Source organism: Thamnophis elegans, chromosome 15 (genome assembly GCF_009769535.1).
Source record: "Thamnophis elegans isolate rThaEle1 chromosome 15, rThaEle1.pri, whole genome shotgun sequence".
NCBI lineage: Eukaryota > Metazoa > Chordata > Lepidosauria > Squamata > Colubridae > Thamnophis > Thamnophis elegans.
In genome coordinates, this window is record NC_045555.1 from 1 (window position 1) to 53,405 (window position 53,405).

A 53,405-nucleotide genomic window follows, 5' to 3' on the forward strand; every position below is an offset into this window, starting at 1 on the left:
CTAACACTAACACGCACCCTAACACTAACCCTAACCCTAACACTAACACTAACACTAACACTAACCCTAACACTAACACTAACCCTAACACGCACCCTAACCCTAACCCTAACCCTAACACGCACCCTAACCCTAACCCTAACACGCACCCTAACCCTAACCTAACACGCACCCTAACCCTAACCCTAACACGCACCCTAACCCTAACCCTAACACGCACCCTAACCCTAACCCTAACACGCACCCTAACCCTAACCCTAACACGCACCCTAACCCTAACACGCACCCTAACCCTAACCCTAACACGCACCCTAACCCTAACACGCACCCTAACCCTAACCCTAACCCTACCCTAACACGCACCCTAACCCTAACCCTAACCCTAACCCTAACACGCACCCTAACCCTAACCCTAACCCTAACACGCACCCTAACCCTAACCCTAACCCTAACCCTAACCCTAACCCTAACACGCACCCTAACCCTAACCCTAACCCTAACACGCACCCTAACCCTAACACGCACCCTAACCCTAACCCTAACACGCACCCTAACACGCACCCTAACACGCACCCTAACACGCACCCTAACACGCACCCTAACACGCACCCTAACACGCACCCTAACACGCACCCTAACACGCACCCGAACACGCACCCTAACCCTAACACGCACCCTAACACGCACCCTAACACGCACCCTAACACGCACCCTAACACGCACCCTAACACGCACCCTAACACGCACCCTAACCCTAACACGCACCCTAACACGCACCCTAACACGCACCCTAACCCTAACACGCACCCTAACCCTAACCCTAACACGCACCCTAACCCTAACACGCACCCTAACCCTAACACGCACCCTAACCCTAACACGCACCCTACACCCTACCACCCTACCACCCTACGCACCCTACACCCTACGCACCCTACACCCCCTAAACCCTAAACCCCCTAAACCCTAAACCCCCTAAACCCTGTGGTTTGAGGAAATGATACACAAACACATAGATTTTAAACCAGAGGTCTTTTTATTGGGAATTATACCAGAAATCTATAACAAAGACTTAAAATATTTTATTGTAAAGGTTCTACCAGCAGCTAGAATTGTATTTGCAAAAAACTAGAAAAATGAAACAATACCAAAATAAGAAGTTATTCAAAAAATAATGGAGTGTGCTGAAATGAGTAAATTGACATTTGAAATTGGAGATCAAGAAGACGAGCCATTTTATAAGATATGGGATTTGTTTTATCAGTGACTCGGGGGAAAAAACCTGGAAATGAAAAATGTTTTACTTATGTTTTAATTGAAGGAGCTAAGTGATAATAAAATTATGCTGTGAAATAATTAACAATGATACACATATGAATTGAATACTTTAGAACTTTTTGTTTTTGTTTTAAAATGGATAAGGATAACAATGAATTTATGTATACTTGATAGAGTATTGGTGATATAATGTATAACCCTAAGAATATATTATAAAGATATGTTGTTGATGAATAATTTTAATAAGGAAGTAATTAAAAATATGCAGTGACTACTTAGAATACCTTGTTGAAAAACGAAGGAATTACATCTTTGTTTGAAGGTTTGATGTACAAGGACGATAATGAACATAAACATACTCGATAGTTGATTGGTGGGATTATACGTAATTGAAAAGAGTGATATACAAATATAAAGGGTTGGTAAATCTCTTTCATATCGGGATCTGTGATTATATAAAGGTATATTATTATTAAACAGACAATCAAGAATGTAAGGGAATTAGGTTGATTGAAAAAAATATTAATTGTAATTGAATATATGTTGTACAATGAAAGTGAGGCATTTAGTTAGATGAAAAATCTGTGATTGTAAATGTAATTGAGAATATGGATGCAAAAACACTTGTAACCAAACGACATGCTGTATGTAATGGATGAGATCATCCTTTTTATATTGTTTTTTGTTTAAAAATAAAAAAGATTGCAAAAAAAATGTATGTTTTAGATACATTTATCCAATTCGTGCCTGTTTTTATACATATATGGTTTTTGCCATAATAAACCTCATGTTGCCAATAGTATCTATCAGGCTTCTTGGCTAAATGTAGCACTGGATAATTAATAAAACCAATGACTTACCTTTGATGTCTTCAGTTTTGACTGATTTTACTCAGCGAGTGCCTCTGAAATAAATAAAAAATCAACATCGCCAAATGTCCACCTGGTGCTCAAAGACTAGAAAACTAATTCAAGAATTTGACAAAGGAGCTTTTATGTGCTTTATCCTATCAGTGAAAAAAGCAAGATAAAATGAATTGGAATGTTGTGCCCTTGAGAATACCTCAGACCACGTTTTTCTACTGTTCCCAAGGATATGGCCTCCAGCCCCTGGAGTTTCTCTTACTCTCCAAGAACAGGAACTTAACGTTGCCTCAGGCCCTGGGAGTTTACCTTCCAGCAAGAAACATAGGTCAGTTCCTGGACCTGAAGAAATTTTAGTTAATAACCTCAGGCTCCGCCAATATTTTATTTTACTCCCTAAATACTTGGCTAAAAAACAATTCAGCGCCCAGAAGTTTGCCTCCTTTCCCTGAGGGAAAAACACTTTTCCTGGGACTGAGTGAGGTAACTCGCCATAGGTGAGCTGTGGTAATTTGGAGTCCTTTAAATAAGATGCAGAGATATTGCCTCAGCCATTTCTGGCGTTTTGCTCCTAAGTGTAGTTTACTCCTAAGAGTATTTTTACTCCTAAAAACTAACTTTTAAGAACTAAAATTACCACAGGTGCTATGCCTCCGCTAGAATTACCTCAGGACGCAAGAGGCTACGGCACCGTCCGAGGCACCGGAGACACGTGGCGGCGTCGACCGCTCCTGCTTCTGCAGCATGCTCACTTTGTAAAATGTCCCCGTCCCCCTCGGAGGTGGGGGGGATGGTAGAAGTCAATCAGCCAATCCGAGGGAGGGATTTCCAAAGCAGCCAATCGATGTAAATGAACGTGGTTAAAAAATATGAGCGCGAAAGAGAGTGCCAATGGGGCATTTCCAAAGGGCAACGTACCATTAAAAAGATTTCAATGCAATAGCACCTGCGATATCGACTTTCGACGTACGAAACGCTTCCCTGCTCTTCTTGAAAGATAAAAATTTTAAGGGCTGCTGCTCCTTCTTTCGCCACGAGGTGGCGCTGTTGTATGTAAACTCACCTGCGATAGGCAAACTGCTCTAAAATTCTCCAAATCCTTCAGCTTCTTCTGTTGCTTTGTTCCTTTTGCATTTTCTTGTTCTACGTGTGAAAATCGAAAAAGTTTCATGAGCTGCAAACTATAATCATCACAATTATGACACATCACGGCTTGAACGATCTTGCTTTGCGTGTAATGAGTCTATGTCGTATATTAGTTTCACCTTTTAAGTTGCATTACTGAAATAACCCTAGGAGTTTACCCTGGGAGTTTATCTTCCAGCAAGAAACTTAGGTCAGTTCCTGGACCTGAAGCAATTTTACTTAACTTTTGCCTTTAGTTTGTTGAAAGAAATGTCCTTCTGGGTTCGGCTCCAAGTGGGGAAAAAGACACTGGAGACATGGAGGCTGCTTGGAAAGATGGTTTATTGATGGACAGGACCACGTGGCTTGAGTCCTGAACAGAAAAGGGGATCGCATGCTTCAATGTTGGTGGAGAAGAAGAGAAGGGAGGACTGAAATCCTGAGTCTCTGGTTTTATCCCCTCTCTGGCCTTTGATCTTGAGCTTGTATTCTGACTGATTGTCAGACTCCCTAACCCTGACCCTGACCCTGACCCTGACCCTGTAATGTGGAAAGATAAAAAGTTTAAGGGCTGCTGTTCCTTCTTTCCCCATGAGATGGCAATGTTGTCTGTAAACTCACCTGCCATAGGCAAACTGCTCTGGAATTCTCCAAACGAATAAACCTTTTGAAATTTCTTGTTCTATTAGCAGACATGAGCGGATGTGTCGCGTTTTGTATTTCTTGCTCTTTTTAAAAAGCAACGTTTTGGGGGCTCTAGAGACTAACGTTTTTCGGAGCCCAAATTGAAAAACTCACGAGGGGACTCCATTCACGGTGGCATTTCATCCTCAAAAATGGTACTCTTTGCTATTTTAAAAAATCAAGGTTTTTGCACCCAAAGGAGTGGACGAAAACTCCTGACTCTGCGGTACCAAAAATGGGAGCTTTGGAGGCAACACGTTTTGGAGGCCAAAAAATGATTCCCTAGTAGGATTGCTCTCCTTATCAGCTGTTTCGATCGTGGCCCCTAAAGCAACAAGCAGAATCCTATAATGCTAATTTATGCAAATTAATCCTCCATACAGCTAATGATGAAGTCATAAAACATATTTAAAAGATTTCAACAAAACAGCGCCTGCGATATCCACTTTCGCCGTACAAAACGCTTCCCTGCTCTTCTTGAAGATTAAAAGTTTAAGGGCTGCTGCTCTTTCTTTCGCCACGAGATGGCACTGTTGTCTGTAAACTCACCTGGAATAGGCAAACTGCTCTGGAATTCTCCAAATCGATAAAGTTCTTGTTGCTTTGTGCCTCTTGTTCCACACTAGCAGAAATCGTGTGGATGTGTTGCGTATTGTGCACTGCTCAAAAAGATAAAGGGAACACTTAAACAACACAATGTAACTCCAAGTCAGTCACACTTCTGTGAAATCAAACTGTCCGCTTAGGTAGCAACACTGATTGACGATCAATTTCACATGCTGTTGTGCAAATGGAATAGACAACAGGTAGAAAGCCTAGGCAGTTAGCAAGACATCCCCAATAAAGGAGTGGTTCTGCAGGTCGTGACCACAGACCACTTCTCGGTTCCTATGCTCTCTGGCTGATGGTTTGGTTGCTTTTGAATGCTGGCGGTGCTTTCGCTCTAGTGGTAGCGTGAGACGGAGTCTGCACTCCACACAAGTGACTCAGGTAATGCAGCTTATCAAGAATGGCACATCGATGCAAGAAGGTTTGCTATGTCTGTCAACGTAGTGTCCAGAGCATGAAGGCGCTACCAGAAGACAGGCCAGTACATTGGGAGACATGGAGGAGGCCGTAGGAGGGCAACAACCCAGCATCAGGACCGCTACCTCCACCTTTGTGCAAGGAGGGACAGGAGGAGCACTGCCAGAGTCCTGGAAAATGACCTTCAGCGGGCCACAAATGTGCATATGGCTGCTCAAACGGTCAGAAACAGACTCCATAAAGGTGGTATGATGTCCACGGGTGGGGGTTGTGCTTACAGACCAACACCGTGCAGGACGTTTGGCGTTTGCCCGAGAACACCAAGATTGGCAAATTCGCCACTGGCCCCCATTGCTCTTCACAGGTGAAAGCGGGTTCACGCTGAGCACATGTGGCAGACGTGACAGGATCTGGAGACGCCGTGGAGAATGTTCTGCTGCCTGCAATGTCCTCCGGCATGATGGGTTTGGCAGTGGGTCAGTAATGGTGTGGGGTGGTGTTTCTTTAGGGGGGAGCACGGCCCTCCGTGTGCTTGCCAGAGGTAGCCTGACTGCCGTTAGGTACCGAGATGAGATCCTTGGAGCCCTTGTGAGACCATATGTTGGTGCGGTTGGCCCTGGGTTCCTCCAAATGCAAGACAATGCTAGACCTCGTGTGGCTGGAGTGTGTCAGCAGTTCCTGCGAGACGAAGGCGTTGATGCTATGGACTGGCCCGCCTGTTCCCCAGACCTCAATCTAATTGAGCACGTCTGGGACATCGTGTCTTGCTCCATCCGCCAATGCCACATTGCGCCACAGACTGTCTGGGAGTTGGGGGATGCTTTAGTGCAGGTGTGGAAGGAGATCCTTCGGGAGACCATCCGCCACCTCATCGGGAGCATGCCCAGGCATTGTAGGGAGGTGGAGGCCACGCACACTACTGAGCCTCATTTTGACTTGTTTTAAGGACGTTACTTCAAAGTTGGATCAGCCTGTAGTGTTTTTTTCCACTTTAACTTTGAGTGTAACTCCAAATCTAGGGTTGTTAAATTTGATTTCCATTGATAATTTTTGTGTGATTTTGTTGTCAGCGCATTCAACTATGTAATGAACAAAGTATTTAATAAGAATATTTCATTCATTCACATCTAGGGTGTCTTATTTTTGTGTTCCCTTTATTTTTTTGAGCAGTGTATTTATTGCTCTTTTTTTAAATCAAGCTTTTTGCACCCAGAGGAGGAAAACTCATAACCCCGTGGTCAGAAAAATGGCTGCTTTGGAGGCCAAAGTTTTTTGGAGCCCAAATTGAAAAACCCATGAGGGGACTTGATTCGGAGGGGGGGGGTTCATGCTTAAAAATTGCATTTCTTGCTTTTTTTAAAATTCAGCTTTTTGCACCCAGAGGAGGAAAAAACCTGTTGGTCCCCCCCCTCATGGGATTTACCCATGTATTTCACCAGGAAACATAGAGGGTAGGGACTCAAAAAGTCGCCCCCCCTCCTAACCATACCCATGGGCCAGGAATCCATTGGCGTGATTGGTTTATCTCTCTGAATTCAAGGGGGCCTAACTCTAACCCTAAGTTGGTAATTTCCCCTATGGGATTTCCTCATGTATTTCACCGGAAAGCTTAGAGGGTGGGGACCATTGGCGGTGATGATGGAGTTAACCGAAGCACTTAAAAAACAAAACAATGGAAAGGCTCCAGGCCCGGACGGGTTGCCAGTGGAATTTTACAAGATGCTTCAGGAATCGTTGTAAGAACGAGGTGATGTCAGAGAGCAGGATGCCCAAATCATGGTCAGAAGCATATATTACGCTTTTGCCAAAATAGGAGGCTAATTTATCACAAATTAAGAACTATAGACCCATCTCCTTGTTAAACTCAGACTATAAGTTATTTGCTTCAATATTAGCAGAAAGACTCAAAAAATACTTAAATTGTTTTATTCACCCTGATCAAAATGGGTTTCTACCAAAGAGACAAATTGAAGATAATGTGAAAATAATTCTGGACACTTTGGAGTATTATGAGGCACACCCCGAAAAACAAATGGCTTTGATGTTTTTAGATACACAGAAAGCATTTGATAATGTGAATTGGTGATTTATGTTTTTACAACTGGAACAGATGAATTTTGGTAAGAAATTTACCCAAGCCATACAAACCATATATTACAAACAAACAGCAAAGATAATGATAAATGGAGAACTGACAGATTCTATTGAAATAAAGGAAGGTACGAGACAAGGTTGCCCACTATCACCTCTTAATTATAAGGATGTAATAATAAATAATAATAACCTTAAAATGACATTTAAAAAGTTTTTCTTTTGCTGGCTGATATACCTGCTTGGACCACAGGTGGCGCCGTTTTCTGTCCCTTAGTGTTACGTTGTGGGCTCTACGCAGAGGAGCGTAGAGTGGCGGTGCTTTTGCTGGCGCTCTGCACTCTGCTTCTCCCTCTCCACGATCCTGGGCGAAAGAGGGGGGCGCGAACCCACCCTGTTTTTTCCCCTAAGCGAGAAAACATAATTGCGCCTACAAGCGTTTTTATGGGTTTTTTTTTCTCCCAGCACTTCGGTTGAGGAAACTATATTGGGTCAAAATCCCCTGAATCCCGCCTTTTATCAAGGCCTTTTGCAACCCTAAAAATCAGTGGTGATGATAATGTTTCTGTGGGTTTTAAGCAGGCCATACGAGGCTCCAGCACGTTACCGCAACTGTCAAGAGGGTTTAATTCTGCCCACCCTGCCTGCAACCAATGACAGGTCCTTTCATCTGGGATTAAATTATGGATGATGGGTTTTATCAGCAAGGGAACTGAAATGAAGTGACCAATGTATTTATCAAATTTGTATGCTGCCCATCTTGCTATGAAGTGACTCTGGGCCTTCCATTCAAGCCGTGGCTTCAATCTCAACGTGGAGAGGCCGATCGCCACCTGCCTCCTTTCCTGGACTGGCCAGGTTGCAGCCTCCCGCCTCATCCCCACCCTCTGCTGCTACTGCTTTCACGCTGGCTCCTGGGACTTGCTCCATACTCCTAAAGCACCCCAGGACATCAAAGAGGGCTAACAAAAGCAGAAAAGCAAACGCTGATGAGGTCATTTTCAGGGCTACTTTGTGCAGGGAAGTTTACCCCAGGAACACGGAGATGCGATCTCTCTGATGGGTAGGTTCGCCTTCCTAGTTATGAGAAGAACTCAAACCTTGTTTGTTTGTTTGTTTCTCGGGTCTACAGAAACGGCCTCAACAATGCAGGTTTGGGGGGCTTTTGCTGTGTGTGTGGGGGAAATCCAGGATTTCAAATCCTCAGAAAATTTCATATTTTTCTCCAATGAGACATTCTGTGCTTTCTGACGAGATTCATCCATGACGAGCCTTCTATTCTTCTTCAGTTTCTTTTTTTCACACTATATTTTGTTTCCACTGTTTGACTGTGATACAGAAGAGAGTCAAGGAGAGGACTACCAAATCTGAAGACGATGCAAAGCTGGGCTAATGCTCTGGAAGAGAAGAAAGGTGTTAAAAAAGACCAGCCAGAGGGAGGGGAGATGACACAAAGTGAGTGAAACTAGAACAGGGAACAATATTATCCGTCTGGATAAAAAAAGGGGTCCAGATTTCCACAAATGTGCTTGTTTTGCTTTGACAAAGGGGACAGTCGCAAGACGTGGAATGGAGAGCTAATCATTTGTTCAAAGTGCAAGATTCAATAATTAACAAGAGCAAAATAAAATAGGTTAAATTCTCACCTCACATCTGTCCAGTAGAGCTGACTGGTCCCCCGTCTCCAAATCTTGCGCTGCACTAGCAAAAGCACCGGGGAGACAAAGGGAGACACCGAGGGCCTGGACTGAATTGGGAAACCTTGGAGAATAACCCCGGAGGGCCTATTTATAGACTCCGGTGTGGCTCCGAATACTAACAGCCAAAATTCAAAGGATGCAGAACTTCATGAACACTCGTTCAGCAACCGTTTGACAGGGTGGTGGGGCTGAATGAGTCCCATTTATGACGGGTCCTCAAAGTTCCAGCTGTCCCTCACTCAGGTGATCACAATCCAGGTGCTTGGCGTTTGGCTCCCAGGGCAGCTACAGTCTCCCTCGGTCACTACTGTGACCATCCCTGCTGCCTTCCATAAGGAACGTCCGTGGGGAAAGTTGCAGGGGTCTTGCACTTGGTAGCGTACGTTTCCCACAGCACGCTGCCTAGCCTGGCTCCATGATGCCTACTTGCGCTTCTGTGGCACTATGCTGGCCACTCACAAGCATCATGCCCTCTCATGCCTGGAAGCAGCCACCCCCCGACCGGTGACATTCGTGCAACATGGGACCACTGATCCATTGGCCAGGGAGACAGAAGTTCAGCAGAACCAGAATGATAAGATTTGGCTGTCAATCACAGTTTCCATAAAACGCAAGTTTAGGCTTGCTGCTGATTTCCTAGTCCGGCCTAGGGAGGGAGGCTGATGGCCGGGCCTGCAGTTGAAGAGGTCCCGTCTTCTTCTGATTGCCTTAAAGTGCTGGAGCCCGAATGGCAAACTTCCTGGGAGAGAGTTTCCGGGACTGTCTGGAAGAGGAAGCCATTCCTCTGGCTGGGAAGGCTGCTCAGGGTAGCTGATCCAGAGGAGAATGGCACGAGGAGTCCACAATTAAGAAAAGGATGCAGATATAAATAGCCTTGTCTTAATTAGCAGAAACGAGGACAATCAAGTGGGATGAAACCGGTACTGACAGATATAAGCTCAATCATTGGATTTTGAAAGACGTGGGTTTCTTCAGGATTCTGCAAGATAACTTGCATCATTATGTCAGATTTAAGCCATTAATAAAAGCATTAATCACCCGGGGACTTCATCCCTCCTTTACTCTTCTATTTCTCTAATGAACACATGGGTAGGACAGTCCTACCTGAGAGCAACCCACACACCTGATGGACTATAAACTGGCAGGCTTAAGAAGGCATAGGAAGACTTCAACCTCTCTGGTACCGAAACAGCCTGCTATCTCTCTTCCCATGGAGATGGAGGCCACCTTGAGCCAAGCGCTGTGGATGTTGGCCCTTCCCTTCAGCGCCTTGGTTACACTTTTGCTCCTCGGCTGGACCTTTTACTATGACTTCACCAGGACGCAAATCCCGCCGGGAATCAGCCAGGGGGCAAAACTGCGCCTGATGAATTTGACCATGAGCCTCGTCCTCAGACTGGTAAGAGTCTCCTTCCCTGGACTTCCTCCGGCTTTGCTTTCCCTGGTTCTGCCCGGCCAACACGGGCCTTGGCTGGCTGAGCCTGAGGGACCGGGAGGGGCAATTTGCAGAACTTGTAGGAAATCCCAAGGGGGGGCAAATAATTGGTTTCTGCAGATTGCCTGGAATCCCCCCCCCCTTGCCACATTCTTGCCCTGATCTGGTTGTCGGCCAGTAATGCTGCCTTCCCCACCTCGAGCGGAGGAATCCCACCCACCCCTCCCTCCATTTGCAGCCCCCTCAAATCTCTCGGGTGAGCCGATGGCCCCCTTCATTGAAAAGAAGGCACAGTTACCTGCTTCCCATGTCCCAAAATGTCTACAGGCTTCGACAGCACATTGATTGCCAAATATTTCCTCTGCAGTTTTATCACTTCATTCTGTTTTATGTTGGTGGATGGAAAAATGACTTTGAAAGTTATTTCTAAGAAAGAAGCAGCGGAAATCAGCTTTGGAGCGCATCCCTATGAATCCTTCATGGGTTACGGGTGGGTCTCTTTCTTACGTTTCCCCCTGAACAGGCCCTGATTCTGGAGAAGTTTGGCATCTGCAACAAATACGTCATCTTGAGGCAACTCATGGACGGGATCCCCCCGGGGAGAGCCCCCGACCTGACCATCAAGGAGATGCTTTTCGAGGCGGTCCCCGTGAGGGTCTATTGGCCCAGGAGAGCAGGTGCCGAGCCCAGGCGAGGACTGGTCTGGATCCACGGAGGAGTGGGCTTCTTTGGGAGCCCCCGTAAGTCCTGCAAGCGTTCCATTGCTGAGGGTCAGGCGGATCTTTCAGCTCAGGGGTCCATTCCTCTGCAGCCTCCAAGGACCCCGGGGGGAAACGGGGGGTGTGCTCAGATAGAAACCTACACGTTGTGAATGGGAGAAGTGGGGTGTTCTCACCTGAGAGCCAATGCACCCCATTCCTTGTGGTATTTCAGGAGCCTACGAAAGGTTCTGCCGCTTCATCGCCCGGGAAAGCTCCACGGTGGTCGTGTGCATCAGGTAAGTGGGCTCCAGTTGGCTGTGTCACATGACAGGGACTCCCCCCTCCCTGGGCAGTGGCCCCATCCTGTGCACAGGAGGCCCTTCAGGTGGCTAATGATGCCCCTTGCCACCAGAGCAGTCTTTGAGGGTGGGGAACCTATAATGAATCAAGAAGAAAATGCAAAGGCCTGCAAGCAGAAGGAGAATTACTGCGGCCAAAGAAAGCGAACGCAGAACCAACTGCAATAGGCTCCTTGGGTGCAATCCCAGAGCAACTGGAGCAGCCCTTGAACACCGGCGGAATTGACAAAATCACCTTCGGTGAATCTTAACAAAGATACCTTTAAAACCACCTGCTTGTCCCTTTAGAAAGGACTCGATGGGAAGATAGAAAGGCCAAATCCAGGCTAAATAGCTGGCTGACTACGCAACGAATCCACAGCCACAATAGGAATAAGAGGGAGGCCGATGCGCTTGTAAGGTTCTTCTTTTGGCTTCTCTGTTGCTGCAGATACCCCTTGGCCCCGGAGCACCCCTACCCGGCTCAGCAACTCAGCTGCTACGCTGCCGTGGCGCACTTCCTGAAGAACGCGGGGGGCTACGGGGTGGACCCCCAGCGGGTCGTGCTGGCTGGCGACAGCAGCGGCGCTGCCATTGTGGCTGCCATTTCCCAGCAACTGGTGATGAGGAGCGACCTGCCGCCTGCCAGAGGCCACGTCCTGCTCTACCCTTTCCTCCAAGCTCTGGACTTCAACCTGCCTTCCTATCAGCAAAACCACTCCGTTCCCGTGTTATTTAAGAAGCGGATTATCCATCTTGGCATGCTTTATCTTACAGGAAGGAATATCAACGTGGGTGAAATTATGGGCAATGCCCACGTTCCCCAGGAGCTCAGGGCAAAGTACCGGAAATGGATCAGCGCAGAACTCATCCCAGAGGAGTTCAAACTCTCGGCTCAGGAGCCCTTTGTACCCCGTCCGTTTTCAGAAGATCTTTACCAAGCGTGCAAAAGAGCGTTTGAGCCCACGTTTTCCCCGCTCCTGGCGGAAGATGCCATCCTCCGGCAGTTTCCAGAGACTTTGCTTCTAACCTGCGAGTACGACGTATTCCGAGACGACGGCCTACTCTACAAGAAACGCCTGGAAGGGAACGGCGTGCCTGTCACCTGGCATCACCTGAAGGACGGCTTCCACGGGACCTGCCTGCTGACCGGTTTGGGGCCCCTGGAGTTTCCCAGTACCAGGAAGAGCATGGAAAGCATAATCCAGTTCCTGGAGCGCTTCTAGAAAGCCATCAGCCCCATTCCTCCACCTTGTTTTCCCTCTCCTTGCCCCACAGACCCTGTGAGTTCATCCAGTTGTCCTGCTTACCTGGCCTGAAGACCACCAACTGTCGCCTTCCCTTTCATAGCCCACCACTCGGGCAGCCTGGTCTCAGTGCTGGGTGTCGTGCCATGACAGTGTGGCTCTCCCCATTACAGGGAAGGAGGATCTCCCAAGTGGGCAGTCGAAGGGGCCGAGGGGCACGGCCGGGAGAGTGCCCAGATGCCCAACGGTCGCAGTCTCCATCTCCTTCCAGACAGGGACTGCAGCTGACGGGAGAATTGGTTTGGTGGAAAACCGAGTGCAGCTCAGGCAATCTCTACTCCCACAGGTAGAGAAAATGAACGGGAAAACAAAGATACAGTGGCCGGCTTCCTGTGCCCCTTCCGAGCTTCAGTAAACACGCAAACCACCCGTCCCGGCCTGCTCCTTTCACTTAAGAGGCAAAGGGGAGGGGCAGGGAGGGGTGGCGGCCACAGAGAGGTGCAAAGGGCACGACCAGGCTGGCCAAAGGAGGTCCTTGAGGCAGGGCTGGGCAGGGAGGGAAGGCTCCTTTGGTGGGTGGGCAGAAGACCCAACAAGTCCTGGGGTGGGAGGGATCCCTCCAGAGGGCCCCAGGCGGGCAGTCCCTGCCCTGGGACCTTCTGCCACTGGGGGCAACCACTGTCTGCAGGAGAGGAGGAGGGGGAGGGGGAGGAAGAGTGAGTAAAGAAGACCCACTTTAGACCCCAGCCCCAGCCTGAACCAGACCAAACAGCCACTGATTCCATCCAGCAGCCAAGAGACCTCCCTGGGGGTGGGGTGGGGGGCACGGAGCCCCTCAGGCAGAGTCCCCAATTGGCTTCACTTCCCGGGAGGGAAAAGGCTGCTTGTCTCTAAAGCAGTTAGACTTATATACCGCTTCATAGGGCTTTCAGCCCTCTCTAAGCGGTTTACAGAGTCAGCATATTGCCGCCAACAACAATCCGGGTCCTCATTTTACCCACCTCGGAAGGATGGAAGGCTGAGTCAACCCTGAGCCAGTGAGATTTGAACAGCCGAACTGCAGTCAGCTGAAGTAGCCTGCAGTGCTGCATTTAACCACTGCGCCACCTCGGCTCCTTTTCCCTCCCGGTGTTGCCCGGAGCTGTTTTAAATCCATGGTGGGACTTTTACCCGAATGACATTGTGAGATATAAAACCCTCAAATCCTCACAAGGCAGAAAAGAAGACTGGCTTACAGTTCAAAAGTTTATTTTGAGAGCGTTTGCAAAGGGAGCCTCCGACTCTCTTCCCAAGTTGGAGTGAGAACAAGGAGAGCAAGAAACAATAATCCAGCTATGCGTCTTATGCCTCCTACAAAACGCAGGCCATGCCTAGGAAGCCACCCCCCCCCCCCCCCGCCCCGACTGTCTTCAGTCACTTCTGTAGTCATTTCTTCCCTCCAAGGGGTCATCGTGACAATCCCTACCCAGCAACACCGTCTTGCTTGCCTGTAGCCTCGCCCTGGCCAGGTGAACCTCCTACCTAACTGAACTGTGGCCTGGCCTCGGGCGTATGTAAAAGCCATCACCTACTCTTTTACGGAGTACATTTTGTGGTTAATCTGCAACAGTAAGAACATCATAGCTTATCAATACATTAAACACTTTTATACAAGTGTTTATTTCCTTCAACGTCTTGAGGGTTTTCTTTATAGGGCATCTCTATTCCATGTGTGTGTGTGTGCGTGCATGCGTGCGTGCTCACTAAATGTGACTCCAGGAAGAGTACAACAATAAAAACGGAACATAATCGTCCTCGTAAAAACAACCAGGAAGGGTGACGGGGGGGGGGGCTCCAGAGGACAGCAGGTGCCATAACAGAGAAGGGTTTTGCCTCTGCACCCCACCAGGAGACACTGGAGAATCCCTCTCAGGGGAAGCCAGAAGGGAAGGGGGGGCACGTGGGGAGGGAGATCCCCAGCACCTGGAGCTGCGTCCAGGAGACGTGGCTGCAGCCCACAGAATGAAAGCATCCCACGCCTGGCCTTCCAGTTCAGCCCCACGCTGAGTGCATGGCCAAGGAAGAGGTAAGCCGGACATGGAGGCTGGCCAGCAGCAGGGTCTGGTTGGGAGAGAGAGCCAAAGAATTTCAGGTGCCCGGAAAAAGGAAGGCCAAGCGCACACCCTCACAGCCTGGCCAGAATTGGGCCGAAGCCTCTTCTGCCCATCCAGACCCCCAAAGCCTTTGAGCAATGCTTGCGTTTCTCTTGAGGGCCCCAGAGGCATCTCCACTGAATCACTGGAAAGGGCTCCCCAATCCCAGGGGGCCCAGGGACGTTCCCCAATCCAGGTTTGATTGGGACAAAGCGCTTCCCCTCCCCAGCCCTCGGTCTCCTCTCTCCCAGACCTCGATGCCCCCCCTTCCCCTCCCAGCCTCCCAGCCCCTCTCCAAGGCTCCCTGTCTCGGCTGCCTCGGAAGCCTCTGGCCAAAGAGGGGTGGGCGGCCAAGGGGAAGGACGCCGGGGAAGGGCCCCTCTCCCTCCAAGGTGGCTCTGCCTGTCCGGCTGGGGATCAGAGGCCCAGAAGCGGAAGCCCACAAACAGGTGAGTTGGCCAACCTGCTTCTTTTCACCGCTCTCCGCACTGACACTTTTATTTCGTTACAATTTCGCAGGTCCCTAAGGCAGGGCGGCCAGGGGGCTTGGGCGGGGCAACCTTACTGACTGGATTCACGGACACGCATAAAGGTCAACATAGAGGTTCCCCTCGCATATACGTGCTAGTCGTTCCTGGCTCTAGGGGGCGACGGTGCTCATCTCCGTTTCAAAGCCGAAGGGCCAGCGCTGTCCAAAGACGTCTCCGTGGTCATGTGGCCAGCATGACTCAACGCTGAAGACGCACGGAACGCTGTTCCCTTCCCACCAAAATTGGTGGTCCCTATTTTTCTACTTGCATTTTTCACCTGCTTTCGAACTGCTAGGTTGGCAGAAGCTGGGACAAGTAATGGGAGCTCCCTCCATTACGCGGCGCTGGGGATTCGAATCTCCCAACCTTTCTGATTGATAAGCTCAGCATCTTAGCTGATATATAATAATATAATATAATATAATATAATATAATATAATATAATATAATATAATATAATATAATATAATATAATATAATATAATATACATATACATATACATATACATATACATATACATATACATATACATATATGAATGATAGAGTATATATACTAAGGGGTGGAATAAAGGAGAGCCGATTTCCTATCCTCTGTGCAAGAAAAAAGCCTCAAGATCCTGGAGCCACATTTCTATTTGTGCCCAAGCCTTCGATGTCTGGGGCTCCCGTCCATCGGTGGGGCCAGCCGGTGCTCCTGCAGTTAACCCTTCCGCTGGTCACCCCTGGTGTGCCTCCTCTCCTCCGCCTGCTGACCTGAAGAAGGTTGGGCTCCCCAGATCTCTCCCACAGGCCGTCTTTCAACAGGCGCGGCCGTCAGAGAAGCCCCGAGGAAGAGCAGGTTCGCTGCCAAGGGGAGGCAAGGCAGCTTCCCCAGGCTCAGTTTGGCCCACCTGCGGGGGAGAAGCGGAGCATTTGTCAACTCAGGGGACCAAGGAGAGCAAGAGGGACCCCCTCGGCCTCTCCTCTGCTCCCCTTCGCTGCGCCTTCCTTCCCTTTCCACTCTATGATCTTCTGTTTGCATACAGGTAGTCCTTGACGTAGGACCACAATGGAGTCCAAAATCTCCGTTGCTCAGCAAGACAGTTGTTTCATAAAGACAGGCCAGTCGCCAACCAGCCGAAATTTTGATCACATAACAATGGGGATGCTACCATGGTCGTAAGTGTGGAAAAGTCACTTTTTTTCAGTGCCACTGTAACTCCGGCCAATAAATGAATGGCTGTAACTTGAGGACTACCCCTATAAGTATTAGATTCAACTTTCTCCATCCAATAATGTTATAAAACCCTACGAGGGTTTTCTCCATCCTCAAGGAAGGGCAGAGAGCTGCGCTTGGGGTTCTGCAGTTGAAGGGAACCATCCAAACTGAAAACTCCGCTTGGCTTCAACCTTCCTTGAGGGAGTTTTTGTCTCAGAATCAACGCAGATCCTCCTCTTACGAAACGTGGCTCACAGCAGCTCACCTGGGGCAGAACCTGCCTCTCCAGTCCATAATTAAGGGATAGAAACGAACGCTCTCCTTTGATCTGCAGGGTGATCATCCGGTAGAACGAGGGTGAGGTTGGCCCATGGCTTCATCAGGACTAGAAGGATCTCGGAGGAGGCCTCTTTGCTAAGAGTTGCATTATGAATGACATAAAGGTGCCAAGCGCACAATTAAAACCGTGAAAGGAAAGGCATCGAGCTGTGCCCATCTCCCGCTGTTTAAAAGGACGGCCTGGAAGCGCAGCCCACCCAGGCCGAGATCGAAGGAGACCGAGCGGTGACCCCTTCGTCCAGAGCCTTGACCTTCCCGTGGAGGCGGAGATGACCTTAAGCCAAGCGCTGTGGATGCTGGCCCTTCCCTTCAGCGCCTCGGTTGCACTTTTACTCCTCGGCTGGACCCTTTACTATGACTTCACCAGGACACGAATCCCGCCGGGCATCAGCCAGGGGGCAAAACTGCGCCTGATCAATTGGATCATGAACCTTCTTCTCAAACTGGTAAGCCTCCTTCCCCGGACTCCGGACTCCCTTTCCGTGGGTCTGCCTGGCCGGCCTCGTCTGGGGCCTCCCAGGGGTCCAAAGAGAAAATTTGCAGCATTGGTAGGAAATCCCAAGGGGTTTTGCAGATGGCCTGGAAGCCCCCTCCCCTTTGCGCCACCTCCAGCCAGGAATCCCACCCATGCCTCCCTCCCTCCCTCCCTGCTGAGGGGTCCCTTTGCAGCATCCCCCCTGGACAGCTCCTGTAGGCCGGGCCTCCTGGGTCTCCGAGTGCAGAGCCCCAGGCCGACCCACAGATCCCTGGACTGCTGCTTCCCATTTCCCCCATGCCCCCTTTCCTTGGCATCGGGCGTCCTTTTCCAACTGAAGAACACAAGCCGTGCCCTGATGGATTGGATCCTGCGGTCTGCTTTCTCAAGGGCCAAACAACAGCTCAGGCGTATTATCCCAGCAGATGGCCTTGGCAGGCCTTTGCCACCACAGCCCTGGTGACCAACATTTATGACCTCTGGCCTTGGATACAGGTCTGCATGGTGTCCGAGGAAACACTGCCGATAGTTGGTAAAGCTGTTGTACATTAGGATTATGCGGAACAAAGTAAACCCAACACGAAATATCCATTTAATCGGAACTGCCAAAGAAATCTGATGAAAGGGCCCCAGCCGAGTAATTAGTCCATTCGGTTTGGGTACCCACAATACCTTCCAACGGGAGAGTTTGAAACTGTGGGGCAAAGGTCATTTGCCCAACCCCAAGAGCCTCTGGAACCCCCAAGGTATTCGGTGCGTCTGATTGGATCCTTCCATTCGCTTCCGTGCCTGGATCTGGGGATCCCATTGGATCAAATCCTCCCGTGGCTCCGAGGTGGAAGAGGGCAAGGCGCCTGTCCCTCTCCTCCTCCGTGCAATGAAGCCAGCCGATTTCTCCTGCGGGGGGGGGGGGAAGGGGTCTGCCTCCCACCCGAGCGGGCCGAGGCGGGTGGAGGGACGGTGGGCAGCCTCTCTGGGGTGAGTGGTGTGGGTGGCCACTGAGGGCTGCAGGTGGGCTGATTGCCTCCCATGCCCACAACCTCTGCAGGTGCGTTCCCCCTCCCCATTGCGATTCATGGAAAAGAAATGTTGTTTTTCCCTTCAGAAGGAGAAGAGGAAGGGAGCGAAACCAATCATCCTAGGAACTCGCTCTGGGCGGCCTCTGCATAAACGCTTCACACTTTGCCCAGTTAGACTCCGGATTCCTTGTTTTTTCCCCCCCTGAGCAGGCCGTGATTCTGGAGAAACTTGGCATCTGCCCCCAATACGTGGTATGGAGGCACATGATCAACGGGATCCCCCCGGGGAGAGCCCCCGACCTGACCATCAAGGAGATGCTTTTCGAGGCGGTGCCCGTGAGGGTCTATTGGCCCAGGAGAGCAGGTGCCGAGCCCAGGCGAGGACTGGTCTGGATCCACGGAGGAGTGGGCCTCTTTGGGAGCCCCCGTGAGTAGCACCTGCCGGTTGGCCAGAAAGGCTGAGATGGAGGGGGGATGCTCTTCGTGCATGGTGCCTGGATAAACAATTGAGTCTCTCGTCAATCAATCAACCAAATACAAAGGCTCTTTTGAAAGACCCTGGACGTTAACATGCAAGCAGATGAGAGGCCTTCTCTTCTCAGGTTTTCATTGGCAAGACTTCCTCACCATTTTTCCCTTTAAAAAATATAAAATAAATTGTGCCCCCCCCAACACTCACACACACTTAATGGTGTAAATAAAATAGTTTTCGATCAGTCTTTTGTAGCTTTCAGCTGAATCTTAGCATGAACATTCATTTATTTCTCCAAATAAGACCTTCCACATTTTAATACTCAGCTGTCGGGTCCAGATCAAGGTTTCCTTTGCTTTTGCCTTTGAATGGCTGAAAGGCCCCCGAAAGTCCTCGACCCTTTTCTAAATACGTCCCTGCACCCTAGAAAACCTCCTCCTCCTCCTCCTCCTCCTCCTCCTCCTCCTCCTCCTCCTCCAGGAATGCCTGCCTCAGCCTTCGCACGGAGGGGCTGCTGTAGTGAGACAGTCTCCTCTGGAGATCAGGGCAGCCACGTGGTCTTTCGGTTGCCTTTCAGGAGCCTACGAACGGCTGTGCCGCCTGATTGCCCGGGAGAGTGCCACGGTGGTCGCGTGCATAGGGTGAGTGGCCTCAGATTGGCTGCCTCACAGGAGGCTCAACTCCATCATGGGCAGCAGCGTTTGGCCTGCAGCCAGCCAGCCCCTCTCGGTTCCACATCTGCAGCCGGCTGGCTGTGCCCCAAGGATGCTTCCAGTCCCCCGCCCCCCCCCTTGAGAACCTCCCCTCCCAATTTAAGCTCTTTAGGGAACTGGGCATGCTGGGCGGCCGTTCTGCATTCACTGCTCTGCTCAGGTTCCCTGAGGGGGGGGGAGCGGGGGGCGGAAAGGGATGGTGGCCTTTTTGGAGGAAAGAGACTTTCTGGAGCCATTCTGGGGGGCTTTCAGACCAGGGCGCAGCTCAGAGATGGTCTGCGTCATGCTTGGCCTTGGGCAGTCCAGGAGGGGGGCACCTATCCTTGTGCTTTGGGCACCGTTGATCGGGTGCCCGCCTGGACCAGTTCCGGGGTTAGAAGTGGGGAGGGGGGTTGGGAGGGGGAGGGTGTCCTCCAGTCTGGGCTTGAGAAAATGGCAGGAGCGGCCAGTGGGGGCAACCTCTTGTGCCCACGAGGCTTCCGAGACGGCCACCTTGCCCTGGAGCACTGCAATGCGTTCCATCTGGGGCGAAGACCGGGCGAAAGCTACCGCTTGTCCGGATGGCACTGAGATTTCGTCTTCAATCATTTCCATCCGCCCTGGAGGGTCAGGTGGGAAGGGGGCAGTTCAGGGCCCCTCAATTAAACAGGGTCATGATGGGGACCGAGGAAAGGTGCCGCCTCCTCCCCTGCCGCAGCCCCTGCCCTCACCCTGGGGACCCCCACAGTTCCCCACCCTTACGACCGACTGCTGTACCAGCCCCCAACCTGCCTCCCCCACCATTCCTATGGGTGCCCGCAGGCCCTGGCCCGCTCTCAGTGGGGCCATTCCGTCTCCTACTGGCCTGAAGCTGCCAGCAGAAGCCACCAGTGCTGTTGCCTCCAGTAGGTGAGGCTGCTCACCACGCAGCCACCCACGCTGCATTTAGGGAGGCTCCACCAACAAAGGGCGCCACCTGCAGGATGGCGAGAACAGCCCTGGGGCCCCTGGGGCAGCCTCTGCAGGGAAGCCCAGCCTCATGTGGCAGCGCCCGGGGCCCCCCACTGTGAAGAGCATAAAGGGGATTGCTGGTCCTGGAGCTGGCTGAGCAGCAGCCGAGCCCTGCCAATCCCGGGAGCCTGCGTGGACAGTAGGCCGAGGCCTGGGGGAAGGCCGAGGGCAGAAGCAGGGCACGGGCTGCTTCGGGGTGGCCCTGGGCAGGCGTATGTTTGGCTTGTAAGGTTCTTCTTTTGGCTTCTCTGTTGCTGCAGATACCCCTTGGCCCCGGAGCACCCCTACCCGGCTCAGCAACTCAGCTGCTACGCTGCCGTGGCGCACTTCCTGAAGAACGCGGGGGGCTACGGGGTGGACCCCCAGCGGGTCGTGCTGGCTGGCGACAGCAGCGGCGCTGCCATTGTGGCTGCCATTTCCCAGCAACTGGTGATGAGGAGCGACCTGCCGCCTGCCAGAGGCCACGTCCTGCTCTACCCTTTCCTCCAAGCTCTGGACTTCAACCTGCCTTCCTATCAGCAAAACCACTCCGTTCCCTTGTTAATTAGAAAACAGGCTCTTTCTCTCGGCTTGCTGTATCTGTTAGGAACTGATGCCAGGGTGGATGAAATTATGGGCTATGCCCACGTTCCCCAGGAGCTCAGGGCAAAGTACCGGAAATGGATCAGCGCAGAACTCATCCCGGAGGAGTTCAAACTCTCGGCTCAGGAGCCCTTTGTACCCCGTCCTTTTTCAGAAGATCTTTACCAAGCGTGCAAAAGAGCGTTTGAGCCCACGTTTTCCCCGCTCCTGGCGGAAGATGCCGTCCTCCGGCAGTTTCCAGAGACTTTGCTTCTAACCTGCGAGTACGACGTATTCCGAGACGACGGCCTACTCTACAAGAAACGCCTGGAAGGGAACGGCGTGCCTGTCACCTGGCATCACCTGAAGGACGGCTTCCACGGGACCTGCCTGCTGACCGGTTTGGGGCCCCTGGAGTTTCCCAGTACCAGGAAGAGCATGGAAAGCATAATCCAGTTCCTGGAGCGCTTCTAGAAAGCCATCAGCCTTGCCTGATCCGCCCAAGGGATTCCGGCTTCTTCTCCCTACTGCCAGGAGAGGGGGTCCCTCTTGGGGGTGATTTCTCAGGGTCGTAGAATCGAGGCAGCTCATGCGGGGGACCCTTTTAACCACTGCAGCGTATAACCCTAATGCTGGGCGTGGGGACTCGGGCAGGAGCACCAACGTTTTCCAGGGAGGAAGAGGAGGCGCCTTCCAGGGAGAGGCACCCTGGGGGGACTGGTGGAGGGGAGGGGGGAGAGGTTCAGGGGAGCCCCACCTTGGAATCTCTGTGAGGTAAGAAGGTTGCAGCTGCACCTGGGGAGATCCTGTCCCTTGGGGCAAGCAACTACCCGAATGGACCCGTCCAGTTTTCACATGTCGGCTTTGGGCTACAGTTTTCTGTCCTGCAGGCTGATGAACGCAGCTAAGAAAGTAAAGGAAGTCAAGGAACTAAATGCATTTATTTTAACAATGTGTATAAATCCTTCTGCATTGGACCGCCAACATGTTCACCATAGGGGAAAAGTTCCCGAGGTCTTTCGGGGGCTGCAGACCTGTGGCAGGGAGGCAGCCTGATATACCTTCCCCCCTTAATGACCCCCATTCTTAGCCAGCCTTCCCTCATGCCCCAAAATCTGGGTTAAGTGAACGGATGAGGCACAAAAGCCTTCGAGGGACGGCCAGATCCACCCAGGAGGGCTAAGGGGATCCTCGGTCTAGAGATCCACCAGGCGGATGAACTCTTTCCTGTGGGGAAGCGATGGGCTGCCTTTCTCTGCCCCCACACAATGGGGGGGAAGGGAATTTCAGCTCTAGTAATGCTCCGCAGGGCCTCAGTCTTCCCAGGAGCCTGTGGTCCGAAAAGAGAGGGGCCAAAGCCCACTCTGTTGTTGTTGCCCCCCCCCAGCGAACTTTGCCAGGAGAAGCTGGTGATCTGAGCCTGAGCAGCCATCCGCAGCGCTTGCTTCGACTGCCTGTAAGGAGCACCTGTGGGCGTCGCTTGGTGGGCGTCGTATGACTTGGTGGGCGTCGCTTGGTGGGCGTGGCAGAGGGAGGATACTGTGAAATCTCCATCCCAGCCAGAGGCGGCATTTGCCGGTTCCCTGGACTACTCAAAATTTCCACTACTGGTTCTCCAGAACCTGTCAGAACCTGCTGGGTTCCATCCCTGCTGCAAAGTAGGTAATTGACCCTCTGGGGATGTCCATGTGTCGAACCGCCTCCTCGGTTGTTGGAAAAGGGGGTTTGCTCTGAGTCTTGGCTGGAAAAGCTCTGTTGGCCTTGGCCCTGATTCCTCTTCTGCTCCCAGGCCAAACCTGCCTATTGCCTCTTGGCTTCCTGATCACCGTCCCACCCGCTATGACGAGAAGGGCCCCTCTCTCTCTCCCTTCGCTCTCCAGCCGTGGGGCTCGGGGGGGGGGGCAGGCACAGACTTGGTTAATGTGAGGCCAAATGGTTCGCCTTGGATCCGAACCGAGATCAGATCATCAGATAACCAGTTAATTAGGGCATCTCTCGGAAACCTGACACCAGCCGTGTATCACAGCACACGGAGGGCACATTTCTTTTCCTTTTGTGCCGGCTACATAACAGGTTTTGCAACCTGCCTGAGGGATGAAACCGCGCAATCCAAGGTGACGCAAAGGAAAGCAGCATAGCTGCAACGGGCTGCCCTGCCAAGGATTTCACAATCTCTCAGCTGCACCAGGCAGAAAGGAGCCATCGAAGGTGTCGAGTACGCCATGCCTTTGGCTTCCTGAAGGGCACCCAGAGGTCCTTCCATAATGGCCGCTTGCACCTCACAAGGTCAGCAAGATCAAGAGGCCAAAAACCACCAGGCGTTTCCGGAGCAGTCCTGGGAGCTCTAGGGAGACACGTACGGGATCCCGAGAGAGAGCCAGAGACGCCCTCCAGTACGGCTTGAGTTTTATTCCAGCTCTTTCCTCTAACTCAAGACGGCTCCCCTGAAACCTTCCAGATACCGAACACCCCCCTCCCCCACCCCTTTCTCAGCCTCAGGCCAATGGCGCCTTGCACTAGCTACACCCAGTTGCAAAAGTTAAAACGCCTCTCGGATAATAAGGACAGGATTAAGAATGCTATCTGGGCCTTTGACACCCAGCCTGAGGTTCCCCGTGGCTGCTGTGTGCTCATCTACAGAGGAGCAGACGCTTCCCAAGGCCGATCTCCTGTGACGGCACATCTCCCCCTCCGGGGAAAAACCTCACATTTGACCCTGCCTCCCCACCCCCACCCCCCAGCATTACCCAGAAAGCCCCTTGCCCTTCGACGTAGGAGGAAAATAGTCCTAGGTAGGCAGAGCAGATACACAACAGATTAAATTCCCTGGCAGAATTAGGTCAGCAGATTCTGAAGGCGGCTTAAATATTTTATTACCCAGATTAAGAATGAGATTGCAAGAAGACAATGGGGCAGGATATGAATCCTGCAGGCTTCAGCTCGGCACCTGATCTTCCAGGCAGGAATAAACAAGGAGGCAGAGACCTGGGCCTCTGCTGGCCTGGGGGAAGGTAGCAGGGCACAAGGCCCACTTCAGCTCAAACCACAAAGAGGCATGCAGTAGTCCTCAACTTACCAACCATTCATTGAACAACATTGATTTGAAGTTATGACAGCCTTGGAAAAAAGGGCTTAAAACCTGTATTCTCACTTATGTCCATCCCCCCACAAATGCGAGATCACCAGCTGCCAGGCAACGATCACATGGCCGTGGAACACGGCAACATGTGAGCCAAATGTCCAGGTTGGTGTGTGTGTGTGTGTGTGATGGGATGGCTCCAATCTCAGAGATCGATCGCAAGTACCACCATCCCAACCTCAAATGGCCACTGAACGGGGGTTGTTATCTGAGGATGGCCAGTAGAGTTTTTGGGAATACGGATGGTGTTACTCACACAGATTTCCTTAAAGCCGGCACTAGACTGCAGCCTTCAAAGGTTGAAATGGTGATTCAGCAAAGCCCACAAGCAGGAGGAGGAAATATTTTGAGGGTTGGCCTTTCCACACCGGGTACCCGAGAAGCAACTGTCAGGTTGCATTTCCACATTTTGGCCCCCACCACCCATGGGGGGGGGGCTTTTCCTCCCAAAATAGAAGGGCCTCCGTTTGACTCAGCTGAAGAGACGGGGAAGGCTGCCAGGACAAGCATGGAGGACTTTCACGGTGTGGCTGATGCAAAGAATTGAGGACGGGGAACAAAATAGCTCATTTCCTCTTGCCTTCGTTAAGACAGCCTTATTTAGACTAAAGTTATGGAGGCATTACTTTTCACTCATCCCCCAGCCTTCCCCCCCCCTCCTGCTGTTGATTCCCTGGATGGTTTGTCCCTTGAGCTCTCTTGGTCAGACTCCCCCCCCCCATCCCAACAAAGTGAGAAATTATCCCACAAGGCAGGCAGCCAATGCCCCCCCCCCCATGATTCGCTAGATAGGAGAGTCCTCTGGTGGATAGAAGAGGTACTGCAAGCTGCCGGAGGAAGCCAGGATTTCTACAGGACGGACCATTAAAAAACCTTTTTTAAAAATATTTTTTTTTTATTTTTAAAACAAAGACAAAACAACACATACAAAAAACTTTCCTCAAGCATGTCGTTTGGTTACAAGCTTTTGTGCATCAGTTTTTACAATTAGAAATAGGATCCCTGGTTGTCCATCAAACATAACTAAATTCATCGCTATCATTGAGCATTATGTGTTCAAGTTACCATTAATATTCCTTCATTTCAAACAAAGCTTATTTCCTTAAATCCTTATCCCTAATCCTTACACCTATCTCTATCTATTGGACTTACAAAACAAAATAATTTTCCATCGACTCATGTTGTACATCATTACTTTCAATTATCCACGTCACCCATCAGCCATAGGGTAGACCTAAAAAAACCCTTTTTAAGCACGGTGGTTGCCTGCTGGTTTGGATGGGCTGCTGGTTGTGGCTCTGGGACAGAAGAGGCTCAGTTCTGCAGCACAGGAGATCCTTGAAATCCTTCCCCATCGCGGATCAACCTAGTCAAGGAAGGACGGACCTGTTCCACAGGGGAAGGGGTTTCGTTCCTTGGTCAGTGGCCGCCCACTGCCTTCTTCCTACCAGCCATCTTCCCAGGGCTCAGCGGCTGAAAGTGGGCAGGCAGAGGGCCCCATTCTCAGTCCTCATTTTTTGTTGCCCCGGCCCTGGAGCGAAGCGATGCTGCGTCTGATCCTAGTGGCCAGGCCCTGTTTAAGCAAACTCTCAACCCCGATTCCCACCCAGCCCACCCCCGATACCTGAACAGCCTCCTCCCCTCGGCCCACAGAAGGCTGCCCAGACCTGCTTCTTGCACCAGACGGTTTCCAGGATCTGGTGAAAACCTCAGTCTGGATCAACCCGCAGATCTGCAGACAATAATGGGGATGTGCAGTTCCCACAAGGGATTAGGTTGCCTGCCTGTGGTTTGCAAGGCTGATCCCTCCTTCCTGCGGAGGTGCAGCAAAACAGTGGCTCACCTGAGCAGAGACCACCTGTGGGTCTCTCTGGGCAAGGAGGAGACCAACCAATTGATGGACTGAGAAAAAGCTACCCAGGGGGAGCAATAGCAATAATAATAGCAATAGCAGTTAGACTTATATACCGCTTCATGGGGCTTCCAGCCCTCTCTAAGTGGTTTACAGAGTCAGCATATTGCCCCCAACAACAATCCGGGTCCTCATTTTACCCACCTCGGAAGGATGGAAGGCTGAGTCAACCCTGAGCCGGTGAGATTTGAACCACTGAACTGCTGATCTAGCAGTCAGCCTGCAGTGCTGCATTTAACCACTGCGCCCCCATCTCCCAAGAGGGGACGTGGCACTGCCAAGGAGAGAGCCTGAAGCCGGAGTGAGGCCTCAGAAAAGGAAGTGGTTTTTCCGGGGAGACCTGGTCTCCTCAAATATGGGACAGAGCAACTGCTTCCACTTTCGCCTTTCAGCCCCAATCTTATCTCTGTTTCAAAGCCGAAGAGCCAGCACTGTCTGAAGACCTCTCCGTGGTCATGTGGGCAGCATGGCTAAATGCTGAAGGCGCACAGAACGCTGTTACCTTCCCACCAAACGTGGTCCCTATTTTTCTACTGGCATTTTTACGTGGTTTCGAACTGCTAGGTTGGCAGAAGCTGGGACATGTAAGAGGAGCTCACTCTGTTATGCGGTGCTAGGGATTCGAACCACCGAACTGCAAACCTCTCTGATCAACAAGCTCAATGTCTTAGCCACTGAGCCACAGCGTCCCATAAAGGGAGACTAGTATAGATCTATACTATAGACAATAGCTATTTAGCTACTGTCATACCCTTCTGGGATTCAAACCAGGGCTACCTACGTATTAGGTATATGTATTAACCTCTACCTAATTCAGGTAAATCCAATACAAAAATTGGGGATTGGGGTTGAAAGTCGAATGCGGAAGCAGTTGCCCCGTCCCATATTTGGGTAGACCAGGTTGCCTTGATAGACTGGTCTCACTAGAAAAAACATCGCCCCTGGTATACGCAACCAAGCGAGGAGAGCCCGTGGCTTAGAGGTTAATACATCCACCTAATATGTAAGTAGACCAGGTTTGAATCCCAGAAGGGCACGCCTGGCTGATGAGGGCTTGAAATAGATCTATATTACTCTCCCTCTATTTCTTTGGTGGTAAATATAAATCCAAACACCCCTCTGGGCTTATTCATCAACTCTTATCTACTACTCTGCTGGAACATCTTATTATCACAATCAAGATAGTTCTTTCTGCTAATGACGTCCGATTGCTCATTGCTTCTGAATCTTGCCTGTGCGTGACCTCCATCCTTGCCAAGGGATGAGAGAATGGGAACCAAGCAGTTCTCCTCTGTTGTCTTCTATGCGGATTGGGTTTCTTCTTCCAGTCTGCATCCATGCAGGGATTACATCAGCACACCTGCCCCTGAACTGGGGGAGCCTCACATCCCTTGTAGGGTGGGATGGACATGGCTCATGGCCAAAAAAGTCTCCACGTAAGGACCACTTGGTCATGGCTAGATAAGCAAAGTATCACCATTCTCAATGGTGAGAATTGGTGGAAAAGAGATGACCTATCAACCAATTTAAAAATCAGCGGAAGGCTGGGGATGAAACCCTCCTGGTGACCAGGTGGGATTTTGCTGCCCAGCTGGTGGCAGGAGAACTGCTGAGAAGATATTGGCCCAAGGAGAAGCCTGTAGAATCCCTGCACTAAGAAGGGGTCTATCTGGGCGCCTGGACCTCCTCCTGCCAGTTGCATTTCCTAATCGGGCAGCCTTCAAGAGACAACAAGGATGGACCCAGCGCTGCCTCCCATCACACCTGCCTCCCTGATTTGTTCTTCCTGTAGGTGAAGCACAGGATGGGCGGGGAAGGTCAGCCTCCGCTTATCAGTCCTGGACCATCTATTTTACCATGGATCAGCCACTGGGCTCTTCACAGCCTCCACGGGCAGCTGGGCAGAGGAGGAGGAGGACAACCTGTCCCAGGCGAGGCACAATGGTATCCTACGGGAAGCGCCTGGCCTGCCTTCTTGTTGCAGGCACCCTCTACCCAGCCGTCCTTCTGCTCTCGGCCCTCATCCAGTACCGAGGAACTGTGTGTCCCCCTGGGATTGATCAACCCCTGAAGGCCCGCATCTGCCAGACGATGCTCATCACAGTGTTAATTTTGGTAAGCTTTTCTTTCATTCCTTTTTTCATGAACTAGACAGAAGAATTGAATTGATGTATTCTTTTCTTATCAGATTAGGATTGGCTCGAATTCATGAACATCCACATCAATGGAACAGAAACAGTTTCTTGAAGCTGTGAAACTGACTGGTTCTCCCGTCTGTCCAGATTTGGAAGGAGGGGGGCTTCCCTCTGTAAAAGGCAGTATTCCCCCACTGAAGTCCTCCAGCTGCTCAAGCTGGAGGTCCCATGGCTCCCAGCCAGCTCTCTTCAATATGATAGGGCACCTATAGTTTATGGAGGTACTCCACTCTGCAAGGTTTAATCCCCTGCCAAATCTATTCTGCCATAGCTGTGACCTACTACACTCACTCTAGTTCGGGGCCTTCAGGTATGTGTTGAAGGGAGAGAAACAGGATGCATCACAACACTGAAATGCAAACTCTGCCTGACATCCAAATACAAAAGGCACAGAGCCGGAGGGGGGGGGGCATACCTCGAGGCCCATTGTTTCATTCCACAGGACCCTCTACCTGCTGTGGCTACCTTGCGGGTGTAGGAATTCCAACTCTCTGCGGGAAAAGATTAAGGCGGCCTCCCAAAATTAAATTCTCCTCTTCTGTGCTTTGCCAACAGGGAATTGTTTTAGAGGAGCTGGGTTTGTGCAGCCTCTGCGATGTGTTACGGCTTTGGGCGAACGGAGTACCTCCGCGTAGGGATCCGTCCCTTGTCATTCAGAACCAGGAATTTGACGGGGTGCCAGTGAGGATCTACTCGTCCAGAACGGTGCCAACCACGAAAAGAAAAGCCGTGCTTTACTTCCATGGAGGGGCAGGTATTTTCGGAAGCATCGGTAAGGCCACAGAGACTATTCCAAGCTCACCTCGGGCAGCTAAGCCAAGGCGGTTAGGCAATGCCAGGGCAATAATAATAGCCGGAACCCTAAAAACTTCCCACGTAATGGCGAAACCCTTTCGGGGCGGTTGGATACCAAAACACAATATGGAGATATTCATGGAGTCGCCTGGCGTTCCACCTCATTCAACGTTTCTCCCTCTCCGTGTTTTTCTCGCTCCCGTTCTCCCTCTGTCACACACAGACACACAGAAAGGGAGAGTAACGGATACAGCTATCCACACTAAACCTAGAGCTCTCTGGTGCTCCTACTTCCTAAGTGCAATGCGAAGGCCCTTCAACCAGTCCTCCATGCAAGATTCACACTTCTTGCTTTGCCCCGTGGAGGCCTGGAGGCTCCCATCAACGCAAGTGAGACAAACGGAGCTTTTCCTAGGCAAATGCTCACCAGGCGGCTGGAAAGAGCAAACTCATCAAAACACCGCGGGGCTCCCCGTTGGCTGAGCGTCTCTGAGCTGCTCTGAGGAGGAAGGAGAGGGTTTTAGGGTTAGGAAAGAGAGAGGCCCAACTGTATTAAAACCTCGGTTTGCTTTGCTCTCTGCCCTCCCTCACCCCACGCCACCTGGGGGGTCCCCCCAGAGCTGCCCTCCGAGAAAGTATCCCAAAAGCAGGAGAGCTGAGCAGGGACCGTCCGCCTGCCTTCAGCAAACCTCCCTCCGAGGCTTCGGGCAGGGGAAGGAAGGTGTTTGCAGGAGGAGGGAATTTTCATCCAACTCTCTGCTGCTCCTTTCAGATGCCTATGAAAGAATCCTGCGCCACCTGGCGAAAGAGGGGGACGCGACGGTGGTGGCCGTTGGGTGAGTGTCGCCTCTTCCCCCCTCCAACCTGCAGCAGGGCTGGGGGAGGGAGAGCTAGAAAGGGTCCCTCCGTCCAGCTGCCTCCCGAGGGCTCCCCTGGGGATTCCACCACGGAAAGTAAGGGGGGGGGGGAGGAACTGGCTGTAGGAGGACCGGGGGGGGGGGGACAGTGGACTTCCCAGGTGGGGAAGGGAGACGCTCAAAACGGAGCCTCCCGAGTGCTGTTTGGTGCAAGTTTGGGCGGAGAGAAACACTGGCAGGTTTTCAGGGCTCCGACCACTCTACCCCACAGCGCAACTGGGGCCGCCTCTTGACCCAGCCCAGCCCAGAGCAGAGGTGAAATGCATCCAGTTCAGGCGGGTTCACCCCAACTGGGAGTAACAAATTCATTAACAAATGTTTTTTAAAAAGTTCCCGATCACACATTGCACAGCCAAAAACGGGGGTGTGGGGGGGTGGTGTCTGTTTTTGCTCCCAGCAGGCTTCCCTGAGGCCTGCTAGGCCGAAAACGGGGGGTGGGGGTGGGGCTGGGAAAGAAGGAAGGAAGGAAGGAAGGAAGGAAAGAAAGGGAGGGAGGGAAAAGGGAGAGGAAGGAAGGACTACAAACCTGGCCCTAGACGCAGCTTCAGAGGATAATCCAGGGCTGGAAGGGACCCGGAGGTCATCTAGTCCAACCCTGCTCCAGCAGGACATTGCTAAAGTGAGTTTCTGTGTGTTGATCAACACCCAGCCACGTAGTCACAAGACCCCGCCAAGCCACGCCCACCAAGCCACGCCCACCGAATCAGGGCTCCAGAGGGCTGACAAATGCTAACCTACGGCTCCTGCCTGAGGCAATCTGCACTGTGATTGGTTGCTGTGGGTCTGGAGTGGGCGTTTCCCTTTTTTCCCACCTTTTTTCCCCGTGTGCTCTGTGATTTACCTCACGGTGTCCCTGTTGGCCTGACTACCTTTTTTGCTGTAAATAGAGATGTAAATATTCATTTGCCGTATTTTTCGGAGTATAAGACGTACCTTTTTCCCTCAAAAAAGAGGCTGAAAACCTGGGTGCGTCTTATACACTGAATACAGCATTTTTTGCCTCCCGAAACCCTGCCCCTTCACCAAAATGGCCGTGCATAGCCTTAGGGAGGCTTTCGGAGAGCTACTTGGGGCTGGGGAGGGCGGAAATGAGCAAACAAAGGCCCATTTTTTGCTCAATTTTACCCCCCCCCCAGCCCCCAGGAGCAATCTGCAAGCCTCCTAAAGGCTATTCATGCCTTTTTGGGGGGGAAACAGGCCCCTTTTTACAAAAAACAGGCTGTTTTGGGGAGGTTTGCAGACTGCAAAAACTTTTTATTTGCCTCCTCAAAACCTTGGTGCGTCTTATACTCTGAAAAATATGGCATATAAAACTAGAAATTCATGCAAGCATCTCTGACTTCATTTGGACACCTGCTGTGGGATTCCCTGGCATATCCTTCTCCAACAATTTTGTTGGGTTTTACTCAGGATTAATTCACATAGTCCCTATTGGTTAACTTTCATAATTTCACATGGACATTTTTTAGATTCCACTGCTTAAAAACAAGAACTACTTAGTACTATCTTGAATCATTGCTTTTATAAAAGCTCACTATAGTTGCAAGAGGGTGGTTCCATCTTACATATTATTAAAACAGTTACAAAAGAAAGCGAGAACTGAATTCATAAATGCACCAAGAATCCATAATAAGCCATTTTCTGCTCCTTTCAGGTATGGACTTGGGCCAGAGAATCCTTATCCAAACCAGTATACTGAATGTCTGAAGGCTGCTGTCCACCTCATGAAACACGGGGAAGATTATGGCGTAAATAGTTCCCGTATTATCATTTCTGGAGACAGTTGTGGGGCTAATTTTGCCACACGCATTTGCCAGTTACTGGTAGGCCACAGAAATCTGCCCAAGGTCCACGCTCAGGTGCTGATCTACCCAGGACTTCAGGGCATGGATTTGTCGTTGCCATCCTACCAGCAGAACTGCAGAATGCCCCTCTTGTGGAAGAAACTGGTCCCCTACTTTTGCTGCCGCTACCTTAACAAGTCGACTTCCTTTGCAAATGGTCTTCTGAAGGGCAGCCACGTCCCCACGGCCACCCGGCTGAAGTACCAGAAGTGGGTCAATGCCAACAACATCCCCCAACGGTTCAAAGTCAGGGGCTACACAGAACGAGACCCCTCTTTGTCCGATTTTAACCCTCAGCTGTACGAGGAAATGAAAGAGGTCCTCTCGGAGACCTTTTCCCCTTTGCTGGCCGAAGATGCGGTCATCTGCAAGCTCCCTCAGACCTTCCTTTTGACCTGCGAGTTTGACGTCCTTCGAGACGACGGGCTGCTGTACATGAAGCGGCTGATGGACAATGGAGTGCCGGTCACCTGGAGCCATGTTGAGAGTGGCATGCATGGAATAATGGCCTTTTTTGGCTACCGCACCCTGTCCTTTCCCGCAGCAAAGAGGATTGTCCATGATGTCACCAATTTTATCAGAGGCTTGTGAGGCCAAAAGGAAACCTTTTCACCTTATTCCTAAAACGCAGATATTAGATTCCTAACCCTAAAACCCTAAGGCTGGGCCTGGAGGGGGGGGGGCGGCGGCTGGGGTGTCCTCCCCACCAGAATCCAGCTCTGAAGATCAAAGGGGCTCTCCAGCTCAGGAAAACTCTTGAAGAAGACGGCCGGCCAGCTGCTTCTCAAGGCAGATGTCCTCTAGAATAGTGACAGTAATTGTGCCAATGATCCCCCACCGTGACTACCCTGGTCTGGGGTGTGTGTGTGTGTGTGTGACTGTGCCTGGAAAAGCAAGACCTTCTCACTGGGGCCCCTTGGCCACTCCTGACAAAAGACGTGCAGGAAGACCAACTCCTCCCGGGGGGCAATTTCACCCTGAGAATAAAGTCCGTGGGGGTGGGGGTCTCTGTGTCTGAATCCATTCCTTTCAGAGGAAGCCCAAGGTCCAATCCCCAGCCAGAAACTGAGAGAGGCCGGGGTGGGGTCTTTCAGGAGGATGTGCTCCCCTCCAAAGAGACCCCCCCCCAGGGCAAATCTGCCTCTCACTTCCAGCCCACACCACCTGCTGTGGCTTCCAGGGGTGCTGAGCAAGGGGGAACCCCCCCCCCCCCCCGGCTGATCGAAGCAGGGCTCCGGGAGGCCAGGCTGTGCAGCTGCAGAAATGCGAGAGGCCTGGTGCTGACTTCTCAGCCGGAGAGCCTTGTAATGATGCCGATCAGGGCACGGCCTCTGCTCCTCTGCCAGCACCAGGTGCCCGTGGCCTCTCTCTGCCGTGACTCAGCTGGGAGGGAAGCAGTTGGGCTGGGGGAGGAGATGGGCTCTCTGAGACCTCGGGGAGGGAAACCAGCAACTGCCCAGAGATCCTCCGGCCTCTCCGGAGAAGGCACCGTGGGGTCACAAGGGAGGGGCTCCTCTGACCAGCAGCGGCCCTTCTCGGCTCACCCCCTCCTCCTCCTTCTCCCCCCCTGCCCACCAAAACGTTAGTCAGGGCTTAGCATCTGAGGTGCCCCGTATCAACAGCACCGACGTTTGGATCAGGAAGGGATGGAGGCGGGCCGCATTGCTTTCACAGCCAGGAATAGCAGCTCAGCTTTTCAACAGTCTACCGAAGGGCCGCCTGGCTCGGGGAAGCCGTCCGCAGCCACAGCAAGGAAAGAGGCTCCCCTGACCTCCAGAGGATGTTGGGATGTGACGGCTGACCAAACGCCAGCAGGGCACTCAAGGCAGTTACGGCCCTTCCTGCTCTGCTCTTGGCCTGGGCCGGTTAGGATGACCTGCCCCAGATAGAGAGTCCTCCGGGGACTGACCAGCCTGTGCAGCTCTCCCTCCTTCACTGGAAGAGAATGACCTGTCCCTCTCTAGGAGGGCCTTCTCCCCCCCCCCGCCCGTGTCTATACCAGTCCTAGTTGGAGGGACTCTGGGGGGGGGGGGGGGATAGTGCCCTTCTCTGCAACCGTACGGCCTAAAGAGGAAAGGACTCTCAGCAGAGCCTGGCCGGGGGCTCCCTTACGATGATGCCCTTGGCTTCCTCCCCTTGCTCCAAGCAGCTCTAGTGGGAGTGGAAGCCGAGAGGCTGGAAGAAACACTGCAGCCTGGCCAAGCCTTTCGCTGACCCAAATTCTTGGAACCTCCAATGCTTCTCTTTCTGGAAATATTTTCTTTCTGGTTTAATAAAAGTCTTGCCTTACTTCCTCCTGGCGTTGGGAATTCTCCTTCTGCCCTTTCCTTGTTCCTCCCCTGTTTCAAGGTGGCTGGAAAACCACCAGACGGAGCCACGCAAACACCTTACCAGATGCCTTATCTGTGTTTTATCAGCCTTTGTTCCCTGGCAAAGGAAGTGAGCCAAGGAAACAGAGAACCTTCACTTGACCTGAAAGGACAGATGTCCCCTCCCAAGGGTTTTTCTTCTGCCTCTTCTGACTCTGGTGGAATCAGACCAGGCCCGGCTGCTCGCATTTGCCGCCCTCCCTAACGCCCAACGCGCCCACCTATTTCATCCTAGATCCCCAGGATGACGCGCACGGACAGAGTTGCAAGGAAGAGGCGGCCTTGGCTAAGACACTTGCTAAAAGCAGGGCCTCCATTTCCCTGTGGAGACCCCAATAGAAGGAGGGGAGGGGTTTTGGCAGCCCTGCCTCCCTCTTGCATTGCAGCTGGGGTCTCCCCTGAGCCTCTGGCTGGGCACTTCCGGGGCCAGAAGGCGCTCACGGCTCTCCTGCCTGTCAACCTGAATTGTCTGTCCCACTTTTAGGGCAGATTCACTGCCAGGGGCCTCCGGATGAGAATGAAGGCCGACATGCTTGTCCTCTGGGAAGCCTGGACAGGCCTTGGGCAGAAGGGCTGCTGGATTTACTCCAGATTTGCAATCTCCTTTATATCCGAGTAGGGAAGGAGTTTCACCAGCAAGACCCCCGCCGCCTCTTGCCCAAGGCCTCGCCAGCCCCCAATGCTGAGCTCCATGTCCGCTCAGGTTCAGAACCACAAAAGCAGCAACCAGCGTCCTTAAGGGTGCCCTCTCCTCCCCCGACGGCGTCCAGCGGAAGCCCTGCCGTCCTCTGGGGCTGGGACGGCTGCTCCTCCAGTTCCTGACCTGCCCCCCCGCCCCCCCCCCGCCCGAGGCCAGGAGGAGGGGCTCCTTTGGAGGCGCCTTCTAGCCATCGCGGGGACTCCTGCTTGGGCGGGGGGGGGGGGAGTGGTCGGATCCAGGGCTGCCCTGGTCCTGGCCGGAGGCGCTGCACGGGCGGAGTTCGCGCCGCTTCCCGCCCTGAGAGCCAGAAGCCGCGCCTGGATCCGACAAGGGGCCGGGCAGGGTGGGAGGGGTGATCCGAGGGCTCCGCCCCGCCCGCAAACCTCCAGGCCCAGCGCTGCGCCGGCTCTCCCTGCCTGCCTGCCTGCCTGCCTCCCTGGGCGAGCGATGGGCTTCCCGGAGGCGCTGCTGGCGCTGGCGGCCGCGGCAATCCTGGCCGCCCTGATCCTGCTGGTGCTGGGCAGCGTCTACTTCGAGGCCACCAACTCCCAGCTGCCGGCAGGGCTGGAGCAGCCGGCCAGGCTCCGCCTCATCCACGCCTGCCGCATCGGGGCCGCCGTCCTGGTGAGAAGGGGCAGGCAGGAAGGGAGGGAGGCGGGCGGGCGCAGCGCGTGCCCCCCGGGAGGCTTTGGGGGCCGGGGGCGCTGCCGATGTGCGGACCAGAGCCGGGCGGGGGGAGGGAAAGCCGTCGCGGGGAGCCCGCCTGCGCCCCTCTCCGGCTGACCAAGCCGCTGGGGAGTCCCCTCTGCGGGAGCCCGGCGGAGCTAAGCTGCCCGTCTCCGGGGCGCCAAACCAAGCGGCCGCTCTCGGGACAGCGGCTCCGGGGCGCGTCTTAAACGGCAGCCCGGAGCGAGGGGCACCGCCGGGCTTCGGAGCAGGAAGAGAGCCACGCCACCTGGCACCGAGGGGGGCGGCCGAGGCGGCCCCCGCCAGGCCCTTGAAGGGGGGACGGGGAGGCCGCGGACTCCCCCGGGGACCAGCTGGGCTTTCCGCGGGTGGCCGGGCGCTTCCCTGCTCCTGGGGGATCCGGAGCAGGCGCCCAGCCTCTGAAGCCCCCGCTTTGCTCCCCTGGAAGGGACGGGTCTTGGAGAACCTGCGCCTCTGCAGCCAGCTCCAGTTCGTCCGGTTTGTGCGCAACGCCTGGACGAGGAGGAGAGACGCCGCCCTCCGCATCCAGGACGCCGCCTTCCAGGGCGTCCCCGTCCGCCTCTACCTGCCCAAGGCGCCCGCCGCCGCCGGCCCCAGGACGGGCATCGTCTACTTCCACGGGGGGGGCTGGCTCTTCGGCAGCCGGGGTGAGTGCCGGGGCCGGAGCTGGGCTTCCTCCGAGGGGAGAGGGACGCGGGCCTTTGCTGAGGGCCAAGGGGGTCGCCGCGGAGGAACCGGAGCTGCTTCCAAGGGGGAGAGGGTGGGGTGGGGGTTCAGGAGGGAGCGGAGGGGGAAGAACCTCCAGCTCGGTTCCCACCAAAGGCATTGGGGGCGAGCGGGGGGGGGGGGGAGGACCCACGCAGCAGAGCCGGCAGAGGGGCAGGAGGAGGAGGCTGGGAAGGTTGATCCAGCCGCGGGGTCTCCAGGACAGCAGCAGGAAGAAAACGCCCCAGAAGGCAGGATTGGGGGGGGGGGGGGGAGAGACCATTTTAATTCTTGGCTGATCTGACGGGGGGGGGGGGGGCAATGGGATCCTTCATGAGATGCTGTGTTGAGGGTACTGAATAGTTCAGATCAGGTCTCCAAACTGAGGATATTTGGATTTCAGAACTGAGTTGCCAAACTAAAAGGAGCCAGCTCAGAAAATGGGTCAGATTCAGAAAGAAAGAAAAGGTTCTCTCTGCATGATCCCGGGACCACTGGATCAATTTGGAAGCAACCGGTGGATTCAAAGGAACAGATCCAAGGGAAGGCAGGCTTGGCTGCCTCCGGGCCTTCAAGGCCCCAATAGCCATCGGCCGCTCGGGCCTTCTTTCTCGGTGGAGGGAATGTCTTGGGGCGCTTTCCACGGAGGAGGAGGCCGTGTTTAGGAGATGCAGGATGAGGGGAGTCGGTCGTGCAAATGATCTTTTTTTCCCAGGGAGCCAGGAGCACCTCTGCTGCTACTTGGCCAGAGAAAGCGGCTCGGTGGTTGTCTCCGTGGGGTAAGTCGTCCCGAGTGGGCTTTGTCATCTTGTACCTGAGCCTGGGAGCGCAGAGGAGGCCGCCCTAGAGAAGGAGCCACCGGCTTTGCCAGGCACCAACCTCCCTACAAGCCTTGGCGGAATCTCCCCAACCAAAGAGAAGGGCAGCAATCACCATCATCCCCCTTCATTGATAGGCTAAGCAAATGGAACAAGGCTCCCTCCTGTAGGAGGAATTGAAACCAGAGGGTCTGAACCAGATGCCCCATGGCTGGGGAAGGTGGAAGGACCCGGGTGGGTGGCTGGGGCTTGGCAGGCAGATATTCCTAGTGCAGGCAGCACTTCTGGAACGGAAGGCTTTCCGTTCGGGGCCTAAGCTGAACCTCAGAGCTCTGTGTGTCTGTGTGTGTGTGTGTGTGTGGAGGGGGAAGGTCAAAGTCTCCTCTGGTTTACATGCCCCTCCTTCCCTGCAGGTACCGCTTGGCTCCTGAGCACAGACACCCTGCCCAGCTCAACGACTGCCTTGCTGCCTCCACTCACTTCCTGAAGGTCGCGGAGGACTATGGGGTGGACAGCAGCTGGGTCATCCTTGCTGGAAACGAGGCGGGCGGGAATCTCGCCGCCAGGGTCTGCCAAATCTTAGCAAGTAGACCGGGCCCCACCAAGGTGCGCGCTCAGATCCTCCTCTGCCCTGTCCTCCAAGCGGTAGACTTCAGTCTGCCTTCCTACCAGCAGAACCGGGCGGTGCCGCTTCTGTTCCGAGAACGGTCTGCTTTCTACCTGCTGCAGCGCTCGACGGGAGACGCCTCGTGCCTGGGGGACATCTTGGAAGGGTCGCACGTCCCGATGAAGCTAAGAGCGCAGTACAGGAAGTGGCTGAGCACAGACCGCCTCCAGAAGGAGTTCAAGGCCAGGGGCTATGAGCCCACCCCCTTCCTCTCTCCCAAAGAGGACGTCTGCGAGGCCCTCCGGAGCCTGACTTTGCCCGAATGCTCGCCGCTCCTGGTGGAAGACGCCGTCCTCTCGCGGCTCCCCAAGACCTTCATCCTGACCTGCGAATACGACGTCCTGAGAGACGACGGCCTGCTCTACAAGAGGCGCCTGGAAGACCAGGGTGTCCCGGTGACCTGGCGCCACCTTGCGAAAGGATTCCACGGGATTTTAGACTTTTTTGAGAGCGGCTGGCTCTGTTTCCCATCTGGGAAAAAGGGGGTGGACGATATTGTCAGCTTCATTACAGGCTTATGAAGTAACAAGAACAACCGTATTCGGTCAGGAAGTAGAAAACCTGCATTTGACACAAATTAAGCCCATTTAGCACAAAAGCTGAATCGCCCTGCAATCTGAGCCGTGGCCAAGCAGATGGGATGCGCCCTCTGCCTTTGTTTCCCACGCTTCCCACCACGGAGAACCAAACGTGGCTCTCTTGGCCAGAAGAGGGTTTTCCACGAGACACGGCCAGGTTGTACTGTGCTGTGGTACCAGATGTGGTGCCTGCTGTTTTAATGGGCCATTCCAAAGGATTGCTTCATGGGGGTATTTCAAATAGGCTTCCGTGGCCTTCGCTTTGTTTTATTTGCACACTGACTTGAGACTCGGGTTATTTGGAGACGGAATAATAAATGTTAGAAACAACATTTTGGAAATGGCTGTGGAGATTTGGGTGCTGCCATTCAGGAATGAAACACAGCTGACTTGCTCTCTTACATTAACACGGCAACCTAGTCTTCTGCATAACCCTTTTGTCAGGGAGGGAGGGAGGGAGGGAGGGAGGGAGGGAGGGAGGGAGGGAGGGAACCAACCAGGTTCAGGCTCCAAAAAAAGAAAGGAAGAAATTTTTTAAAAAGCTGGAAAAAAGGACCTGCCACCTTCAGCTTCTGCACAGGAAATGCTACACTAATGGAGCTGAGCTGCATCCCTCGTGCAGATAAAAGAGGCTCCCCCACACCAGAGATACCTCTCCATGCATCCTCCCGATCGCCAGGCAGGCAGACCCCCCACGGAAGCCCTAAGGCATCCGGCCCCCTCCTCCTGAACCCCACAGAACAAGCCCAGGGCACTGCCTGGCCACAGAACCTCCCGTTGCCGTGTGACAGGAGGGTAACCAAGGCGATGGGCAACAATGGAGAACCTGAGATGAGGGGCAGCCACAGAGGGGCCCCTGGGAGCTCTGGGGCAGAGTGGAAGAGCGTGTGGTGGGGGAGAGAGGGGGGGGCGACATGTTCAACCTATGCAGAGACGTCCAGGAATGCTCCCTCCCCAGCTGGAAGGTGGAGCCAAAGTACTCGACTAAAGTGCTGGTTGGAAACTGGGGAGAGGAGAGGAGAAGGGTAAGAATGGGGGGGGGGGGCACAGGAATCCCGGGTTTCCCAAAGGGGGAGCCCGGCCTGTGGGCGATCTCGGCTTGTTCCAGTGACGGCTGTCTGTCTGGGTCGTTTCAGTTTGTCCGTGAGAACGAGGGGACGGGTCTGAGCACCTTCAAACAAGACTTTGTCCCTTTCCCCACGGGGGCCCCCGACAGAACCGTCATGCGGAGGTTGATGAAGCGGCTGGAAGTGAGTAAGGGGAGTCGGGGCCCTTCAGGTCCACCTCCTGCCTGGACCGGGTGATTGCAGCCAGGGTTGAGAGGGGGACCCCCTGCTGTCGCCCCTCTTTCACACTCAGCCACCGAGGAACCCGGGTAGAGAAGAGCTCCGTTTCCTGAAGGGGCACAAGACACTCAACCAGGGGCTCACCCGAGGGCTGAGCTACACGCCAAGAAAGCCCACCGAAAACCAAGCCAGGTTAAAGCACACTGAACTCGGCAGGCGACTCAAAAGCCCCCTCCTATCTTTGGTCACACACACACACAGAGGCCAGCCCTCGGATGCCATTCCCCCCTCCGAGCATGGGCTCCGTCCCAGTTTGGCTCCATTCAGGCAAGCCATGACATTTTGGCTTCCCCAAGGGCTCACCACCGGACACTGGATTCTGCCCTCCCCAGTCCAGGCCCGCCAGCCCCAGTTCCCCTCGCCAGCCCCCAGCCCATCCTACCCCCGTGCATGACGGAAGGGGCCTCTGCCGCAGACCCCTCCGTCGGGCCCAGCACCTTCAAATGCCCCTCGTTGTTGCCTTTCAGGGTCTGCCAAGGAAGTATATCTTGACCCACTGTGAAGAGCCCAGGCATCAGCACCTGGTCTCCCAGTACGAAGACCAGTACAACAGGCACGGCCACAACCCCCACCTGCCTCCCCTCCGCAAGTGGGACCGGCACAAACTGGCCTGGACGCCAGAGAAATCAGACTACCCCCTCGTTGGTAGGTCCCGAGGGGAGGGAGGGCCGTGACGGGTGGGGCGGGGGGCTCCCGGGATAGACGGCTGGGCAGGGGTCTCCCTGTGGAACCTGCCAGAGCAGCAGGTGGGCATCTGCTTGCCGGCTGCGATGGGACGAGTGGGAATTGAAGCAGATCTCCAGAGAAATTGGGGTGGGGGGGGGGAAGCGTCCGGATTCTTGGCGGGCAGAATCGGGGCTACCAGATCTCGGCCTACAAAGCTATTGACCCTATTGAGTCCTGGGAAGGGTGACTCCACACCTCATCCCCAGGGCCCCCTCCAGCCCACCTGCCTCGGTTTGGTCTCGGCGGCCTTAAGCTTTGCTGCCCCTGCTCCTCTGTCGCTGCTCAGGTCCCTGGTGAAGGTCAATGATTTGGGGACAGTTGCAGCCCCCTGTCCATTATTTCGTCCTCCCTTTTATTTCATTCCCCCCCCCCTTCCTCTTCCCCATCCTGAAATGATGTCCTTTTCAGAGCCCCCAACCAGCTACGGACTTCTGGAGCACTTGATGGAAACCTGGCACCGCAAAGAGCCGGGAGTGGGCGAGAGCACCTACCACAGCTCCTACCCCAAGCCTCCCGCCTCGGCCTACGCCCCTCGCCAGCGGCCGGACGCCAGGCGCATCCTGCAGCAGAGCCGCAAGCAGTGGCTGCCTAGAAGCCTGGATGCCCCCGCCTGAGAAGGGCAGAAGCCCCCCGGGGGGAGGGATGGGTGCACCCAGGCAGGTGGCCGAGGGCCTCTCCCGAGGAAAGCTCCTGCCCCTGGCAGGGATGGGGAGCGCTGGAAGCTTCACGGTGAGGGGACTGGCGCCATCAAGCACCAATGGAAGCCTGGTTGCCTTCGCCGTGGAACGGATTCAGCCCCGCTTTCCCACCAGGCATCCCGTGTGGACGGAGGGAGAGGCCAGGAGGAGTGTAGAGAACCGGCTCCCGGACTCCGTGCCTTCCTAGCTCCACCACAAGTCCAGGGAGAGAGAGAGAATGGAGGGGGGTTTCCACTGAGAAAACCTCCAGGCCACACCCGGCTTTCCCCTCCCCCCCCTTCCTCCTTCCTTGGCCCCTGGGCCAAATAAAGCTGCTGGGGGCACCCGGGAGACTCTGCGGTTCTCTTTCCAGGCTGGGGACGGGGACCCAAAGCAAAAGGCTGCCCAAAGTATTCCCCATGGGTTGGGGGGAGGAGGATGACGATGGACAGGGCAAGGGAAAATAAATGGGCAGAACAAAGACTATCCCAGCCCCCGGAATTGGACTTAGTGCCCCCCCCCATACACAAACACACAGTTAACAATCACAACCTCATGCCAGTTGCAGACCCTTTTACACCGAAAGATCACAGGATGCAACTTTTCATAGGTGAGACACAGGATGCATTGGTCACAATTGTGGTGCTACATTTGGGGGGGGGTGAAGAAAAATTTTAGCTGCAGAGGAAAACAATCTTTTAGAACCCCAGTTGCCACAGTCGCCCCCATCCCCCACCAAGACCTGGCCCGGCTCTGGGAAGGAGCCTCTCCTGCAGGAGCAGATTGAGACCCCCACCTGCAGCCAGGCGGGCCCATGGGGGGGAGACGGCCTCCGAGCTCTGCCCGGAATGAGCCCAGAAGGCTCCCACATCGGCTGCTGTTCAAAGCAAAGGGAGGTGCTGAAACATCCACCCCCTTCACTGCTCCTTGGAGGCCCAGATCCCCACTTTGCAGCGTACCAAGAATCCCTTCGAGGGAGCCCGGCCCAGGCACCCCCCCCCCCCCCGTGAGCACCTCAGGCAGGGAGAGGAGGAGGAGGCCTAGGGGATACTTGGGGGGGGGATCCATAAGGCAGGAAGGGGCTACTCTGGGAATTTAAAAAAAAATCCTTTCCCACTTCCACACTGTTGGAGAGAAAACCACATGGAGGCTCTTCAGAAGGAAGCGCACGCATGCAGGCTGGACCCCCAAGTGTCCTTCCCTAAGAGGGTCAGGATGGGAGAACGCCTGGATCAGTCTGGATCCCTGGGATCCATTTTAGCATCTCCAGAAATGTCCACAGTAGAAGATCCTTCCACATGGCAGGTTCCCAAAGGTGGAAATGAGGATTTCATTTCTATCCAGGCCTTTTGCGTTCCTCAAGGCTTCGGTCCCACAAGGCTCTCGGCACACACACACCCACATCCCCCAGCCGTCACCAAAGCCCCCGGCTGCCCACAGGTCGATCAGCCTTGCACTTCCGTCTCTAGGCTGAAGTCCGGTTAGGGTCCAACGGAGCGGAACCTTCCCAATCCAGCGCTTGGGGTCAAGTGACGGAGAAGCGGGAAGACGGGGAGCCCAGCGGCAGCAATGCTTCTCCAAGAAAAGGCTGGACATTCGGACCCCTCAGGGACACTCAGACCAGAGGAGAGGGCAAGGGTCACACAGTGGCCATGTCTTTTCCGTGAAAAGGAAGGGAGGAGGAACAAAAGGCAGCCTGGGGGAGCCGGGCTGCCTGCCTCCTGCTCCTCCTGCGGACGGGCTGCACGGGAGACGCGCCAAGCAGTCCTCTTGTCTGCCCAACGGGAGCCGTCCCAGGCCGGGCGGTGGGCCAGGGCTGCCTTTGCTCAGCCAGGAGATGACAAGCCAAGCTGGGCGTGAGGAGGCAACCCCTGAGTGGCTTGGAGCCTTGGGCCGGGAGGGAGGGAGCCAGCCAAGGGGCAACGGCAGATCCACACCCGGAGCCCCGTGGGGGGCTGCTCCTTGGAGATGTACAGCTGGGTTTCCTGCTGATTTTCAGCTGTCCGCAGAGAGAAGTTTGAGAATGAAGCAACCGCTGCTTCTGGGCCCCTTCTGGCCTCCTGAGAAACGGTCAGCGGATCTCACCCTGCCAATCCCCCGGGGAATCTCCTGGCCAGCCCGCGGGAGATGGACTGTTTGGCCCTCAGCAAGCGGAGGCCGTCCTGGGCTTCCTTTGGACACGGCAGGCGGAAGAGGAGAAGGGAGCTCAGCCTTCCTCCTCCTCTTCTTCCTCGTCTTTTCTGGGTGTGCATCGGTGGAAACAGTTCACCAGCAGCGCCAGAACGAAGCTGGAGATGATGGCTGCCACGGAGACGGCCGCCCCGGAGAAGACGATGATCAGGAGGTCCACCAGGGACAGACGGAACTTGCAGTCCTGGAAACTGGCTTCCGTCAGTTCGCTGAGCGGGACCGAGCTCTCCTCCGTGGGGGGGGTGCACCAGAGCTCCCCCAGACCTGCAGCACAGCAGGAGGCAGAGAGGAAGGGGGGAGGGGGGCAGAGTGGGGGGGGTTACTCTTAGGAGGAGCACTCACAACTCCCCTACCCAAAGCCCCACGCGGCAGAGCCCCAAACTGGGGAGAAACAGGTGTTCCTGCCCCTTTTCCAGTCAGGCGGCTGAAGTCCCCAGGACCTCTGGCAAACGGGGAGAAGAAGCAGGTGAAGCAACTGACCCAAAACTCCTTCCTTGGGTCTCCTGGGGGGGGGCAGGAGGGGGGGAAGCGGTGAGATTTCCCTCCCCCCTCAGCGGAGTCAGCGCCAGGCCCTCAAGAGTTGTCACGGGAGGCTTTGGCCATGTGGGGGCCGTTTGTGGTTGTGGGTTTCCCCGTTTGAATCAGCACAAGCCGCCTAGACAGACTCACAACCCCCCTGTGCGGTTGTGCTGCCTCCCCAGCTTCTCACTCTCCCTGGGCTCCAGTCTGCCAGCTGGCATCCTCAACACTGGTGTGTGTGTGTGTGTGTGTGTGTCTGTGAAGAGGAGATTGGGGGGGGGGGAGAAGCAAGTCCCCCATGAAGTGCCTGCCTGAGCCAGATGGCTGGCACTTTCCGTTCTGCCTGGCATCCGGCTGGCACAGAACCGCCTGCCCAGAGGAAGTGATCTGCAGCTCCCCCGCCTACCCCGGCCCTCCCGCCAGAGATTTCAGAGTCCATCGGCAGCCTCTGAGAGCAGGGAGACTGAGGAGGCCAAGACCGGCTTGACCCAGCCCGGCCACTCCACCCAGTCACCAGAGCGGGGGGCACCCAGCCTCCGAAATGCTGAAGGGCCCTTCGCTCCAGAAACCTCTGTTAGGAAATGTATAGCTTTAGAAAATGTTGTCCACCATATGGACGTCACTTAAACATTTAAAGCAAACCGCTCCAAACTCCATTGCAGAAAATACGACTTCAGCAACCGAGGGGCCAAAGCCTGGAACACTCGACCTGATTCTGTTGTTGGTTCCTCAAACCCCCCATATCCTTAACCTTCAACTGTCCACCGTGGAGCCCCCACGTTTCCTAAGCGGTCCCTGAGGGGGCCTACCGTCCCCATTGATATGGACTCCTCCTGTGTGTTCGCCTCCAGGTTATCCTTATTTCTATCCATCTGTTTGAACCCATCGCACAGGAAGATGCTATACTAATACCTGTTATCTTGTACATGCTGAAAAATAAAATGAGTAAGTATTGTTTTCGCAATACTAGATGGCATCTAGCAAGTTCATTTTCTGGTCCAAAAATTGTACACGCTGTCCCTGAATCCTAGCCCAGGTTCACAGGGTGTGGGGGGCATTTCTCAGAACCCCTAGAGTTCCACGAAGGACTGGAGAACAGAGATGGTCTCTCTGACTGAAGGGACCCGGAAGTGGGGGAGGTGAGGAACGGGCGGGGGGGGGGGGGAGAAGCGTCCCTGGGTTGATGTTAAAGCAGCAAAGCTGGAGAGTGCAAGAGAGGTGGGGGGTTTTCTGGGGAGCCCCTGCGAAGCCCAGAGGAAGCGCAGAGCGAAGGGCAGAGGCTCAGATCTCCCCGGGCAGGAAATCACTGGGCGAGAGGGAGTCTCGGCTGAGCCCCTGGCGCAGGGGGGTCCATTTCAGACCCACCGCACACGGACACGTGCCAGCTGTCTCACGGACCGCATGGAATCAGCTTCTGCCTCCCAGGGGAGACCCCATTCCTATCAAGACCCTGACTCAAGCACTTGTGGGGGGGGCCCTCTCCCCCCAAACCCCTCCAGAAATCCACCTGGTCGGAAGCAGCTGCAAAAGTCTCCCAGCCGCCTTGGGGGGCCTCACCTGCTCCAACCCCAAGAATTCAGAGAGACCCCCTGCTGAAGGCGGCTCACCCCACCCCCCTTCTCCATCCTACCCCACCTGACTGGGCCCTCCTCTCCACAAGGGCTGGTCAGGGGGAGGCTGGCCTTTGGGCCCCTCAGAGGAAACGGGCAGGAGGCCCTCTCTGAGTCGGGCAGCCTTAGGGATCCAGCCGGGAACAGTCAGAAAGAGACTCCCTAGGCTGAGCGGAAGATGGGGGGGGGAGGGGGGAAGAGAGAGAGAGAGACCATCTGCTGAAGAGGACATGGGGGGAGAGCGGCAGGCAGCGCCTGGGGAGGGAGGGAGGGAGGGAGGGAGGGAGGGAGGGCCGGGGTTACCTTGGGGCAGCCGGAAAGCGTTCTCCTGCAGCCAGCTGAAGAGGCCGGCAAAGTCGCAGTCGCACAGCCAGGGGTTGCCCTCTAGGCGGAGGACCCGCAGGCTGGGCAGGGCGGCCAGGGCGGCCACGCTCAGCCTCTGCAAGCGGTTGTGGTTCAGCTCCAGCACCTGCAGATGCTCCAGGCTGGCGAAAGCTGCCTCGTCCACCTCGGCCAGCTGGTTGTTCCCCAGGCAGAGCTTGACCAGGCGCTCCGCTGACCGGAAGAGGCTGCCGTCCAGCCGGCTCAAGTTGTTGTAGCTCAGATCTAAGTAGAGCAGCTTGCCGGAGCTGGCGAAGGCGCCGTCCGGCAGGGCAGCAATGGCGTTGTGCCTCAATTCCAAGTAGACCAGGTCGCTGTGGAAGAGGAAGAAGTCCTCCGGGACCCTCTGGATGCTGTTGTTGCCCATCAGGAGCTTCCGCACGTCCAGGGGGAAGGGGGTGGGCACGCCGGGCAGCCCCCGGCCCCGGCAGTCGACCGTGTGAGTGTCCGTGCAGCTGCAGGTGGCGGGGCAGGGGTGCCCCAAGGAGAAGGCCAGGCAAAGCAAGACCAAGGGCGGCACGCCCGGCAGCATCCTGGGAGCTCAGCGAGGCCACGCGGCAGCCATCGCCACCGGCAGAGAAGAAGCCGTCGGCAACTTGGCAGAGCGGCAGCCCTGCGCGCGAGGCAGGCGAGCGGAGTGTGGTTGGAAGCGTGTGGTCGAGCCGGCAGATCACGTATCTTGGATCAGATAGCAGCCGCTCAAAAGGAAGCGGGAAGGCAGCCCGTGCAAGGGGGAGGGGCAGCCGGGGGAAGGGGGCGAGCGGGGGGGAGGGGAAGCTGGGGGAGGCTTGCTGTGCCCGCCCCTGGAAGCTGTGCCAGGAGCAGGGGGGCCACCACCCAGGAAGGCCCCGGGTTCAAGAAATAAAAGGAAGCACGTCACACACTGGGGCCAGGCCGGCAAACGCAAACCTGTTCACTTCTTTCATCTGAATTCACACAAGTGAGGTCAGCCAAATCCCAGGGCCGTGTTTACACAACACACAGACACAAGTGAATACACTACACAATAGTTTCAAGGGAGCCCTGCATGACCCCGGGAGTTGAGACCATAAATACACAATCCAGAAAACCGATGCTTTGCAAGCCTCCCCCATTCCCTGTCTTCCCTCTCCCTGACTCTGAGCACGCCGTATCCTAAGAAGGAAGCGCTCTGGATTCCAGAGGAAAGGGATGCATCCTGAAAGCCGCACTTGCCAAAGGGTCCACTAGGGGGAAGCACACTCTTTGGAAAAACCACGGTCTCATCTCCCTTTCAAAGCCGAAGAGCCGGCGCTGTCCGAAGACGTCTCCGCAGTCACGTGGCTGGCAGGACTCAACGCCGAAGACGCAGTTACCTTCCCCCCAAAGGTGGTCCCTATTTTTCTACATGCCTTCGAACTGCTAGGTTGGCAGAAGCTGGAACAAGTGACGGGAGCTCACTCTCTTACGTGGCGCTAGGGATTCAAACCGCTGAATTGCCGACCTTCTGATTGAGAAACTCAGTGTCTTAGCCACTGAGCCACCGCGTCCCTTGTCGTCTCCCTGAAGTTTTTTTTTTTAAACCTACCGGCTTTGATCAGTGAAAAAAGGGAGGCCAGGCTGACCCCTGTGGCTGGGCTCCTGCGAGACCACTTCAAACCCTTCCCCCATTTCTGCCCTAGAGCCAGACTGGGGTACTCATCAGCCCTCCTCCCTCCCCAGGAAGGGGGGCTGCCTTTCTGTCTGGCTTCTGAGAGAGGGTCAACGAACCACCTGAAGCTTTGGGAAGGCCAGAAAGCTGAAAAGGTTTTTTGGCGGGGGGGGGGGCTGCTTTAGAACGACAGATATCTAGGTGCCAAAATGACCAAGTCCAGGTACCTGGCCAAGGCCTCCCTGATTACAATCCCTCCCCCATATTTATCCCTTCCAACCAGTTGAAATGGTGGGGGGGAGGGAGGGAGGGTCCGGATCTCTTTGTGTCCGCCCCCCCCCCTCCCCGGCATTCTCCGCTGCTCCATCCCTCAGCCCCCCCCCTCTTGCCAGAAAGAGGGAATGCCAGGGAAGCTGCTGCCGAGGGGGGTTGCGGTGGGGCTGCTTTTTATCCCGGGAAAATCCCCAGCAGTCCTGCCTGCCAGGGAGGGAGGGAGGGAGGGAGGGAGGGGGATGGAGGGGGGTCTTCTCTCCCCCCCCCCCGCTCTGCTTGTTGCCTGGTCTCCATGCCTCATCAAGGCGGATCTTCTGAATTTCCTGTAACATTAAACCTGAGGTGTGGGGAGGGCGCAGGGAGGGTCCGCCCCTTGGGAGCCCCCTGGATCCCACCCAGCCGCAGGGCAAGGGCTGAGCTCCCTTCTCGGCTCCATCCATCACTCGGCCGAGGCCGCCAGAGAGCAGGAGAGTGGCAGCTGCGGCAGCCTCACTGGGGGCGGTCAAGACCCAAAAGCTTTGGCCGGACTGGGAAGCCTCTCGGGGGAACGGATCCGCCTGGGCTGCGACTCCTCAGGGCCAGACGGGGGCCGGCTTCTTCCCTTCTTCGGGATCAAGGTTCCCAAAATGACCATTAAAATACAGCTCCTGGTTTTCCTTGTGGCCGGAGTGACCCTTTGCCTCTTGACCAAGGAAGGTAAGGACGGTGCGAGGGGAGCTTCTTCACTGGGGAAATTCAGTGTTTTTGGGGAAACCCATCTTTGCTTTAGTTCAGGCCCCCCCTCCCCACCTTCAACGTTCAGGGCTGCTGCTAAGGATGAGAGAATCCGACTGCCAGCGGGAGTTTTCAAAGAAGCCGAAACAGAAGAAGCGTCACAGCAACCTGGAGTCCAGTTAGTGAAAGTTTTGTTTTGCAACTATCTCCTGAGGGTCCCGTCAAGCAAGCGGGGGGGGGGGGGGGCAAAAGGCCCTGTTTTTCTGCAGAGGCCCCCAACGTTCCTCCCTCTCTAAAGATCCCAGAACAGGGGGAGCCCCCCCCCCCCCGCCCATGGGAGGAAGGGGAAACAGGCAGGCAAGCGAAGAGGAAGGTTTGGGGGGGGGAGAGGAAAATTCCCCATAGAGCATTTCCTCCCCCCTCCCCTCCTTTTCTGGAAGCCTTCCTGTAGCCAGAGCAGTGGGGAAGCGGATGGGGCTCAGCCGCCTGGCCAGGGCTACCCATTTCAGGGAGAGGGCAAAGCAGAGACCCCCGTTGTCTCTGTGGCTACGCTCCCCCAGACCACGACCCCCCACCCCCCACGCCCACGCAGCAGAGAAGGAAAGCCCCCTTTGGGCTCCCTTGGAGGAGAGTGGCAGCCCCCACTGCAGGGCCCAGGGGGCAGGAAGGAGGACTTCCCAGGGCCTCTCTTTGGGGAGGGGGGAGGGGCTTCACAGCCTCTTCTCATCCTTTGATTTTTTAGATTTATTTTTTAAAAATCCCTTTATTATTTCTATAAATAAATCAAAGGGGAAAACATACCTCCCCCCCCCTGATTCCCCCCCCCCCAGCAGCCCTGTGAGGTGGGCTGGGCTGAAAGGCAGGGACGGGGCTCTTCCGTCTCCAAGGGCCAGCCAGGACTGATGCCCCCAAGGGAATGCCAGGGAAGCTCTCGCAGAGGGCAGACTGGCACTAGCAATAGCAGTTAGACTTATCTACCGCTTCACAGGGCTTTCAGCCCTCTCTAAGCGGTTTACAGAGTCAGCATATCGCCCCAACAATCCGGGTCCTCATTTCACCCACCTCGGAAGGATGGAAGGCTGAGTCAACCTTGAGCCGGTGAGATTAGAACCGCCAAACTGCAGATAGCAGTCAGCTGAAGTGGCCTGCAGTACTGCACCCTAACCACTGCGCCACCTCGGCTCTCCAGAGGGCAGGAAGGGTGAGGGGAGGACGCCAAACCCACAATGCTGCCCATGCCAGCCAGGCATCTCTGGCATGAAGCCAGTTTTCAGCAGGGGCCTACACTGCCCGGAGGCCTCCTGGGCCTGGCCTGTTGGGGCCATGCCTGAGGTGCCTGGCGTTTCTAGGCCTGCGTGAGGCCTGGGGCAAGAGGTCCTCCCATCCAAAGCAGAGCCTCGCCTCCGGCATAGACACCCCAAAGTGGCCCGGGGGGGTCTCCCTCCAGGGGGGGGGTCTGGAAGCCTTGGCTCTGGGGCAGGCAGAGGGCGTCCCTGGGAGGCAGCGCTGAGAGCCTGGGCTTCTGCTGCCTCCCTCAAGCCACCCCTCCTCCCAGATTCACGATGCACCAGGCAGGCTGGCTCAGCAGGGCCAGGAGAGCCACCAAGAGCCTCGGGGGTGGTGGGGGTGTCTGGGCTCCCTGCTGCTCCGTGACCCAAGAGCCAAGGTCCCATTTGGCAGGATGGGGCAGCCCTGGGTTCAGGCCCAGCCTTGGCCACAGCGTGCGCTCTCTCTCTTCCCTCCCCCGCCCCGAATGACCCATATCCAAAGGGCCCTATGCCTGTGAACATCGGCTGGGCCTGCAGGACACACCTGAGGGATGGGTCAGCCTTTCGGAGCCGGCTTCAGGTGGTTCTGCAGGGAGGATGAGGTGGCAACGTATCATCCAAAGTCAGAAGCTGAGGGTGTGAAGTTCACACCTGCAGGGCAAGGATGCCAGCCGCCCTTTTGCCACCAAATGTTGGGGAGGCTATTCAGGTTTTGGGTTCAGAAAACTGCCTGGTGACTTCTGGAGCCTTTGGACCTCTGTGATTGCAGACCTCGGGGGTGGGGGGTGGGGGCATGTCTTGTGCCAGCCTCAGGAAGTCGGTTTTTGCCACCGTGGTTTGGCAAGTCCAGAAAACTGGGTTAGCGAATTCTGCTGAACCAGGGGAGCAACCGGGGGCTAGAAAAAGCGGCTTCCCCTCCGGTCCCAGGGCCAACGGGTGCAATCCTTGGGCAACCAGACCGGAGGGAGGCTTCGTGACCTTGGGAAAGACGGGGCTTCTCCACGTGTGCACTTTGCCTTCTCCCCCACCAAGGCCGTCCCCCTGAGACGGAGCTTAGCTCTGTGCCTCCCTCCATCCTTCTTAAAGGTCAGGTTGTCAGTTGCAGGCCGGTCCGGACCAGGTGGCTCTCCTTGGCCGGAGGCTGAGAGAGGGAATGTGCTCGGTCAGTTCCTGGAAGCACCCAGGGCAGGGAGTCACCCACCTCTGCCTCTGACTTCCAGAGGGGAAAAATTAGCCTTGCGACAGAGATGAAGGTGCCCCACATCACCAGCCGCGGCCCTTCGGGATCCGTCCCAATCACAGGGCCCCCGTTTCCCCAGTGCCAGGGCCCAGTTAGTCTGACGGTTCTCCCACTGCCGCCCCAGAGAAAAGCTTCCTGGCTAGGGGGGAAGAGAAGCGGTTGAAGGGGCTCCTTTTGAAAGCCCTTCCCTGGCTGCCCCCATCTTTGAAGCCTCCAGCTGCCAGGGCCAACTGGGGGCTGGGCCCGATGAGCGCTGCCTGTCCCGAAGCCCCCTGAGCCAGGGAGGCCCCCGCACGGCTGCTCCGCGGGGTCACCTCTGCTGCCCCTGGGGCCGAGCGATGACAGCTGGGCAGGGCCGTCTTCCTCTGGACAAAATCCAGGAAGCCACCGGAGCTCCAAGGGCAGCCCAGGCCGAGCCTCACCTGCTCCGGCCTCGGGGCCCAAGAGGAGCCCTCCAAGGAAAGGCTCCGTCCCTGCGACACACAACACAGGCAGAAGGAGAAACCGCCCACCAGCTACTCTCTGAAGTGCCTGTCAGAGAGAGGTTCCTTCCCGCCCCCCCCTTCCTCCTCCTGCAAAGAGAAGCCGGGAGGAAGAGGAAGGCCGGGGGGGGGGGGAAGGGGCCTCCGTCAGGGCTGCCCCCCTTCAGAAAGGATGGGAAGGGCGTGCCTGGTGCAGCCTCTCCCTGCCAAGCACTCTGAAGAGAGGCAGGGCTGCTCCAGGGAAGCCTCTCCCCAACGCTGGGCTCCTGGGTTGCAGGGGGCCCTGTGCCTGTGACAGCCTTCATGCCCCCCTGCTCCCCCCCCCAGGCCCCATGGCTGCACTAGGGAGGGAGAGAAATGCCCCTCCCTGGGCAAGGTTGGTTTGGTTGGTTTGGTCTATTGGATTTATATGCCACCCTTCTCCCAAGGACTCAGGACGGCATACAACATTAAAAAAAACACATATTACAAAAGTTTAAAAAAATTAGAATGTCCACAAAACAAACCCAATTAAGATTCGCAATAACATTAAAAAAATTCGAATTAAAATCAACAATGATCAATACTTTGATTTGTTCTGTTCAGGCCAGGCTGGCTTGCTGGAAAAGCCAACTTTTTAGGGCGCGTCGGAAGGACCGGAGGTCGGGGATTATACGAAGCTCCGGGGCCAGATGGTTCCAGAGGGAAGGGGCTCCCACAGAGAAGGGTCTCCCCCTGGGGGTAGCTAGCCGACACTGCCTGGCCGAAGGGCACCCTGAGGAGGCCGACTCTGTGGGATCGCACTAGACGGTGGGAGGCTACCGGTGGTCTCGCGGGTATCCTCAGCCTAAGGGGCCCCCAGCCCCTGCAGAGCCTGTCCTGCCCACTCCAGCTACTCCTCTTGTCTCCCCTTCAGCAGCCACAGCACCAGCGGAGGAGGAGGAGGAGGAGGAAGTGGGCACAGCCCCTCTGGGAGCCAGCGAGGGTCCGCACTCTTCCAAAGTGCCCACTCTGGTGAGTCCCCCTCCCCTTTGGCACAGCTGCACCTGCCCACTCATCCAGTGGTGTCGGCGGCAGAGGGCAAGGTGGGCAGGGGGCATGAATTTCCACAGGGCTTCCCCAATTGGGGTGCAAGCCCCTCCCTCTCCTTGGCGGAGGCCCCTGAGGAAACCGGCCCCTCTCTCTGTGCAGAGGCTCCCCCGGTGGCCAGCCGAGCACTGCGGGGCCTTGCGGTCGGCCAGTCATGGCACCCCATCAGGTCGCCCACTCGTTTAGTTTCAAGGACAGCCTCCCCGCGATCACATGATGGGGATCCAGGGGCTGGGTGGTCACCCAACCGCCCGCCAACAAGCAAAGGCAAGAGAGGAAGCCAGATTCCCTCAACAACGGCAGATGCCTCCTGGATTTATTATTTATTTCATCTTCTGAGCCACCTGCCAATGAGAGGCCTGTGAAAAGCCCCCCCCCCCTCCTGACTCTATGGACCTCTAAGGTCTCCTCTGCCACGGCCTCCTCTGCGCCTGGGAAGCCCCCTCCCTCACGGCCCTGTGGGAGGTCACCAAGGACGGCTACAGAGCCCCAAATCTGCCACCGGTGGTGTCTATCGTGGGGGTGGGGGGTTGATTTATGATTGTTGCTGTCGATAATTTTAATCTTGATCTGGGCAGGCTGTAAAGTAGATAGGCCCCTGGGGCCACCCCCCACCTCCTCCGTGGCCACATTGACAGGCAGCTGTCTCTTCCAGGAGCTGATGACCACGGACAGCATCTCGCCTTCCGGCGACCTTGGGGGGAACACAACGGACGCAGAGCCGCCCACAACCTCTGAGGGTACGGTGTGGGTCTGCATGTGGGGTGACTGGGTGGATTCGTAAGCATGAAAGGATTATTTTTCTTTCTTAAAAAAATTAACTAAGAAGCCCCCTGCCACCAAGGCAGCCTCTCCTGCCGATGCTCTGTGAGGCCCTGTTGACGAGCCGACCCGAGCAAAGGCTTACGTCACAAACAGGCCGGATCAGGTAACGCCCAGATTAGCCGCCCTTCCTCCGTCTCCTCCTTGGGCACCGAGGTCAAGGGGGGTCTGCCTGTAGAAGCCAGGATGCGGGCATGGGCTGAATCTCAAGGA

At 55.0% G+C, this 53,405-nt stretch overlaps 6 protein-coding genes across 8 annotated transcripts; 5 read left to right on the top strand and 1 right to left on the bottom strand.

The window, feature by feature from the left end:
* Positions 1-9,801: 9,801 nt before the first annotated feature.
* Positions 9,802-12,766, top strand: LOC116518255 (arylacetamide deacetylase-like 4). The gene is made up of 4 exons (XM_032231532.1): positions 9,802-10,166; positions 10,726-10,942; positions 11,136-11,199; positions 11,693-12,766. The coding sequence occupies exons 1-4, from the start codon at positions 9,894-9,896 to the stop codon at positions 12,465-12,467; spliced, it is 1,329 nt and encodes a 442-aa protein (XP_032087423.1). The 5' UTR covers positions 9,802-9,893; the 3' UTR covers positions 12,468-12,766.
* A 4,193-nt stretch (positions 12,767-16,959) lies between these two features.
* On the top strand, positions 16,960-21,394 carry LOC116518643 (arylacetamide deacetylase-like 4). The gene is made up of 4 exons (XM_032232159.1): positions 16,960-17,136; positions 18,395-18,611; positions 19,234-19,297; positions 20,620-21,394. The coding sequence occupies exons 1-4, from the start codon at positions 16,960-16,962 to the stop codon at positions 21,392-21,394; spliced, it is 1,233 nt and encodes a 410-aa protein (XP_032088050.1).
* A 5,263-nt stretch (positions 21,395-26,657) lies between these two features.
* On the top strand, positions 26,658-32,389 carry LOC116518258 (arylacetamide deacetylase-like 4). Its single transcript, XM_032231538.1, has 3 exons — positions 26,658-28,938; positions 29,734-29,797; positions 31,533-32,389. The coding sequence occupies exons 1-3, from the start codon at positions 28,503-28,505 to the stop codon at positions 32,311-32,313; spliced, it is 1,281 nt and encodes a 426-aa protein (XP_032087429.1). The 5' UTR covers positions 26,658-28,502; the 3' UTR covers positions 32,314-32,389.
* Positions 32,390-35,135: 2,746 nt separating this feature from the next.
* Positions 35,136-38,599, top strand: LOC116518256 (arylacetamide deacetylase-like 4). 2 transcript variants are annotated; one of them, XM_032231534.1, is made up of 5 exons: positions 35,136-35,415; positions 35,927-36,146; positions 36,920-36,983; positions 37,436-37,628; positions 37,752-38,599. In XM_032231534.1, exons 1-5 carry the CDS (start codon positions 35,239-35,241, stop codon positions 38,208-38,210), a joined length of 1,113 nt encoding a protein of 370 aa, XP_032087425.1. In that variant the 5' UTR covers positions 35,136-35,238; the 3' UTR covers positions 38,211-38,599. The 2 variants fall into 2 exon arrangements, with proteins under 2 accessions (XP_032087425.1, XP_032087424.1); XM_032231533.1 differs by having other exon boundaries at positions 37,436-38,599.
* Positions 38,600-38,773: 174 nt separating this feature from the next.
* C15H1orf158 (chromosome 15 C1orf158 homolog) lies at positions 38,774-40,974 on the top strand. Of its 2 annotated transcripts, XM_032231536.1 has the most exons (4): positions 38,774-39,292; positions 39,404-39,517; positions 40,081-40,258; positions 40,748-40,974. In XM_032231536.1, the coding sequence occupies exons 1-4, from the start codon at positions 39,182-39,184 to the stop codon at positions 40,951-40,953; spliced, it is 609 nt and encodes a 202-aa protein (XP_032087427.1). In that variant the 5' UTR covers positions 38,774-39,181; the 3' UTR covers positions 40,954-40,974. The 2 variants fall into 2 exon arrangements, with proteins under 2 accessions (XP_032087427.1, XP_032087426.1); XM_032231535.1 differs by having other exon boundaries at positions 38,774-39,517.
* A 2,223-nt stretch (positions 40,975-43,197) lies between these two features.
* LRRC38 (leucine rich repeat containing 38) lies at positions 43,198-46,248 on the bottom strand. The gene is made up of 2 exons (XM_032232160.1): positions 45,639-46,248; positions 43,198-43,470 (listed from the first exon to the last, which is right to left on the bottom strand). The coding sequence occupies exons 1-2, from the start codon at positions 46,246-46,248 to the stop codon at positions 43,223-43,225; spliced, it is 858 nt and encodes a 285-aa protein (XP_032088051.1). The 3' UTR covers positions 43,198-43,222.
* Positions 46,249-53,405: the final 7,157 nt, after the last annotated feature.

Coding starts and splice junctions, on each gene's coding strand:
- LOC116518255 (XM_032231532.1), top strand. CDS start 9,894: ATGGACTATAAACTGGCAGGCTTAAGAAGGCATAGGAAGACTTCAACC. Junction 10,943..11,135: donor GGGCTTCTTTGGGAGCCCCC/GTAAGTCCTGCA, acceptor GTGGTATTTCAG/GAGCCTACGAAAGGTTCTGC. Junction 11,200..11,692: donor ACGGTGGTCGTGTGCATCAG/GTAAGTGGGCTC, acceptor CTGTTGCTGCAG/ATACCCCTTGGCCCCGGAGC.
- LOC116518643 (XM_032232159.1), top strand. CDS start 16,960: ATGACCTTAAGCCAAGCGCTGTGGATGCTGGCCCTTCCCTTCAGCGCC. Junction 17,137..18,394: donor TGAACCTTCTTCTCAAACTG/GTAAGCCTCCTT, acceptor CCCCCTGAGCAG/GCCGTGATTCTGGAGAAACT. Junction 19,298..20,619: donor ACGGTGGTCGCGTGCATAGG/GTGAGTGGCCTC, acceptor CTGTTGCTGCAG/ATACCCCTTGGCCCCGGAGC.
- LOC116518258 (XM_032231538.1), top strand. CDS start 28,503: ATGCATCACAACACTGAAATGCAAACTCTGCCTGACATCCAAATACAA. Junction 28,939..29,733: donor AGGTATTTTCGGAAGCATCG/GTAAGGCCACAG, acceptor TGCTCCTTTCAG/ATGCCTATGAAAGAATCCTG. Junction 29,798..31,532: donor GCGACGGTGGTGGCCGTTGG/GTGAGTGTCGCC, acceptor TGCTCCTTTCAG/GTATGGACTTGGGCCAGAGA.
- LOC116518256 (XM_032231533.1), top strand. CDS start 35,239: ATGGGCTTCCCGGAGGCGCTGCTGGCGCTGGCGGCCGCGGCAATCCTG. Junction 35,416..35,926: donor GCATCGGGGCCGCCGTCCTG/GTGAGAAGGGGC, acceptor CTCCCCTGGAAG/GGACGGGTCTTGGAGAACCT. Junction 36,984..37,435: donor TCGGTGGTTGTCTCCGTGGG/GTAAGTCGTCCC, acceptor CCTTCCCTGCAG/GTACCGCTTGGCTCCTGAGC.
- C15H1orf158 (XM_032231535.1), top strand. CDS start 39,182: ATGTTCAACCTATGCAGAGACGTCCAGGAATGCTCCCTCCCCAGCTGG. Junction 39,518..40,080: donor GGTTGATGAAGCGGCTGGAA/GTGAGTAAGGGG, acceptor GTTGCCTTTCAG/GGTCTGCCAAGGAAGTATAT. Junction 40,259..40,747: donor ATCAGACTACCCCCTCGTTG/GTAGGTCCCGAG, acceptor TGTCCTTTTCAG/AGCCCCCAACCAGCTACGGA.
- LRRC38 (XM_032232160.1), bottom strand. CDS start 46,248: ATGCTGCCGGGCGTGCCGCCCTTGGTCTTGCTTTGCCTGGCCTTCTCC. Junction 43,471..45,638: donor CGCTTTCCGGCTGCCCCAAG/GTAACCCCGGCC, acceptor GCTGTGCTGCAG/GTCTGGGGGAGCTCTGGTGC.